At 34.5% G+C, this 72,089-nt stretch overlaps 3 protein-coding genes across 4 annotated transcripts; 2 read left to right on the top strand and 1 right to left on the bottom strand.

Moving 5' to 3' along the window:
• The first annotated feature begins 5,164 nt into the window (after positions 1-5,164).
• LOC111893192 (copper transporter 5) lies at positions 5,165-5,735 on the top strand. The gene has a single exon (XM_023889261.3). It carries the CDS (start codon positions 5,209-5,211, stop codon positions 5,638-5,640), a length of 432 nt encoding a protein of 143 aa, XP_023745029.1. The 5' UTR covers positions 5,165-5,208; the 3' UTR covers positions 5,641-5,735.
• A 48,324-nt stretch (positions 5,736-54,059) lies between these two features.
• LOC111893179 (endoribonuclease Dicer homolog 3a) lies at positions 54,060-62,740 on the top strand. Its single transcript, XM_052766175.1, has 25 exons — positions 54,060-54,420; positions 54,509-54,559; positions 54,663-54,846; positions 55,122-55,265; positions 55,384-55,518; positions 55,614-55,683; positions 56,200-56,264; positions 56,366-56,497; positions 56,614-56,766; positions 56,859-56,988; positions 57,091-57,196; positions 57,272-57,464; positions 57,701-57,861; positions 57,943-58,161; positions 58,253-58,521; positions 58,612-58,886; positions 59,085-59,625; positions 59,709-59,947; positions 60,086-60,295; positions 60,387-60,866; positions 60,944-61,216; positions 61,329-61,655; positions 61,751-61,934; positions 62,010-62,121; positions 62,207-62,740. Exons 1-25 carry the CDS (start codon positions 54,320-54,322, stop codon positions 62,424-62,426), a joined length of 4,974 nt encoding a protein of 1,657 aa, XP_052622135.1. The 5' UTR covers positions 54,060-54,319; the 3' UTR covers positions 62,427-62,740.
• On the bottom strand, positions 62,123-67,476 carry LOC111893178 (uncharacterized). Of its 2 annotated transcripts, none has more exons than XM_052766173.1 (10): positions 66,826-67,476; positions 66,038-66,129; positions 65,721-65,823; positions 65,213-65,580; positions 64,981-65,103; positions 64,109-64,216; positions 63,846-64,036; positions 63,569-63,722; positions 63,207-63,457; positions 62,123-62,420 (listed from the first exon to the last, which is right to left on the bottom strand). In XM_052766173.1, the coding sequence occupies exons 1-9, from the start codon at positions 66,965-66,967 to the stop codon at positions 63,254-63,256; spliced, it is 1,485 nt and encodes a 494-aa protein (XP_052622133.1). In that variant the 5' UTR covers positions 66,968-67,476; the 3' UTR covers positions 62,123-62,420; positions 63,207-63,253. The 2 variants fall into 2 exon arrangements, with proteins under 2 accessions (XP_052622133.1, XP_052622134.1); XM_052766174.1 differs by having other exon boundaries at positions 64,130-64,216.
• Positions 67,477-72,089: the final 4,613 nt, after the last annotated feature.

Genomic DNA, 72,089 nt, shown 5'->3' with positions numbered 1-72,089 from the left:
ATGTTTTTTGGTGAATCAACGAAATAAATCATTAGATGATACAACAATAACATGATTCATAAAAAATTCTCAGAAAAAGCATTGATGAATCATTTTGTTTATTGAATCAAGTTTTGATTCATTTTTCGGACAACTTTAATGAACTTTTGAAAAAATGAATGATCGATGAGTTTTTTTTTTGGAATATTTTTGCAAATCATATTATTTTAGTATTATCTAAAGATTCATTTTGTTGATTCACTAAAAATCTTTCAAATGATGCACTTCTTATCATTCCTACCAAATATTTCATTCTTAATGGATATATATATATATATATATATATATATATATATATATATATATATATATATATATATATATATATATATATATATATATATATATAAAATAGGGTATAGGAGTGCGGGTGAGGTGGGGTAAGGTAGGTGTGGGGTTGGGGAGGGCATTGGTGTGTGGGTGTGTATAGGTGTAACCATGTAGGTGTTGGCGTGAGTATGGGAGATGGGATCAGAGTGACGTCAGAAAGGGCTTTTAAATGCGAGTGTATAGCTGTAGGGTTGATGGTGGGGTGGCCGATAAGTGTGGGATGACATGCAGTGACTAGTCTAGAACGTAAAACTATATAGTTCACTATTTAAGTTAAACCAATTATTAAATGAAATAAATTAAAAAACATTAGTTGCGAGTTTGAACGTGTCGTATAAGTAAAAAAAAAGATTTAAGGTTCTTACAGTTGTACCCGACTACGTCTTATAACTTGATATATTTTCATAATTGTATGATTACTAATATTTTCTTTACCATTTTTTCATATATGACACCAAACTATCATATAAAAGTTGATCACTAATTTTTGCTTATAGTCTACCGTCCTAATAACGCTTAAAATATTTTTACAATTGTGCGTCGCAACATGTCGTCAATTGTGGTGTGGCACGCTAGATAATGGTCAAGGATTGTGATTTGTAAAATGGTAATTGAGGCTTGAAAGAAGTGACTTTTGTGACCGAATACTAATTCATGATTATTAATTATTTTTTCATTTTGTTTTTAATTGAGAAAATTACAAAAATAACCAAATTAGCTAATTACTTTGCAGAAAATAGACAAAAAAAATCGAAGTTGCAAAAATAGCCACTGAAATCGCAGATGGGAATGGTCCATCTGCGATTTTACCCTTCCATTTGTGAAGGCACAAACATCTAAAACACAGTTATGCTTTAGGTACTTGTACCTTCGCAGATGGACTAGTCCATCTGTGATTTCCCTTTTTCATTTGCGATTTCCCTTTTTCTTTAGTATAAAAGCGTTTTTTTCCTTTCATTTTTCACTCTTCATTTTAGAGAAACTCTCTCTCTAGGCCATTCCCTTGCGATTTCCCTTCATTTTTCACTCTTTATTTTTCAATAAGGTTATTTCGTAGTTAAACTCATTGATTTCGTAGTCAAACCTATTGATTTCATAGTCAAAATTAAAAAAAAAACCATAAAATCGCAGATCAAAGGGAGAGGAAATCGTAGATGGACACTGTCCATCTGCGATTTTAGTATGATTCTTCCTTATATATACAAAAAAACCATCTGCGAATGTATAAGTGGCTAAAGCACGTTTGTGCTTTAGCCACTTGTACATTCACATATGGGATAGGCAAATCGCAGATGGACCATTTCAATCCGCAATTTCGGTGGCTAAATTTGAACTTCAATTTTTTTTAACTATTTTCTACAAACTAATTAGCTAATTTGGTTATTTTTGTAATTTTCTCTTTTTAATTTAACTTGTATTAACCTATTCATATTAGATTATACCTTATAATATTTTGGGCTTTTAAAATATAAAATATGGGCTGCATAGTTTGTTTTATTAAAACAATTAAGGTGGTTGATTACAAATGTTTAAGATAGGTCACAACTATAATTCTACATATCTTCTTAGAGTAAATCACATGAATGGTCCCCATGGTTTTCGGTAATTTCCACGTTTGGTCTCAAAGTTATTTTATTAATTCGGAAGGTCCATATTGTTTGTTTTGTTGCACGCTTGGTTCCTGTCTTACCTAAAAAGACTATTTTGCCCTTGATTTTTTAATTTATTTAAATAAACACACCCAACCCCACTTCCACCTCATATTACCTTACCTTACTTACCCCACCTTATTTAAATAAATTAAAAAATCAAGGACAAAATAGTCTTTTTAGGTAAGACAGGGACCAAGCGCGCAAAAAAAACTGTGAGGACCTTCCGAGTTAAAAAAATAAGTTAGGGACCAAACGTGCAAATTTTTCCAAACCATAAGGACCATTCATGTAATTTACTCATCTTCTTATGAAAAAAAGATGGGTCCAGTGACCCACCTAGGTTATATATAGCCTCGCCAATTGTGGCATGGGGGTATAATAGGTGTGGAGTGACGGTGGATGTAGGTGTGAGTGTAATTGTAGAGATAAGGTGATGTGTAGGACAGATGATGATTATTTGTTTTGATGAATCATTGCTAAAATAAAAATATGTCATTTTTATCTTTTTAATAAAATATATGGAATTGAATCTCGTTTGTTTTCATCTTCATACCACTTAATAAGGGGTAGGTCTGAATCGGTAAGATTCAGACCGTTTGTTTACATCTTATTTTGTGTTCTTAATCTGAATTTTATCACTTACCGATTCAGATTTGGAAGCCCATCTGAAATAAAAAAAAATCGCCCTAATCCTTTCTGTGTTCGGCTGCTTCTCTCGCTTCCATCGCATGATTCTCTCGCTTCCATCCTTGATACTCTCGCCACCGAAGTTTTTCTTCCCTATCACCATTTCCTGCTGCCGTCGCAACCCTCCCTATCGCCATCTCCTGCCGTCGCAGCCCTCACCATTGTCGACTCCAACAATAGCATCGACATCAGGTTCGTTTTTCTTCTCTTTTCTCCTCTTTTTTTCTCGTTTTTTTTTTCTGATGTTGCTTCAAATCAGCGTCGACATCAGCACTCGCTGTTTGTTTGTTTTTTTCTCGTTTTTTCCCCTGTTGTTCTTCAAAATATGTTGTTGTTTTTTTTTTTTTGTATGTGATATTTATAATCTGAAATACTTTCATTGATATTCACATTCGTATGGGGCGGTAAGGAGGCTATAACACATGATTTGCGAGTTTTGAAAGAAGTTGCATTTAACCCGACTTCAGGCTTTCCGTTCCCTCCTCCAGGTTTGTAATTCTTTTTAAATTTATTCTAAAATACAATTTTAAATTTCTATATATAATACTTCCTTCACTCATGTGTATTGATAATTATTACATTTGTGATGCTGCATACACCAACACTCGTGGATTTATGACTCCTTACCACAACACGAGGTATTGGTTAGCCGATTATCGACGACGACGTGCGTTAACTAAGGAAGAAAAATTCAATCATGCACATGCGCAACTCAAAAATGTTATTGAACGTGCTTACGGTGTTTTGAAGGCGAGATTCTCAATCCTAAAGCGAATGGATCCTTTTCCTTTTTCGGTGTAAAGAGATATAATCATTGTTTGTTTTGCAGTCCACAATTTCATAAGGAAATACAATATTCATGATGAGTTATTTATGACATTCGAGGAGAACAATGGTCAAGCACAAGGGAAGAGAATGATGCCCAAAACGTAGACGATATGGAATGGGGTTCACAAGGCAATCAATACATGGATAATTCGCGTGACCAGATTGTGAATTAATTGGGGTGAAATTAAATTTGTAGGATTTTATTTGGATTTTAGTATGATTTTGTGGATTTAAAAATATTAATGTTTGATTTGGATTTGTGTTTAATTTTGATTTATGCTAAATTTGGATTTTATATTGTGTTTATATTTTTTTAATATGTATTTAAGAAATTTAGTAGGTTATTTTCTAAACAAACATTTGAATTCAATAAAAAATTAAACATAAGGGTAAAATGGTCATTTTAATAATTCAGCACAATAATTCAGAGGTCCCAACCAAACAGTATGTTAAATATTCAGCTCTTAAAATTTCAGACTCTCTTAAAAATTCAGATCTCTTAAAAATTCAAATCATGCCAAAAAGCCCTTTATAGAATTTAAAAAATTTAAATGATTTTATCAACCAAACACAGGATTTCATTTCTAATTTCTTTAAATTGGTTCCAAATGGATGAACCAAACATTCCTCGGTCTATCTTATGAAATTATTTTTGTTGTCAAAATATATTTTTGGAAGATTTTTTTTTTATTTTTACATAATTATAATACTATTTATCAAAATATAAAACAACTTTGTTTGCAGATTGGGCAATATCCCTTTCTAAAAATAGAATAATTTTATAATATTAAATAGATTCCCATACAAAATTAATAATGATTTTGTTATATGATAAAAAAAATGATCAATTTGTTAACCTTCAATCCATTTCGGTCATTTTTATGGCTATACTTTACATTCAAATACCTTTAAAAGCTACTTAATATTAATATCATTGTCATTATTATTACTCACGTTCACTATTGCCTCTCATTAATTGCATGGTTGTACCAGATTTCAGATTGCCTAAATTATTAAAAGTAAATAATAAAAAAACAAAATAATTCTTAGTTTAAACAACAATGTCGGGCACCTTTTTTTCTTCATCTTCTTGACAGCAGAATTTGAGGCAAATCCCGTTTACACTCAAATAATTTATGGGTTTCTATGATCAGCTCGTTTTTATTAGATTAGTGTACCGTTTTTCAAAGATCCAGTTATATATATATATATATATATATATATATATATATATATATATATATATATATATATATATATATATATATATATATATATATATATATATATATATATATATATATATATATATATATATATATATATATATATATATATATATACTTTACTAACACTTTATGAACTGTGGATATAAAGTTATAGAAACAACTGATGAAAACTAAAGTTTGATAAGCACTTTCTTCTTTCCTTCTAATGGATAAATTAAAAAAACGATTTCCATGGATACTAACAAGATTTATGAAAGTGGAAGTCAATTTATGGAACACAAAGATTGAATTGAAAATTTAAATGCGAGGAAAAGGAGAGGAGAGTAGTACAAAGTTTGGTGTAGTACTGGTACTACACAACCTTTTTTGACCTATCTTACTCTTGATTTATATACGCAGGTTTAGCCTCCCACAAGCGCCACAACTCGCCGGAAAACACAGCTATGATGCACATGACCTTCTACTGGGGCCCAGACGTCACTCTGCTAATCGATTCATGGAAAACCGACTCATGGTTCAGTTACTTCCTCACCTTAATCGTCTGCTTCCTCTTTGCCGCCTTCTACCAGTTCATGGAAGATCACCGCCTGCGATTCAAGCTCCTTTCATCATCACACACCGCGGTTGGAGACGTCGAGAATGTTCCACTTCTGTACACCAAGTTTTTCTCCAACCGTAGACGAGCCAAGTTTGCCGGAACTGTACTCTTCGGGATAAACTCCGCCGTTAACTACTTCTTGATGCTTGCCGTGATGTCGTTTAATGGCGGCGTGTTTGTGGTAATAGTCGTTGGGCTGGCCGTCGGATACTTGTTGTTTAGGAGTGGCGATGATGAGCTAATTCTTGTTGAAGAAGATCCTTGCGCTTGTGGTTGAATTTTGCTTACTTCATTTCTGTTTTTAGTGAATACATCGAAATCTCACTGTCCATCTGCACGCACTAAAAAACTATTCGAGATTTTGGTTTTTAAGCATTTTGTCGCGCCACATATTATATATATATATATATATATATATATATATATATATATATATATATATATATATATATATAATATATATATATATATATATATATATATATATATATATATATATATATCGACAACCGTTCGATTTCTGGCCAAGTCAAAGTTAAACTAAGTCAACTAGTCAAACCGGTCAAACTCAATTAGTACTTCTATGATAGAATATCTATACTAGTGTACAACTCTCCATCTTAATAACAAAGTGTCACTTAGAAGTTTCACATGTTCAGAAATTTTAAACCTTAAGCATGGTGAGTGATGTAACGACTCTATAAAGCACTATTACGTACCCTTTGGAGGTGTATAACACTCATAACGAGTCATAGTGGGGTCTATAAACCTTGCACTACGGGGTCAAACAATAATAAAGGCTACCGACAAAGTCTCTCTCAATCTCTCTTGCTATATATATATATATATATATATATATATATATATATATATATATATATATATATATATATATATATATATATATATATATATATATATATATATATATATATAGTGGGTGCAAGGTTTAAAAACACTCGAAACCGGAAGAAAATATGAAAAATAGTATAGTGGGTGCAAAACCCTCTCAAGAAACGAAACCCTCCTGATGCGAAACCCTTCTGATGCGAACCTCCCTCTCGCTGCGAACCTTACCTTCGGACCGAGACCCATGCCTACGAACGGAGGACCATCGTTGTCGACACTTCTCGCAAGAACCGACTTCGCAGCTTACTTTGCGCCTCGCAACCGAGAGCTCTCGCATACGAGCCTCTCGTGCCCACACTCTACTTTCGCATCCAGCAACCTCTCTCACCGAACCTCTTACCTTCGCAAGATTCGCTTCTTTTTCCCGGTTTGTGACTACTTTAGCATTTTAAGTCCGTTTTTGATGATTTTGACGTGAGAATTTCACCCAATTCGTATTTTTATCATTTTAAACCCACCAAACTCATATTTTATCCACATCTTGAAGATTTATTTGATATAAATCTGACTATTGCTTAGGATAATATCAAGAGTACATAAAGTATCTCTTTAACTTTTCTCATAAAGTTATGACACCAACCACCCTCATATCAACTCTATGACAACTTTATGTCACTATTCACATCTAGTTAGTCAATTCGTTTAGCTTCTTCAACATTCTTTCCATCCAATCAACCTTTATGAACAAATCCAAGAGATTTGTTTCACTTCTCCAAGATTCCATTTGTTATCACCAAAAGCAAACTTCTCTCTCTCTCTCTCTCTCTCTCTCTCTCTTAGTCACGACTTCTCAAAGAATTTCTTGAACTTTCCTCCTTGGGATTAGTAAGTATATTCTCTAAACTTCTACACAATCTTCATACAAATCGTGATCATTTACACAAATATTCACATATTTGTTCTTAGGATCTTCAAATCTTCAAGCATCTTTTAAGTGTTATTGACTTGAAACTCTTCATCTTCAACCTTCCATTCTTCATGAAATCACAGAAGGTGTGTTCATACCCCTACATTTTAATGTTTTCTTCAAGTTTTAGGGGGGGGGGGGGGGGGTAATACAAGTTACAACACCCAAAACATATTCTAAACTTAATCAACAACTTTCAACAGAAAAGTTATCGTCTATTCACAAACTTTTTTGACCGTCTTAAACTTAATATTTTTCAAACATGTTCAATATGCATTTAGTTCAGGTTTATACCTTTCTAATGACTACTTGCACACATTCATACGATTTTTCTACAATTTATGACGATTTTTACAAAACTGTTTATCATTTCAGTAATGATTCCGGACCAGTCTGTGAAGTTGGAAATTTTCACACTTGTTAGAGACCACTAAAAATCATAATAAAAGTTATGAACAAACTAGACACATTTTCTGAACTCCTAGAGTTTACGGATTCATTTTTCGACTTACAATGAATTTTCTAAAAACAGTGATAGAAAAGTTAAAAGTAGTAAAATAGTTTATAAGTTCATTAACACTTTGTAACATGTTGAGCAAAGTGTATAACAATAAATTGCTACATATTGATTGTACTTCATGTTAGTCTACTCCCATGAAACATAAATAGTCATTCACATAAGGGTCTTTCATCATTACAAACACATACGATATACTATAATAAGCTGTATAGTTTATGGTACATTAACACTACAAACATACTAAGGAAGGTTTCGTTTATACTATAAAAAAGGGTTTTTGTTTAATCTACACGTAAACTCGTTGAATCAAATTTGTGAGACGTTACTTCATTGTACTCTTTAGAGTACTGGTTAAAGTCATGTATTATAACCATAGTATCTTGTAGGGAGAGCGTGATACTTGTGTATAAATCTATATTTGGACTAACAATCCCGCACCTAAGATGCATGCAACAGCTAGACCGGCAGGTCTGGGGTGACGAATGTCAAAACATTCCGACGTCTGAAGTACATCGTAACAGGCTTACTATGTCAATTGCACGATTATAATAACTTACATAGGGAAACAACGACACATATAGTTTACGGGGGTTCTTACATTCAAAAAGGGTTTTCATTCACAATACACGCAAACTCGTGGAATCAAATTTGTGAGACGTTACTTCATTGTACTCTTTAGAGTACTGGTTAAAGTCCTATATTATAACCATAGTCTCTTGTAGGGAGAGCGTGATACTTGTGTATAGATCTATATTGGGACTAACAATCCCACACCTAAGCTGCATGCAACAGCTAGACCGGCAGGTCTGGGGTGACAAATGTCAAAACATTTCGACTTCCGAAGTACGTCGTAACAGGCTTACTATGTCAATTGCACGGTTATAACTCACATAAGGAAATAACGACACATATAGTTTACGAGAATTCTTACATTCATAAGGGTTTTATTTATTTAAAACTGCACTTACTATCATAAGTATGGAAAAATACTTGTACATTTCGGTCTTTGAGCTCTAAGACTACAACTCATTTTATAAGCAAAATGTTGGATTTTTTCTTGAACATACATTACATTTACAAAGAAAGAAGTTCTAATTATGTACTACTACAGTATACTATTTTCAAGAACAAACATTCACGCTTATCGGTCTTAGTGTATTTAAGACTACATTTCGTCTAGAATTGTTAGATTCCGTCCATAATTGCTACGTGTATACGACAAAGTTATATAAAATTTAGACACAATCGACTTAGAAATGGCTGGGTCCGCCTTAGATCATGTTCCTTGTTTGGTTGTGGGCTTAGGGCAGACCCATTATATTCGGCGGTTTATTCGATCTTGATTTTTATATAACTTATATACACTGGGGGATTATAGAAGGAAGCTATAAGCATTTCTAGGAGTACACTATTTTATGACACATAAACTTACATATCTGGAGTAACTTTTACCCAGGAGCATGCATACATAAGGGTTGTATCATCATAAAACTACATTGCACTGTTTCAAGTACATAACAACTTTCATTTTGGAAATCATACATCCAAATGGCTTTTATATAGATTAAAAATCTACGTAATATTACTACTTAAGAATACGATAACATTTATACATTTTGGTCCGAAGGGACTAAGACTACATTCCATTTTACTAAGAAAATATAGGATTTTCTGGAGGAGCATACGAACATTTTCAATGAACAAGGAACTCATTTATAAAACAAAATGCTTATGAACTCACCAACTTAAATGTTGATATTCTCAGGAAACCAATAGGTAGGTACACGCACAGGTTTTCAAGAAGACGGAGCATAATAGCTTATAGTCTTAGTTTTTACTATATACACTTGGAGTCATTCAAGCTATGTTTCAAGTACAATGTAAAAACTATAATATCAATACAATGGTTGTTGTTTATTTGATTACTATTATTCATTTGTGATGATATTGTACATGACGTCCTCCGCCCCTGAACGTTTCCGCCATCTCGGTTTGGGGGTGTGACACACACACACACACACACATATATATATATATATATATATATATATATATATATATATATATATATATATATATATTAAAGCATATTTGATAAATCTTGAAATTTAAGAGGTATACAATAGATGTACAAACAAATGAAGCATAGTAAAACAAGTAATATTTTATTAAATGTTGAAATCCCCACTAATTCTTACCAAAATTTGAATTTTGATACAGTGGATTGAATAGTTGATTATGAAATTTAAATTTGTCAAAAACATATCAATTTGTTTATCTTTTCGTTGATGTTAAAAATTAAGATTTTCTAATTTGTTTTCTAAAGTGTTTGGTAGTGCGAAAATTGGTAAATTGAATTCAATTGTGTATTATCAAATATTGGGAAGACTAATTATATCACAAGGAATTGCTAATTCGTAAATTAAAAATTAAGCCTCCAATTAAGATGTCATTTAGAAAAGTTGATAAATGTAACCTGTGTAGAAATTAGGAAGCAGTTAAGTTTTTCATTGAATTGCGTGAAAATAAAATTGTTGTTAAGTTTTCATTGGTCAATATTGCTTGAAATAATATCGTTGAAGGGGGAAACGATGTCGTTTCAACACGATCTTTTCTCTTTACCATTTTTAGAAAGAACAACGATCGATCTTTTTGTGTTACAACATTACTGTTAAATGTATATTACAATAAACTAATGGTATACCCGCACAATGTGGCGGACATCAAAGTAATGGTGCTAAATCATTTCATTTTGGGGTGAGGAATAGTTTTACAAGGTCGACATGTTTTTTTTCTTTTTTCTTTTTTTTTTGTTTTGGAAAATACTACATGGCTTCTAAAAAAAACTAATGACAACATGTTAAGCTCAACATCACTCTCCTTAATCTAAAAGAGGTAACTTACTCACATCATACTTTCTTCCTAATTTCTCACCTCTCATCATTACATCATTTAGTTTAGAGAGAGTGGTGGTGAGCTTAACATGTTGTCATCTTTTTTAGAAGCCACATAGTATTTTCTAAAAAAAAACATGTCCACCTTGTAAAACTATTCCCCGCCCAAAACAAAACGATTTAGCGCCCCTACTTTGATGTCCGCCGCATTGTGCGGGTATACCATTAGTATATATATATATATATATATATATATATATATATATATATATATATAGGTTATATTAATGTGTTTTTTATATTTATTGTATTCTAGAATGCACCAATAGAATATAGTAAATTAAATAATTATTTATTTAAATAAAGATAGATATTAAATGATTTTCATAAATATATGTGTATTAAATGATATACATAATTATAATTCCTTTTTTATGAAAACTAATTAAATTCGTTATTAATATCAGCAATAACACGTATCTAGGTTTTATATATGTATTTATGTTTTGTTTCATGACACACTCACTTAAAATACAATAAAGTTACATAGAATATGAAGTACGTCTCATTCTGCTAGAATACAATATCATTCTTCTAGATACGAAATCATTCTGAAAAAATATTATTACTGATATTAATGATGAATTTAATTATTTTCCAAAAAGGAGAATTAAAATTATGGATATCATTTAATAAACATATAATTATGGAAATCATTTAATATCTATATTTATTTGATTAAATAAAAATTTATTTTTTACCAAATTCTTATTGGTGGATTATATATATATATATATATATATATATATATATATATATATATATATATATATATATATATATATATATATATATATATATAGAGAGAGAGAGTAAATTACAGTTTTGGTCCCTGTGGTTTGGTCAAATTCGTATATTTACTCCGACCTTTAAAAATTTAACAAAATGCATACATGTGATTTAAAGAAATTGCATTGCACAACCTTAATACACTTAAACATGTCATTTTAACCTTACTTTTATATATATATATATATATATATATATATATATATATATATATATATATATATATATATATAATTGTTTAATTTCTTTTATATTTTGTCGCTTATATTGTATTTTATTTTATTTATCCTTTTTATGATTTATATATTTTTTAAAAATTTATTGAAATATATTTTTAATTTTTTTTATATTTTTTATGTTTTGTGTGAATATATCTTTTAATGTTTTTTTTTTTTTGATATTTTGTTTTTTTATATATTTGTAAAGTTATTTATAAATATTTTTTGTATAAAAAATATAAAAATGTTAGTTAAATGAGAATATGATTAACACATATTAGTTATATAATTATTTATTTTAGAGTAAATTACTGAAATCGTCCCTATGGTTTGGTCAAAATTGCACGTTTGGTCCCTAACTTTTCTTTTGCACTCGGATCGTCCCTATGGTTTGATTTTTTTTGCGTCTTTCGTCCCTTACATACTTAAAGTTAGTGACCAAACGTGCAATTTTGACCAAACCATAGAGCCGAAAAACATAACTAAATCAAACCACCGGACGATCCGAATGCAAAATAAAAGTTAGGGACTAAATGTGCTATTTTGACCAAACCATAGGGACGATTTCAGTAATTTACTATTTATTTTAATAGGGTTATTGTATATAGGCTAAACGAAATTTAAAACGTGTGTCAATGGCTTCGAGTTCAATTTTTTTTTTGTTTTAGATTTTTTTTTTTACGTTTCGTTCCGAATGGAAAATGCTAATCATAATTCATATAACTCAAATACATGTGTCAACGTTTTCGAGTTCATTTTTTTTATTTTTAGAAATTTTGTTCGTTTCGATTTATATGGTTTTCCAATTAGCCTTTATAAAACTTGAAACCCCTTTTCGAATTTCAGTTTGTCTATTTATTAATATTATTAAAAATATAATTTTATACTTTTTGTAAAAAATGTAAAAAAAAGTTCGTTAATTGTGAATATTATTAGCTTAAATTAGATATAAGATTAATAGATAATCTAACTGAAATACGAAAATGAGTTTCAGGTTATATAAAGGCTAATTGCAAAACCATAACTCGAGAACGAACAAAATTTCTAAAAATAAAAAATGAACTCGAAAACATGAGCACATGTGTTTGAGTTATATGAATTCTTATTAGCATTTTCCATTCGAAACGAAATGTAAAAAAAAAATATAAAACTAAAAAATTGAATTCGAAGCCATTGACACTCATTTTGAATTTCGATTAGCCCATACAATAACCCTATTAAATAAATAGTTATATACCTAATATGTGTTAATAGTATTCTCATTTAACTAACCTTTCATATTTCTATACAAAAGATATTTATAAAACGTTTTACAAATATATAAAAAACAAAAGATAAAAAAAACATTAAAAGATATATTCGAACAAAACATCAAAAAAAAAACTAGAAAAATTATTCAAACAAAAAGTCAAAAAAAATAAATAAATAAACAAACAGAATATAAAAACATTAAAAATCTCTTCGAATGAAATTTAAAAAAAATATATATAAATCATAAAAAATATAAATAAATAAAATAAAATATAAGCGATAAAATATAAAAAAATTAATATATATATATATATATATATATATATATATATAATAGTTTAATTTTTTTATATTTTGTAGCTTATATTTTATTTTATTTATTTATATTTTTTTATGATTTATATATATATATATATATATATATATATATATATATATATATATATATATATATATATATATATATATATATATATATATATATAAGAAAAAAGAAATGTATAAAAGTAAGGGTAAAAGGGTATTTTTAAGTGGATCAAGCATGTGCAGTGCAATTTCTTTAAACCACAAGGATGCATCCTGTCAAATTTGCAAAAGTTGGACTGAACGACACATGATTGATATGTAAAAGTTTTTAGCACATTGTCATTGAGGACAAAATAAATTTTGGTCAACATGTTGAAAGAGTGTATTCAAGCCGAAGAGAAAACAATTTCCAATTTGATTATGTTTCGCGATGACAATTAATTAAGCTTAGGGACAAACAATTTCAAATGTAGATATTTATCTTCCAAAATTGGTTTTTCTTGCATAGCCAAGTTTAGGTGACATTATCAAGAAGGATAACACATGCCAATACATAAATATTAGTGAACCCTAACGAACAATTCAACGAGAATGAAGTCTAAACATCAAATAGGTTATATAAAAAAGTGTTGCTCGATTAATAATGCACAATTAATCATGTGTTCATATACATTTGTAAAGAATCCGACATTTCATTTTTAGTTCTTATTGATTTCATTTCTATTAGGACGAATCTTATTAATAATTATTTAGATTGAGTAACTATTTACGTAAAATAACTAATCGTCTCTAAATACTAATTTATAAAAAGACTATCTCTACCCGTCACTTGGCGTGGGTAAACGACTAATATATATATATATATATATATATATATATATATATATATATATATATATATATATATATATATATATATATATATAGACACACACACATATTAAATGCTATCGAGAATTTAAAGATTCATAAGAACTTGAAAGCATATTCCCTCCATTATTTTTTCCTTTGGACATCACCAAAATTATTGTTACGGTTTATAGAAGCCATTCACACAATAAAAATTCAATATGTTTTTGAATAAAATGGTGTTTTTGAAAAAAAATATTTACTAAATAGATGGAGTTTTAAAAATATTTACCAAATAGGTGTAGTTTTAAATTTTAAAATTTTTCTTTAAATTTCAGTTTTTTAATCATTTTGCTGTTTTTTTAGCATACTTTTTTTACTTTTTGCTATAAAAAATATGTTTTTTTATACATCAAACAAAAGAAAAAAATGGTTTGTACACTGCTCGACGGATTAGAAAACAAAAAAAGGAGAATGTTTTTTTTTCTTATTTTTTATTATTATAGTATTTATATGAGACAAAAGAAAAACATTTTTTTTAATTGTTTTGTATTATTCATTGAAGAAAAAATTATTATTTTTTTCTTATTGCATCTAAACTGTAGATATACAAAAAGAAAAAGAATTATGTATTTTTCTGTTACGACATGTATGTACTTAAAAGTTAAAACTAATGGAGTATATACCAAATCAAATGTTTAATTTTAAAATTGTTTTCCCTAATGTTTTGATTTATTGGTATATTAATTATTCACATGGTTTTACTTAAAATGATATATATTTGTTTATATTGAAAAAAAAATTGTTTGTTAGTTTTTATAAGAAGCCCTTGTTGGTTTAGATTAAAAAATTGATGGTATAATGTTTTAAGTACAAAACCAACAATTGATTCTTACAAAATAAATAATATCGAAATAGCTTGTTTCGATAACCACTATCTGAAGAAAAAAAAAGTTGAAAGAATAAGACATAAAGTCGAATGAATCAAACAAAAAATATTAAATATGTCTTCATTTATTTTGTTTGGTTCATTCGACTTTATGTCTTATTCTTTCAACTTTTTTTTTTTTTCAAATAATGGTTATCGAAACAAACTATTTCGATATTTTTTATTTTGTTTTGTATTTATTAGAAGTGATCGTTGGTTTTGTACTTAAAATATTGTATAAATAATTTTTTTAATCTAAACCAAGAAGGACTTATAAAAACTAGCAAACATTTTTTTTTTCAATATAAACCAATAAATATAATCTTAAGTAAAAACCATCTAAATAATTAATATATCAATAAACCAGAACATTGGTAGAAAACAAATCTAAAATTAAACTATTTAATTAAAATTGATTTGGTATATATTAATTTTAAATACATACATGTCGTAAGAAAAAAATTCACGACTTTTTTTTTTTGTATATCAAGAGTTTAGATGCAACAAGAAAAAAATTCTTTATTTTTCTCCAACGAATAATACAAAACAATGAAAATATGATTTTTTGTCTCAAATAGATACTATAATAATAAAAAGGCAAAACTGTAAATATGGTCCCTGTGGTATGTATTTTTTCTGAAGTTTGGTCCAAACCTCGACTTTTTTTGGATTGACGGTCCTTTTGGCCTAGTTTCAATGCGTATTTGGTCCATCTGTGAACTGAAATGACTGTAATGTCCCTCATGTATTTATTTTTCATTTTTCTTTCATTTTTTTAATTTAATATATAGTTATCTATTTTAATAATTAAGAAATATAGGGAGGTCTCTCTCTCTCTCTCTCTCTCTCTCTCTTTCTCTCTCTCTCTCTCGCTCGCTCTCGCTCTCGCTCTCTCTCTCTCTCTCTCTATCTATCTCTCTTGACAGAAACCCAGATCAACAACTAGTTTTTGGTTCACACACACACACACACACACACACACTTCTTGCATGATTTCTTTCTATTTTCTAGTTTTTTTAACTACATGTTTGTGTGATTTCAATCAATTAAATATTCAGGTAGCATTGAATGAGTTGGTAACAGAAGCCATTGAAATTGAAATCGTGAAACATTGCTTTTGAGGATTGTAGATGAAAGGGATTTCTTCATTTCCTAGATTACATACACCCACATATGAAATAATTTGGGTCCATTCACACATGATTTTCCAGAGTAAAAACTAAATATCATAGATGTATTCTAGGACATGAACATGAAGATCGATTCATCTTACTATTCAACGACCTCCCCTATAACCAGTCACAAATTCACCACCGTCTACCATTTTCAATGAATTGAAACCATCCATCTCCCTCTATGCCTACCCCGAATTTTCATTTGAAATCGATTCAGGCTTGTAAAGAAAAAATACGAAGAATAACAGTTTGAGATTGTAGGTGAGGTTTTAGAGGAAATGAAAATGGTACAAACCTCGATTCCGATTGTCGGATTTCAAATCAAACACCGCCATCGTGTTCCCCTTGATGTTGAAGTCGAGTGCAATCCGGAGAAAATCGAGACCCACAAAAGGGAGAAAATCAAAGCAAGCAGAATTGACCACACGATAACAATGGTCAGAGTTCGATCAGAACCGTGGTGGGTGGGATGAGGGGCATCAATTCCAGTGTCTACAATCACCCTTGTTGTCATTTGCTCACTTTATGAATCTGCATCTGAACGGTACTCTATCATCTTCTTGAAAATCCCAATTTGGGTTTGAATCAATCCTTCCTTAAAATCCCAATCTGTGTAGAGAATTAGCTACTGCAATAATCGAATAACAGGTTTACGTAAAAAGATGAAAAAACAAAGGCTTTATGTTCTTGAAGGTGGACAAAGAAATTGAAGAACCATGTTTCTCTTGGGTATGTCCTTATGAGTGTAATATGGTAGCAAAGAGAGAGAGAGAGAGAGAGAGAGAGAGAGAGAGATAATTTGAGATCCAACCCTTCTTTTCTCAATCAGTTATAGGGTTGACTTCTACTTCTTTTGATTATCAGGTCTGGTATCATAAATTTCTGAAGAACATGGGTGTTTTGGGTATACGTTTGTATCTGTGTCACTGCGTGCAAGAAGAAAAATCAACCTTTGTGCTAACAACTAGATGGAGTTGGGTTTTGTTCTCCGATGATAGCAGCCAAATCCTCACAAACACCATAATTGGTGGTTCTTCTGTAATCAAAGAGTCAAAGATTGGGCGGTGGTATATAGTTTTTTTTGTGGAGAGAGAGGGCCCTTTCATTTTTTAATTATTAAAATGAATAAATAATTATTAAAACTTAAAAAAATGAATTTAGAAATAGAAAATAAATACCCAAGGGTATTAAAGTCATTTCAGTTTACCGAGGGACCAAAAAAATCGGGGTTTGAACTAAAACCCCAAAAAAATGCATAACATAGGGACCATTTTTGCAATTTTGTCTAATAAAATATAAGAAAAAAAAACATTCTCCTTTTTTTGTGTTCTAATCTGTCAAACAGTGTACAAACCATTTTTTTCTTTTTTCTTTTGTTTGATGAATATAGGCAAAAAAATCACATTTTTTATATCAAAAAGTAAAAAAAATTATGCTAAAAAAACAGCAAAAAGATTAAAAAAACTGCGATTTTAAGAAAAATTAAAAAATTTAAAACTACACCTATTTGGTAAATATTTTTTTTTCCAAAAACACTATTTTGGTAAAAAAAAAACTCATTGTGTTATTTTAGGAGTGTCCATATATGCACGTTTTGAAAAGGTTCATGTATATATCCCAATTCTAATCTATCTATCTATCTATCTATCTATATCTATATCTATATCTATATCTATATCTATATCTATATCTATCTATATCTATATCTATATCTATATCTAAATCTATATATCTATATCTATATCTATATACCTTATAAAGCTAGCATTTTTCCTTGAACCTCATGCATTTGAAACTCCCATACATTTTTCCTTTCACCACATTCATTTGAAACTCCCATGACTTTTCAATTTCTTTCTAGTAATAATTATTAGTTTGTTAATAAGGTTAAATAAATATCAAACCTAAAGTGTAATCATATATAAACAAAATTTCAATATTAAAATAATATCTTTACTTCTACTTATAAAGTTATGTTTTTTAACTTTTAACATATTATACTTAATTTATTAGTTTTAATATATTGTTGGATGTAAACCATTATCATTATAAAGATACAATTTTGGAACAATTTGTATAAAATATTTAAATTATTAATTTAAATAGAACATTACAGGGTCAACTTAAATATAAATGTTAGTTTAACTTAAACAACCCAAAAAATATTTTGTAAATAGTTAAAAGTGATAAATTGTAGTTTCTTTCTAATAATGATTATAAGTTGGTTAATAAGGTTAAATAAATATGAAACCTAAAGTGTAATCATAAATAAACTAAATTTCAAATTTAAAATAATATCTTTACATCTACTCATAAAGTTATGTCTTTAACTTTTAACATATAATACTTAATTTATTAGATTTAAAATGTTGTTGTATGTAAACCGTTATCAGTTTAAAGCTACAACTTTTGAAAAGTTTGGACAAAATACCTAAATTGTTGATTTATATATAACATTACAGTGTCAACTTAAATATAAATTTCACTTCCACTTAAAAAAACCAAAGAATATTTTGTAAATAGTTAAAAGTGATAAATGAAAAACCTAAATTGTAATCTTAATTTAACTAAAATATTTCCTAAAAATATTTTTATAACCGTTAAAAGTTTTCAAGTAAGTAGTTTAAAATAATTTACAATAACAACAGTTAAAAATAACTCTATATAAATGATTATATTGTTACTTTTAAAATCAAAAAACAATATTTGATGTTTTCAATAATTATAATGATAGAAATTAAAATATTAAGCAATAAATTTTAAAAAATTAATTAACAATAACAACAACTATAAATAACATTAAACCATGTATTATATTTAATTTTATTCATGTGTAACTCGCGAGTAGAAATCATTCAAACGATTGAGATTATACAGTTATAATAGATGTATATAGTATCATATAACTCAAAATAATCAATATATTATATCAATTTAGTATACGAATTATTACATCAAATTTAACAACAACGTGATTGTTAAATTAAAAAAAACATATATTTGTAAAAACTTCAACTATATAGGTGTTTGTGCGCAAACTATATAGGTGTTTGAGCGCAACGCGCGGACATTCGACTAGTAAAAAATAATTTTATTCTTCTTTTGACATGTGTCATATTATTAGACACCTTAATTAATACATTTTTTTTGCCATATGTTACCCTATTGTGTCTCCAAATTAATATTTGACACTTATCAACCTATTGATTATTTATTTTAAATTTTAAAATTTCAATTTCTCACTCTATCTACATTAAAATAATAACATTAAAAATAAAAATAAAAATAAAATTAATACAAATTATAAAGTGATGTAATTTCACATATTTATTTTAAACAATGATTATAATTTTATATAACTAAAAAAATCTCTTAATTAATAATTTATTTCAAATAATTGATTAATAACTTTGAATTTTATTATAAAAGTTTAATTAATTTTGTAACTGTGGTTCCTACGGGTTATAAACTAATATATATATATATATATATATATATATATATATATATATATATATATATATATAGAGAGAGAGAGAGAGAGAGAGAGAGCAAGGATCATTTGAGAACTCATAGTTTCTCGAGAACCCGAGAACTAAAAGTGGAGCGTTGGATCAATTATTCGGATGGCTTAGATGATCAAAGACATATTTTGTAAATATGACTATCTTTAGTGGCATATTAGGTTTCTGTAAACATAATCATAACGGTATTAAAAATATCTGGAAATTAGATCATTCCCCCAAAATCCGATCGATTCTTTTTCTCCCAAATCCATCGATTGTCTCACCCAACGACTCTCTTTCTTTTAGAGCTTCATCGACGATGCTTCTAGATCATATCCTTCCGCCTTCCATATCGGTGCCATCTGCCTTCCAGATCAACGTCGGTCTCCACAACGATCATACCTCGTCGATTTCCGTCTATTTCCTCCATGATTTAACCACGAACATGGAGGCATAAACCTCCTCCGAGCAACCCTTTTCAGAAAACGAAAACAATGAAGTTACCGATACATACAACTAATAACATCCGTAAATCTCTTCACCTTCTTCTCTTTGATGCTAGACGTAAATATATTCAGAGCTTTCTCAATCGATTTCCTTTATCACATCCATCATTCTGATTCTAGATCTATTCAGAGCTTGTTTACTGTGGCTGGAGTTCTAACTATGTTCATCGGTGTTTTTGTGGTGATAGATGAGATCGTGTTTAAATCTAATTTCTAGATATGTCCCTGGCTTTAGATTAATTTTAGGTTCTTTGTGTTTCTAGTCGTGAATCGGATCATCATTCTCCTGCTCCGCCAAATCCTTCCACTGGTTCATCAGGTAATCACCCCTAACTACAACATTTTCATTCTCTTCCTCCCTAATCGAATCATGAAACTATAATTGTTCTCAAAGAGGAGAAAAGGGAAGCAATCAAGCATTTGTGTGTGTGGACTGATTATCACCGGAGTCGAGCTGATTTTCTCACTAAATTGCTTTCCGATCTCCTCGCTAGAAACCACAGACCGGTTTAGTTTGATGTTGACGTTGATTGGACCAGGTTATTCACTGAAATTCGAATCCTGTAAGAAAGCAGGATACAAGAAACCTGTAATAAATTTCTCATCTGATCTCAAGATAAATCTTCGTTTTTTATTTGTGTTTTTTTTCATGTTTATTAATAGCAATGTGATTTGGTACATGATGTGTGTAGGATGGAGAAGCTTATGCCTACCTTCTTAATGTTCTTGCACCAGAACATTGCAACCCAAGCACATTGGATACCAAGGATCCGACTGAAAGGGCAAATTTAGTACTCGAGCATGTAGAAAAAATGGATTGCAAAAGATACTTGGCTCCTAAAGATATCGTTGAAGGCTCTGCAAATCTAAACCTTGCATTTGTTGCACATACTGTTCAAGATTCACTTGGTAGGTAAGTTATTAAAAAATCAAAATTTAAGTATATTATAGAGTAATTTACTTTATATTGACCTTTTACATAATTAACCTGAGAAATTTCAAAATAAAACAAATGGAGTGACACCAAGAAGATGGATATATTACTGCAATCCTGCCCTCAGTAAAATCATAACCAAGTGGACTAGTGGAGAAGATTGGGTACTCAACATTGAAAAATTAGCAGAATTGCGTAAGGTAATAACTAATAAGTTTAATTTTATCTTTCCTTTTTTCTATATATTCATCACAATTCATATCATTATAAATTTTTTTATCAGGAGCTTTAAAACGAGTCCACTATTAATTATGATGTTTCAAATCTTGATTTTAGAATTAAGAAATGACTAATTACACATTGTAAATGTTATATTTTATAACAGTACAATAATAAAAATATATATATGTTAGTTTTATTTTTAGAATAATATGATATTTTTTGATGTGATGTTTTAACTTTTAAGTGTGGTTATGAATAAATGATGTCTGTTTGGATAAAGACAAAGTATGTGATCCAGAACTATTGACCTTTTTTTTAATTTTTTTTTATGCAGTTTGTAGATAATGAGGATCTACAAAGTGAGTGGAAAGCTGCAAAAAGGAGCAACACAATCAAGGTTGTGTCATTCCTTAAAGAGAAAACATGATATTCTGTTAGTCCTGATGCAATGTTTGCTAATTTCCTGTATTTCTTCTTGCATTTGCATATTTGCTCTTGATATTGACCTTGATGCTTTAGAATTTCTATAAGATTAAATGCCTCATCAAAGTATAACAGTCATTTTCGTTTGGATTTTGGTCATTTTACATTGAGGAAAGAGGTATATTTTAATTAATCTTTGGGATATTTTCTGTTCCATCATTGATTTATGATTCGGTGACCAATAAACTAATCCATTAGTATAAAATATAAATGAAAATATAATTTTATTGAAGTATTTTGGTTGCAAACTTTACATATGAATTCACATGTAAATCACAAGTGAATTACATGTGATTCACATGTAAATCACATTATGTGAATTACATGTGATTCACATGTAAATCACAAGTGAATCACATATGAATTACATCTATATGCACACATGCATTTTGTGTAAGTGTTCATCGTTAATTATTTTTTAAAATTTTCTTGTGAATTTCACATTTAAATCTTAAAAGATACAATCACATGTGAATATCACATTATATAATCACATGTGAATCTTACATGATATATACATGTGCGTGTTCTTGCATTAATCATTTTTTTTCTTGTAGATTTTAAAGAATTTTTGGAAAATATTGAAGAGATGAAAAGTGATAAATTGAATAAAATATGGAAATCTTGATATGAAGAAATGATAACACTGTGAATCTTTGTTGTTTTTTTATATTTTATTTTGTATCGAATAAAATACGTGTATTATGTTTATAAATTGATTAATAAAAACGAGATTTTTTTATAATTTACTTACAAATATTATAGTATAAGAAATATGCATATATGCACCTAAAACGTTGATTTTTTTTGTTAAAAAAATGCAGTTTTGAAAAAAAGTGCACTTTTTTATCAACATCACAGTTTTTTTTTTGTTTTTGAAAAAACTGTAGTTTTTCTTAATAAAATGCAGTTTTTTTGAAAAAAATACATTTTTTTTTCTAGAAAAAGTGCAGGTTTTTTTTTTTTGAAAAAAAGATGCATTTTTTTAAAAAAAAATTCATTTTTTTTGAAAAATTCATGTTTTTTGAAAAAAAAATAAAAAATCTCCATTTTTTTAAAAAATAAAAAATAATTATTTTTTTAAAAAATAAATCCGAAATTTTGAGTTATTTTGTTAATTTTTAGACATTTATATAAATATATTAAATAACACAAAAAAATTAAACATTAAATGAGATTGGTAAGATGACGATCATATCCTTAACGAATTACTTTTGATCCAACACTCCACGTTTAGTTCTCGGGAAACTTTGAGTTCCCAACCCTATATATATATATATATATATATATATATATATATATATATATATATATATATATATATATATATATATATATATATATATATATATATATATATATATATATATATATTGACAATGTGTTTTTTCCATTTCTTTTAACTCTTGTAGTTGCGATGGAATTTGACGGATTATAACAATGATTGTGAGGGTGTTTTGAGTGAAAACTATAAACCAGAAAAAGAAAAGTTCTCAACAAGTAATAGCAAGTTAGCAACCATTGATTCAATAAGGATATGACCGTAAATAATTTATTAGGATCTTTTGGTAACCTACTTGATTTTCAATTCACAAAATAAAAAACAAAAAAAAAAAAAAAAAAAAAAACCTTCTTATAAGAATCATCATCACATCCCTATTAAAATGGAGCTATTTAAGAAAAAAATAGTAGAGATTCTAATTGATGTTAATGTTTTTACTATTAAGATTCAACAAATTTAAGAATGAAAGAACTGCCCGTAACCTTTATTGAAATCGATTTTAACAGTGATTTATTATAATAACAACCTATTTTATTGAATCACAGTGATTTAATGGTAATTGGTTCATTATATGTTGAAATCGATATAATAATAATTTAAATAGGATTTATTGATAATTGACTTAATAGTGATTCATTATAATAATGATTTAAAAAGGATTTAATGGTAATTGATTCATTAATCGATCTAGCGATTCATTATTGGTTGAAATAGATTTTGATAGTGATTCAAAAAGATTCTTTATGCTAGCTATACTTCTATAGTCACGTTTTGTGTAAAACTGAAGCATGGTGTATTCGTTACAAGTACAAACAAAACAAAAGTTGTTATGTCAAAGTTGAAGTCAAAGTGCACTGCGCACAATTCAGAAAGCTGTTATCTACATGCATAATTCCAAGAGGAAACCCTTATCATTTATATAGTATGGAGTTCAATAAAGTACTACTCATTTTCAAAGAATATCTTTCCTTTTTAACTACCTACATTAATCGTATCATATCCATAAATTAAAGAATGAATTAAAATTTACGGATATTATACCTATTCAACTACTATACACTTCAAAAAACATAATTTCTGCAAATTAATAAACTCCGAGCATTAGCAATATATGAGGTCCAAAGTTCAAACTTTAGCATATCTAAAATATTGCTAATATTTTACGATTGATCTCCAACGTAGACATTTAAACATGATTGACCTGAGTTGCTCGTATAATACAATATACCATTTTTTATTTTTATTTTTTTAATTCCAAAAGGCACATTTCCATTAAAGAAATATGCTTACAAAAATAGGATGTCCACGCTCTTATTAAGAGATTAAATTAAATATGAGTTTCCATCTTGTCTTTCATCTGCAACATGTTTATTTCTTGTTTTTTCTACTCATTCCACTTAATCTTGCTTAACCATTACTTTAATCGTAGCCACTCAATGTAATTTCAAACCATATGCTTTTTAATTATAGTCGATTTACCCAATGTTAGAAATTAAGGAATCAGAAATAACAATAAATACAAATTTGAATAGATTCAAGAATTTTGTTTTCAAACATCTTTCGAAATCTGCAATTCTTCCCTTTTTGCCTGGGGTTCACAAATTCGGAAGTGAGATAATCTAAGAATGAACCAATTTGAATTACATGTGAAACGACACTTTTCCTCTCTTGCCTTCCATTGAAACACAAATAATCAATAAATACAATAACCTAATGGGCCACTACATAAGAGCAACACTAAGCCCAAAAGCCCAAAGATAAAATATATACACATGATAATAGAAACCCCAACACCCCCCCCCCCCCTCAAGTTGGAGCATGCAGGTCACAAATGCCCTCAAGTTGGAGCATGCAGGTCACAAATGCCCAACTTGCGGAGAAGAAAACTAAATTGCTTTTGACCCAAGGCCTTCGTAAAGATATCCGCCAATTGACTTGTAGTAGGAACATAAGATGGACTGATTGTACAATCTAGTATAGCATCTCTCAAGAAGTGACAATCTACCTCGATGTGTTTCGTCCTCTCATGAAAGACAGGATTTTGTGCCAGATAGAGAGCAGACTGATTATCACAATGTAAGTTCATCGCACGAGGGTGACTCACTCCAAGACTATCCAGAAGACCTTTTAACCATTTAAGCTCGCATGTCAGCGCTGCCATGGAGCGATATTTTGCTTTGGTAGAAGATCTGGAGACCGTCACCTGTTTTTTAGTTTTCCATGAGATAGGAGAACGACCAAGAAACACCATCCAACCAGAAAGAGATTGACGCGTAAGAGGGCACACAGCCCAATCCGAGTCACACCAACCCGACAAATGGAGATCACAATCAGCTAGCAGAAGAATCCCTTGACTGGAACTACCCTTGAGATAACGGACCACCCGCAATGCAGCTTCCTAATGAGCGTGACGAGGCTCGTGAAGAAATTGAGACAAAACATGCACCGAATAGGCTAAATCTTGACGTGTGAAGACTAAATAGATCAATCGGCCCACCAACCTACGGTATTGTTCAACATCCTTTAATAAAGGACTTGTTAAGCGAGCTAACTGATGATTTTGCTCCATTGGAAAAGGCGTAGGCTTACAACCAAGTAAACCCACCTCAGAGATAATATCCAGAGTATATTTTCTTTGACAAAGAAAAATACCCTCCTGATTTCTCGCAACCTCGATGCCTAAAAAATATTTCAAAATGCCAAGATCCTTCATGTGGAAAAGGGTGCTTAGATATTTCTTAAATTTAATTATAGCAGTAGAATCATTCCCGGAAATAATAAGATCATCGACGTATAGAAGAACATTGACTTGAATCTTATTTTGTTATAGAGTAAATAAAGAATAATCTGAGTATGACAGATCAAAACCATATTTCTTCAAAGAGTCTGTTAGTTTCGCTAACCAACATCGAGATGCCTGTTTCAGACCGTAGAGAGATTTCCTCAACCTACATACTTGATTAGGCTTTGAGCTTTGAAAGTCGGGAGGCAATGTAACACCCAATATCAGAAATTCCAAGAAAAGGAAAGAAACCTTAAGTCAAGGAGTGGACTCGTCGAGCCCAGGGAGGAACTCATCGAGTCGGAGCAGGATCCGGGGAATCAAGTAAGTGACCAACTCGGCGAATCGGCTCGTGAACTCGGCGAGTTGGGTTTGAACGAGGAAACCCTAATTTCGAGACTTGGTACCCTATTTAAGCATCTTATTCTCTTCCCTAGGGCTCATTTGCGGCCCTATAGTCCAGAACCAGAAACCCTAAGCCTCCATTGTTGCTTATTCAAGCTTTCTTGCCATTTTAGGTGATTTGAAGGAAAAAGGAAGAAGGCACACATTGGGGATTCAAGAATTGGCAGTAGATCCAGGGTTTGTGAGGTCTTCCAGAGCATTTGAAGGTAATGAGTCGCTACCTTCCCTCTTTTGCATATAGATCAACCTTTATCATGGGATTTGGGGCTTTTAGGACAAGTTTATGAACCATTTCGAGTTAGAAGCCCATATCTGAAGTTGCTACTTCAGATCTATGTGTATCTTGGCCTAGAGAATCATAAAGCATCAGTCTATGGGTTGATTGTTGAGCCCCTTTGTCTCAAACCCTAGTTTATAGTGATTTGAGCCTAGATCTCGTTAGCTACACGTAAAGTTTGCCACTTTACATAAGGAATAGGCTTTACAAGAGTGGATCTACAGTTTGGAGTCCATGCATGACTCAAAAGTCCTCTGCATGTATGTAGATCTGAATGGACTCGGTGAGTCCTTCGAGTGGACTCAGCGAGTAGCATGTAGATGAGGAGGAACTCGACGAGTGGGATGAACAACTCGTCGAGTCGGATGAAGTTAGGCATGAACTTGGCGAGTTGGAAGAACAACTCGACGAGTTGGTTGAAGATTGCCTTGGGCTCGTCGAGTCTATTCTTGGACTCGGCGAGTCAGGTCGCGAAACCCTAAACCCTTCGAGTTGAAACTCGAATCAGTGAGTCGGGTGGAGACTCAACGAGTTGGACAGGTCAGGACTCGGAAATAGTTGGACTCGGCGAGTCATGGACTGACTCGGCAAGTCGAGTCGCGAATAGAAGGATCCTGAGCATATGAACTCGGCGAGTCAGTAGGTGGACTCGGCGAGTAGGGTTGACCTGGAAGGTTGACTTTGACCAGGATTTTGACCTTGACCAGAGTTGACTTAGTTGACTTTTAGAGGACTGTCAGACTAAGTGTCATATTGATATTGATAGCTCGGAGAGCTAGAGGAGCAGCGGCTCAGGGGATTGTCGAGTAGCAGCCAAAGGATTATCAGCAGAGCTCAGCAGTTTAGGTGAGTTTCCTTCCAGTAGGAACGGGTCTAAGGCCACAATGCCGGCCCGTTTAGCTAGCAGTAGTTTCCGGATTTTAGTCCGATGCAGTAGTTAGTATGTTTGATGCCTTCGTGGCTCTGACAGGATTTATGTGTTATGTGTTTCGGGCTACGGACCGATGTAGTATGCAGTATATGTGTGTTCATGCTAGTTGATATGTTTATGTTATGTTCTGTTCAGTTAGTTACAGACTTCGGTCCGATGCAGGGGGCAAGGCCCCAGTTAGTCCGGACTTCGGTCCGATGCAGGGGACAAGGTCCCAATCAGTTAGTCCGGACTTCGGTCCGATGCAGGGGGCAAGGCCCCAGTTAGTCCGGACTTCGGTCCGATGCAGGGGACAAGGTCCCAGTCAGTTAGTCCGGACTTCGGTCCAATGCAGGGGGCAAGGCCCCAGTTAGTCCGGACTTTGGTCCGATGCAGGGGACACGGTCCCAGTCAGTTTCCGGACTTCGGTCCGATGCAGGGGGCAAGGCCCCAGTTAGTCCTGACCTCGGTCTGATGCAGTGGGCAAGGCCTAGTATGTGTTTTATATGTTATTGTACGGTATGTGGTAGTTTGGGGGAGCTCACTAAGCTTCGTGCTTACGGTTTTCAGTTTTGGTTTCAGGTACTCAGTTTTCAAAAGAGGAGCTCGGAGAGATTGCAGTGCACACACCATAGTCAGTTAGCCTGGGAAATGTTTTACTCTGATAATGAGATTATGTTTTGAATCTAATACTCGAAAGTTGTGTTATGACTTATGATACGTTTTTATAAATATGGTTTTAGTAATGTTTTAAAAAGAAATTTTTAGTTATGATTTTTGGGTCGTTACAAGTTGGTATTAGAGCCTTAGTTTGAGGGATTCAGACGCACTCCCGAGTGTGTCTGAACTCAAACTAAGGAAGAGGTATAAAGTTTTCAAGAGAAAAACCATGGTTACAAAAGAATTTTGAGAAAAGAAAACAATTTTAGAAAAAGTATGAAGAAAAGAGTTTTAGAAAAAGCGAAAAGAATTTTGAAAAGAGAAAAGGGTGTGGTGCATGCAATCAGCCGAGCTCAAGTAAGTACTCCCAAATTACCCATACAAGTTTATGATCATTAGTTTCAGTTTCAGTTTTAGTTCCAGTTTCAGTTTCAGTTTCAGTAGAACAGCATGCTAGTATAGGACTAAGGATCTAGGAGGATGCCTTATGTGCTTGCTTTATATGTTTCAGCTTGATAAGAATTTCATGCTAGTATTGAGTAGACAGTAGTAGGATAGCATGTGTAGGTTATGCCTGATAGTATGAGCTTAGCATTGTATGCTAGTATAGTTTCTTGTTATGAGAATAGTTTTGCCTGAGTATGTTTCCTTTATTTGAATGCTGCTTGCTTTGTGCTTTGTGGGACTCTGAGTGATGGGAGTTAGCCATTAGGTGAATACGTCACATCACATGTGATCAGGGTTGAATAATCTCAGAGTGCTGGATTTGGCCCTACTGCGCAGCTCTCGTTTGAGTCTAACCGTTGTAGGGACGAGACTTTTACTCGAAGGATTATCCGAGCCTCATTGCATGTGATGGTATTCAGGTGGTGGCTAATTGGCATTACGAGGAGGCCTTCAGCAGCTGAGGATTGGTTTGGGTCGAATCAGAGGTTCCCTAGGGCAAGCCTAGGATGAGAGTAGCAGAGAAAAGGGGACTTGGTGGAGTTGAGGTAACTCTTGAGGAAAGTACGGATAGATGTGGAAGGTAGTATGGGCCCGTACTACTGAAAACAGAGGATCCGTACTCGATTCAAGAGGGGCCAAGGCAAAACCATGGAACTAGTAGAGTGTGTGAGAGATCCCTCAGCAGTAGTGTGTAAATTGATCAGGAATTGTTATATTTTCAGCATGGTAACGTTGCGCGAGATATCAGTTGGCAGTTCAGGTGCCGGGAGGGATCTGGCTCAGGCTCTAGAGCCGGGCAGCTTGAGGATCAGATGAGGGATTTCATTTCCGCAGAGATCATGCGCAACATCATTGATCAGACTCCAGTGATTTTCGGTTCGGTTAGAGAGACCATTGTGGAGCTCATGGACAGTCATCTTGAGGCCTTTAAGGCCGGGATAGTTTCAGGACAGATTGGGGCTCGTCTAGACCCCGATTCTTATGGAGTTCAGGGATCCATCGGGAAAGGAGATCCCATTTCTAGTTTTTGCCATCAGGGGACAAGAGTGAGTGGGGCACCCTGTCTCCAAGAGAGACCTTTGCATGATTGGATAGTTGAGGAGGTTACGCGAGCCATTCACGAGGATCTGCCCGACATGGTTGTGAGGATCACTGATAGGTTGATTGCGAAGCTCCAGGATCAGACAGACGTTGTTCAGTCGACGGGCGGTGTCGACAAGGGAACGCAGGAACGAGAGACGGGTAGGGAATCAGAAAGGAAGAGGAAACGGATGAAACTCAGGAAGCCACAGGTTCGGGCAAGAGGCCCAAGGGGTCGGATTTGAGGACGAGGAACTATCAAAGCCGCAGTCGATGCGGGAAGTGTGGTAGGACGCACATGGGTACATGCAGGCGTAGAAGTGGTGGTGATGCTGGATGTTTCAAGTGCGGCCAGATTGGCCATTTTAGCAGAGATTGTATTGTTACCATCGCCCATGGACTTGATCCGATATGTTTCCATTGCAGTCAGAGGGGCCACAAGAAGGCCCACTGTCCGAGTTTGTATACAGCAGGGCAGGTGCCAGCTCATGCCCTTGGGACTTCAAGTACCGCCAGTGGTTGCCGAGGCCGGGCAAGGGTGCCCACGGCTCGGAGCCGAGTTTTCCGGTTGATTTCAGCAAGGATTCGAGCAGCGCTGAGTGATGGAGGTATGTATCTTCTACCTCCCTGTCAATTATTATTCATGTTATTATTTGTTATGTTGTTGCGTTGATATCAATAAGTATATGTGTTGGGGGTATTATATTACCTACTTGTGACGGAGTTTTATGCCATCTGCATACCATGGGATTAGAATGGTGAATTGGAGGTCGTTCCCTCTAGATCAGGTTACTTCAGATGCGGTGACTGTAACATGTATGTGTAAGATTCAGTAGTGCCTTACTACTTGCGGAAGGCGTTAGTCGGGTAATGATCAGTTATATTCTCAGTAGTGATAATCCAGAGTTTTTAGTAGAGTAGCTAGCGGTCAGTAAGGAAGTGGGTTGGGGATGTGCACCCCAAACGCAGGTTCTCGAGATGTAGTCCCTAAAGCAAATACAGTTAAGGATCGAAGGGTGCTCAGTCAGATAGCAAGAAGGGTGCGGATCTAGTAAGAGTTAGTTGGAGCGCTGGCAAGGGTAAACGTTGGCGGACAGTGTATCGCCCTTTTAATGGAAGGAAGGTTGGGAATCCTTTCGACCAGTGAGCAGTAAGGAATTAGCCGATCCAAGTGGGGGAGAACTCTCCGAGTATACAAGGATAAGAGCCACGTAGACCCAGAATGAGTGCGCGGCCTCTGAGAAGAAAAAATAGTAGCACAGTGATTGATGGATTGAGAAGTTCAGAATTGGGAGTTCGAGGACCTTCCCAGCAGTTAGTTCATGTAATCGAGATGGTTAGAAGCTGGTTGGGAATCCAGGATTGGAGGACCACCTGTAGGGCTCAAGTGAGTCGGAATGAGGATCCTGAGAACGGTTAGCAAGAGATGCTTTCGTATTAGTAGCCAGTGACAGAGTCAGCATGCAGGATTGTGTAGATTCAGGAGTTGGGAGTTTGGAAACTTCCCAAAAATAGCTTCTTGTACCCGGATTAGTAGGCGGTTGGTTTGGGAACCAAGCCGAAGAATTCCTCGACGAAGCGCTAAGTATATCAAGGATATAATATGTCGAGGTTGATGCAGAATTCAAAGACTGAGGGCTGGCTTTGAGAAATCAGGATGAGGAATCCCTAGCAGGACAAGGGATAGTCAGGATGTCCTCAGATAGTAGTAGTAGTAGTGTTGTGAGTCTGCGGGGGGTAGCCGTAGCATTCACTAGCAGTCAGATAGTAGTAGTAGTGTTGCAAGTCTGCGGGGGTAGCCGTAGCATTCACTAGCAGTCAGATAGTAGTAGTAGTGTTGTAAGTCTGCGGGGGTAGCCGTAGCATTCACTAGCAGTCAGATAGTAGTAGAGTGTTGTAAGTCTGTGGGGGTAGCCGTAGCATTCACTAGCAGCCAGATAGTATTAGAGAGCTGTAAGTATGCGGGTGTAGCCGTGGCCTTTATCAGGTTGGTAGATAGCATGAGCGCGTTATTGGACGCGGGGGAAATAGTAGTACCCACCAGTTCGGGTGCAGCAGTGAAGATATGGGAATCCCAGGTTAGATTTCGGATTTCCCAAATGGTTCAGTTATGGTTAAGTCAGCAATTTGGCTATAGATCGTCACATCAGTTATGAGATCAGAGTAGCAGTGCACCGTTGGGGTTCGGGTATGTTAAGGGCTACCGTCAGTTTGGGAGCCATCATGTTGTTAGGCGTGGAATTGATGATGTCAGGATGTGACGTATGGACCCGATCGGTTGGATCGGAAGGTTGTTAGAGCCACAGTGACAAGATAACTAGTGGAAACTAGTTCCAGATAAAGATTTCGTTCAAAAGTCGTGGGAGCGACTAAGTGAGGAGTCCTTTGACTCCACAGTTGAGTTGGAACTCAGTGTTGCAAATAATCGACGAATGATTGGTAACCAGGAAGGTCTTGAGATAATTGGGAAGCAGTGTTTCGGGAAACTCAGTGATTCAGGCATATTCAGAGTTTCAAGCATGTTCAATGTTTCATGCAGTTCAGAGTTTCAGGCATGTTCAGTGTTTCATGCAGTTCAGAGTTTCAGGCATGTTCAGTGTTTTAGGCAGTTCGGTGTTGCAGGCAGTTCCGTGTTTTGGATAGTTGCAGTGTGAGGGTCAGTATCAGTATAGTTGGTTGATTTGGAAATGGCAAGTCCCTCTCAGCAGGATCAGTTGAGCCGTCTGCCAAGTATAAGTGATTTGTAAGGATAGCTAGGCAGGTAGTTTTTCTTTCAGGATGGAAGGCTCGAGTTAGTAGGAGTTGAGTAATCAGATGGGAGATAAGCAAGCTGGTTCCAACAGCATCGTTTCAGTATGAGTGGCAGAATGGATAGAACAGTTATAGGTAGTCGAAGTATCTTCAGGAGTCGCTGGGAGCGACTAGAAGATTGCGATGGAGTGTAGTGACCGGTGGAAGTCCGGTAACTCAGATATCGTCAGATTAGTTGGACCAGGGTGGTCTCAGTGCATCCGGTAGGCGGATGAGAGGTAACATAATTTTCAGTCGGAGGAAGTAACGTTGAGGAAATTATGGAAAAGAGAAGAATTCAGTATGTACCAACAGTAGTGACCATCACTGTGAGTGGCTGGAGTGATGGACAAAAGGGTGTTAGTTTTCCCAGACAGAGAGTTGGAGGCAGTTCGCAGGACAGTTGGTCATAGCAAACTTCGAGGACGAAGTTTAGTTTAAGTGGGGGAGAGTTGTAACACCCAAGATCAGAAAGTCCAAGAAAAGGAAAGAAACCTTAAGTCAAGGAGTGGACTCGTCGAGCCCAGGGAGGAACTCGAAGAGTCGGAGCGGGATCTAGGGAATCGAGTAAGTGACCAACTCGGCGAGTCGGCTCGTGGACTCGGCGAGTTGGGTCCGAACGAGGAAACCCTAATTTCAGGACTTGGTACCCTATTTAAGCATCTTATTCTCTTCCCTAGGGCTCATTTGCGGCCCTATAGTCCAGAACCAGAAACCCTAAGCCTCCATTGTTGCTCATTCAAGCTTTCTTGCCATTTTGGGTGATTTGAAGGAAGAAGGAAGAAGGCACACATTGGGGATTCAAGAATTGGCAGTAGATCCAGAGTTTGTGAGGTCTTCCAGAGCATTTGAAGGTAATGAGTCACTACCTTCCCTCTTTTGCATATAGATCAACCTTTATCATGGGATTTGGGGCTTTTAGGACAAGTTTATGAACCATTTCGAGTTAGAAGCCCAGATATGAAGTTGCTACTTCAGATCTATGTGTATCTTGGCCTAGAGAATCATAAAGCATCAGTCTATGGGTTGATTGTTGAGCCCCTTTGTCTCAAACCCTAGTTTATAGTGATTTGAGCCTAGATCTCGTTAGCTACATGTAAAGTTTGCCACTTTACATAAGGAATAGGCTTTAGAAGAGTGGATCTACATTTTGGAGTCCATGCATGACTCAAAAGTCCTCTGCATGTATGTAGATCTGAATGGACTCGGCGAGTAGCATGTAGATGAGGAGGAACTCGACGAGTGGGATGAACAACTCGTCGAGTCGGATGAAGTTAGGCATGAACTTGGCGAGTTGGAAGAACAACTCGACGAGTTGGTTGAAGATTGCCTTGGGCTCGTCGAGTCTATTCTTGGACTCGGCGAGTCAGGTCGCGAAACCCTAAACCCTTTGAGTTGAAACTCGAATCAGTGAGTCGGGTGGAGACTCAACGAGTTGGACAGGTCAGGACTCGGAAATAGTTGGACTCGGCGAGTCATGGACTGACTCGGCAAGTCGAGTCGCGAATAGAAGGATCCTGAGCATATGAACTCGGCGAGTAGGGTTGACCTGGAAGGTTGACTTTGACCAGGATTTTGACCTTGACCAGAGTTGACTTAGTTGACTTTTAGAGGACTGTCAGACTAAGTGTCATATTGATATTGATAGCTCGGAGAGCTAGAGGAGCAGCGGCTCAGGGGATTGTCGAGTAGCAGCCAAAGGATTATCAGCAGAGCTCAGCAGTTTAGGTGAGTTTCCTTCCAGTAGGAACGGGTCTAAGGCCACAATGCCGGCCCGTTTAGCTAGCAGTAGTTTCCGGATTTTAGTCCGATGCAGTAGTTAGTATGTTTGATGCCTTCGTGGCTCTGACAGGATTTATGTGTTATGTGTTCCGGGCTACGGACCGATGTAGTATGCAGTATATGTGTGTTCATGCTAGTTGATATGTTTATGTTATGTTCTGTTCAGTTAGTTTCGGACTTCGGTCCGATGCAGGGGGCAAGGCCCCAGTTAGTCCGGACTTCGGTCCGATGCAGGGGACAAGGTCCCAGTCAGTTAGTCCGGACTTCGGTCCGATGCAGGGGGCAAGGCCCCAGTTAGTCCGGACTTCGGTCCGATGCAGAGGACAAGGTCCCAGTCAGTTAGTCCGGACTTCGGTCCGATGCAGGGGGCAAGGCCCCAGTTAGTCCGGACTTTGGTCCGATGCAGGGGACAAGGTCCCAGTCAGTTTCCGGACTTCGGTCCGATGCAGGGGGCAAGGCCCCAGTTAGTCCGGACCTCGGTCTGATGCAGTGGGCAAGGCCTAGTATGTGTTTTATATGTTATTGTATGATATGTGGTAGTTTGGGGGAGCTCACTAAGCTTCGTGCTTACGGTTTTCAGTTTTGGTTTCAGGTACTCAGTTTTCAAAAGAGGAGCTCGGAGAGATTGCAGTGCACACACCATAGTCAGTTAGCCTGGGAAATGGTTTACTCTGATAATGAGATTATGTTTTGAATCTAATACTCGAAAGTTATGTTATGACTTATGATACGTTTTTATAAATATGGTTTTAGTAATGTTTTAAAAATAAATTTTTAGTTATGATTTTTGGGTCGTTACAGGCAATTTCATATACACTTCTTCAGATAGATCCCCGTGCAAGAATGCATTATGCACATCCATCTGATGAAGATCCCAATTCTTTGCAGCAGCTACTGCGAGAAAGACACGAACCGTAACCATTTTTGCCACTGGAGCAAAGGTGTCGGTGTAATCTTCAACTTGATGATTTCCAAAAACTACCAAACGGGCTTTGAGGCGCTCAATAGTCCCATCACAATTATACTTAACTTTGTAGACCCATTTACTTCCAAGAGCTCGTTGACCATGAGGAAGCGTCTTTATACTCCAAGTTCCATTTTTTTCTAAGGCTCGTATCTCGTTCTGCATAGCTTGTCTCCAACCTGAGTCACACATTGCCTTTCTAAAAGATTGAGGCTTAGTTTCTGATGTTATAGCTGCAAGGAAGTTTTTATGTCTAATAGAGAACCGATCACAGTTCACAAAGTGTGCTATAGGATATGATGTACCTGAGGAATAATTTGAAGAAGATGAACTCTGAGAAAGGGATGGACTCAACTTTTTCATTGTATTGGTAACAAATCCGCGCAACTTAGATGACACGATTTTCTTGCGTTTTCCACGCCCCATGTTATTTCCTTCACTCACTGTATCTGTACCAGCACTAGTTACAACATTCTCATTGTCATTAGTGAACCTTGCACCTGTTGTTTTGTGAGTATTATTATCCAGAGAGTCTAATTCTTGCTCAACACTTTCATGAACAGACACATCATCAACTATTGACACCTCCTCACGAGTTACTGAACCAACATTTTCATGCATCACATCATTACCAACCTCAACTTCATCGTGTGAAACCTCTAAATCAACATCTGAACCAACATGTTCATAAAGAAACTCATCAAGTCTATCAATGGAGAAACCGGTACTTTGGGCCTCCTTATCTTTCATGGAAGATGTAGTTGCATAAGGAAATTCAGATTCATAAAATTTGACGTCTCGTGAAACAAAATATTCTCCTATATCAAAATCAAAGAGTTTCCACCCCTTTTTGCTATAAGGTACCCTACAAAGATAAATCGCCGACTACGACTTGCAAATTTATCTCCCTTGGTTTTTTGATTATGGGCGTAACATAAACAACCAAACACACGCAATTCATTATAAGAGGGTTGTTTGCCGAATAGGACCTCGTAGGGAGATTTATTGGAAATTAAAGCAATAGGAGTATGATTTATCAAATATCCTGCAGCTAGAATACATTCACCCCAAAATTCAATGGGTAAATTTCCTTGAAATCGCAACGCACGAGCAACATTCAAAATGTGGCGATGCTTCCGCTCTACTTTGCCATTTTGTTGAGGAGTACCTACACAAGATGTCTGAAACAAAATCCCATTTCAACAAAATACTCATGCATACAATTGAATCCAGTTCCGTTATCGCTTCGAAAAACTTGTACTTTAGCATCAAATTGTCTTTCAATCATTTTAAAAAAAGATTTGAACATATTACTAACTTCTATTTTATCATGCAAAAGTAAAATCCATACAGCTCTAGAGAAATCATCTACAATGGTCAAAAAATACTTAGCACCACATGAAGACCGTATGTGATATGGCCCCTATAAATCACAATGTATCAATTCAAAACAATGAGTTGTCTTCTTTTCACTAACTGGAAATGACTCTCTAGTCTGTTTAGCTTTATGACACACATCACAGGATTTACTCATAACATGACGTGAATCAACAAAAGGAAGCGATCGAACAACTTTGTCAGAAGGATGACCCATTCTTTGATGCCACACCTCTAAAGAAACATTTACACTTAAAGCCTGCTTCTTCGGGGCATCACACAAGTAGAGAGACCATCCGTCCGTTCACCGACTCCAATCAGGGTCCTCAAACTTTGGTCCTGTATAGTGCACCATTTTTTTGTGATTAGTAAAGAACAATCCAAATCATCAATTAGATGAGACACAAAAATTAGGTTGCAATTCAACTTAGGCACATATAAAACATTTTCGAGCTCCAAATTTTGGGTCAAACATGCACTTCCACACTTAGTGGAGGCCACCTGATCACAATCAGGTAAACCCACCGAACACGCTATGATGTCTCTTGGTTTTTTCAAAAGATTTAAGTTCCCAGTCACATGATTTGTAGCTCCCGTGTCAATTATCCAGGGAGTGCAAAGGCTAGAATACTCACCAATCAAACGATCATCTGTAGGTTTGATACTTGCATTACCCAGTATTTCAATGAGTTGTTGCCACTGAGTGGGAGAAATAGGTGGCACACTCTCACCTGAAACAGTTGATGGTGATGATGATATACCAGAATTTCCACTCACAGCAGTGGCACGTACCTCGACAGCCTTCCCTTTGCCAACTCCTCCACCAGTTCCACGACCGCGTGTGGCCCCACGGCCATTACCTTTCGACCTATTTTCCCACCACTCAGGATAACCATGCTTAGAGAAGCAACTCACCTCTTCATGACCAAATTTGCCACAATAGGAACATACTAAGTTACTTTTGTCCCGATCATCGAAACGACAACCTATACCACCCCGAGAGGGAGTCTGAGACTTCACTGCAAGAGCCATAACATTATCTCTTTCTGCCTTGGTTCGAGATAAGACCGATTTCGTTCTTCTTGAAGAATTGTTTGATAGGCCCGATCCAAGGTCGGAAGTGGATCTTGAGCCAACAAAGAGGACCTCACATGACCATACAACTCCTCATTAAGACCATAAAGAAAATCATGGAACCAGTCTTCATCAACCATAGCTTGAAATTTATCAACAAGATTACATGTACATCCATTACACGTACATGCTGGTAGAGGATTATATGTGGCAAGTTCATCCCATAATGGTTGTAGTAAACCGAAATAATCAGCCACGAACATGCTTCTCGGCTGTCGACATTCCGCTAGTGCAGCTTTAATTTGTTGTTTACGTGGACCATTACCAATGTTGAAGCGATGCCTCAAAGCATCCCAAAGGGGTTTGGCTTCTTCAAAATAGGGAAGAGTCTTTTTAACTAAACGATCAATGGTGTTTAAGATCCACTGAACAAGCATGGCCTGGAGACAACTCCAATTAACCAGCTTCTTCGCATCCGTCGGTTTCTCGATGGTACCATCGAGAAAGGCAAACTTCCGTCTTGCCATAAGTGAAAGCCGCACAGAACGTGACCATTCTTCATAGTTATCTCCTCGAAAAATTACTGGAGTAATAAGGTTACCTGGATTATCTTGGGACCCGAAGTAGTAAGGAGATGTGAAATCAATCTTAGAAGGTCCTGATTTGGGTTCATCGCCAGCCATGACGAACAGAGAGAAAAAAAACTTTCTAAGCCCTAACTTGGCTCTGATACCATGAAACGGCACTTTTCCTCTCTGCCTTCCATTGAAACACAAATAATCAATAAATACAATAACCTAATGGGCCACTACATAAGAGCAACACTAAGCCCAAAAGCCTAAAGATAAAATATACACACGCGATAATAGGAACCCCAACAACATGCCTAATTTAGACTGCGAAACACAAAATACCTTGTTTGATGTGTTCTTGAGAGATAAAGAAAACCTTAATGAGCATATTTTCGAGTATATGTATTGTAACCCTTTTTTTGGAACATAAAACATGTTCTTATACAAGATGGGAAATAGTTAAACGAAAGTTGCATGCTTTTTGGCGCAAAATGTTGGTTATTAATACATAACCAACTTATGACATCATCATGATATCACTAATAGTTTTGGCGGGAATTTGCATGGTTGGACTCACATCTGGTATAGAATCCCGTTTAGGTTTCGGGGCGCTGCCCCTTATTACCAGGGGCCCTGCCCCTTAGACCCCACTATGGGTGCAACCCCTTGGAACCCTGTACCAAAAAGAGGGTTACAATACTTACATATCTCGGTTGCATCCGGACCCCCGTATTCTCAAGTTCATATTTATCACTCTAAGTGTGCACCCCACACCTCATATCTTGGTTAGTAAATGGAGCTCAATATATCTCATTATTAATAATAATTACACCATAATATGTTGATAACACAAAAATCACAAACATTTGATGATAAATTGATAATAATGGAAGGATGGAGTGGTTCATGAGTACAAACTTAAGTTTCATGTAATTATGCTCATTTTTCATCTTCTTTCTTGTTGTTTTAAATGAATTAATCAAATGTTTAAGGTTTAATTAGAAATATATGTCATTAAATTTGTACAATTATGTTTTAAAATATAGCTATCAGCCTATTATTATTTGTTAAAACACTGTTTTATTTATTAAGCAATTGGTTTGTTGGTCTTATTCTTAGTTGTGTTTTTAGATGAATATGCCTCCATGTATAGGAATATGCTAGGTCTTGTAGAAAAAAAATCTATATAAACGACGATCATTTCACAAGTTGATTTGTTGATATTATTGCAGAATGCAATATTGGTTATTGGTAATTTTTTAAGAGTAATCACAAAAATGACATTTCAAATTTTAGAGCATAAGAAAAAATCTAATTTCTTCGATTTTACCAAAATGACCATCATGTCGGAAATGATGCATTTACATCTAACTTTATGTCACAAAAATCAAGAATTTATCCAAAAAATACATTTCCTAACCAAAAAAGTACATTTTGGATTCAAATTTCACGTTTAAGATAGAAAATATGTATATCAAAATTTCAACAATATGTCTTAGATCCGACAAACAAATCCAAAATATCGATATAATACTTTGTCTTTCATGAACTTTAAAAAAATAAGAACAAACGCATGAAAATCAAAATAGGTTACTTGTTAAGACATAAAATGTGTCGTTTAGTTGAGGAATAATGAAAATAATCATTTCATATTTAAAATGACATAGATAATTTTTTGAGTAATTTATAAAAAAAATACACATTATATATTATTATTTAAAGGGGATCCGAAATTCCAATTTTGAAAATAGTAATTATTTTGATAAATGAATACAAATCAGATCTTTATTTCTAGACAAAATTTCACAACTGGTCCATGTGGTTTACAGAATATCACACTTTGAGGACTTCCTAGCAAAAAGTCACGCGACTAGTCCCTGTGATTTTTAAAATTACATGAAAGGTCCTCCTGCCGTTAAATCTAACTTTTCTGCCGTTAGATTTTAAGGAAAAAGACTGTTTTGCCCTTGTACTAATATTGCAATACACACAAACCTCAAGGACCATTCGTGTAGTTTTCTAAATATGAAATTATATATATATATATATATATATATATATATATATATATATATATATATATATATATATATATATATATATATATATATATTATAAATTTCGCATTTTGTAAATATATAAATTATATATATGTAAATATATAATTTCAACAATTTGATAACTTTTTTTTTTTAATCTTTTTAATCTTTTTGACATTTTGATTTCTATTTTTATTTTATAGTTTTAGTAATTTATGACCTTTTGTTATATTTTTATTTATTTTGAATCAAGTAAATAAACTTAAATTCGATAAATCATGTCGAAATTATTTTTTCCTTTAATTTTTCTTATTTGTGAATTGAAGCGTTAATATTATTTTATTCTATTTCAATTTTATGTCGTTACTGTTAATGTTTTTTTATCACTCAATAGTTAATATCGTTAGCAACTTTATGTTTGCATTTATCATTATCCTTATTTGACCTTTTGTTTTATATTTTTGTTATAATTTTAATTATTTATTATTCTTCTATTGTTTTTATTTATTTTGATTCAAGTAATAAAAAATAGAAACACAAAAAACAAAAACTCAAACACCAAATTCTAATATCCTCTAATATATTAATACATTTTAAATTTTCATATTTTTTGGTTTTTTCGTATTTTTTTTTTAAATTTTTTTGTATTATTTTTTAATTTTTTTCATATTATTTTTTAATTATTTCCTATTTTTATTTTTTTTTGTTTCGTTTTATTTTTCATCAACTTGATAACATTTTTTTGACCTTTTCCAAAAGTGTAAAATTTATGAATATAGTAGAGTATATTACAATTTTGGTGTTTGAGTTTTTTAAGTTTTTTTTTTTTTTTAATAATTTTGGTTATTTATGGTTTTGTTTAATTTTTTTTATTTTCATTCGCGTAAATAAAATAGTTATATTTACAAATATAAATAAAGAAAATAAACATACCTTTTTTATTTACACAAATCAAAATAATAAAAAAAGTTACATAAGCCATAAATAACTAAAATTAATAAGAAAAATGCGAAAAAAAACCAAAAAAATATGAAATGTTTAAAATGTATCAATATATTAGAGTATTTTACAACTTTGGTGTTTGAGTTTTTTGTTTTTGTTTTTCTATTTTTCATTACTTGAATCAAAATAAATAAAAATAATAGAAGAATAATAAATAACTATATATATATATATATATATATATATATATATATATATATATATATATATATATATATATATATATATATATATATATAACAACAAAAGACGAAATAATGATAATGATAAATGCAAACATAAAGTTGCTAACGATATTAACTATGGAGCATCAAAGTAGAAAAAAACCGTAACAACAAAATTAACAAAAAATAAAAAAACATTAGCGTTGAATTTCATAATTAAGAAAAAAAAAGTTTCAATATGGTTTATCGAATTTAAGTTTATTTACTTAAATAAAAATAAATAAAAACATTAAAAAACCATACATAACTAAAATTATAAAAAAAATGTTAAAAAGATTAAAAAAATATCAAGTTGTTGAATATATATATATATATATATATATATATATATATATATATATATATACACGAGAATTTATATTTATAATTTATATATATACAAAATTTCATATTTAAAAAATTACACGAATGGTCCTTGAGGTTTGTAGTGTATTGCAATATTGGTACAAGGGCAAAATAGTCTTTTTCCTTAAAATCTAACGGCAGAAAAGTTAGATTTAATGGTAGGAGGACCTTTCATGTAATTTTACAAACCACAGGGACCAGTCGCGTGACTTTTTGCTAGGAAGTCCTCAAAGTGCGATATTCTGTAAACCACAGGGACCAATTGTGAAATTTTGTCTTATTTCTATAATGTCAATTGTCTATATAGACAAAATTGCACAAATGGTCCCTATGGTTAGCTCAAAATTGCCACTTTGGTCCAAAAAGGTTTGGACTAGCATCAAAGGTCCAAAATTTTCATTTTGTTGCGAGTTTGGTCCGTTTTAAAAGTGAAAGGGGTTAAAATGACTTTTTTGCCCTTGTTATTTGTGTTTTTATATTCTTTTATTTCCTCCATTACTTTTTAATTAAAAAATATAATTAAGTCTCTCTCTCTCTCCCTCTCTTTCTCTTTCTCTCTCTAATCTTCCTCAACACTTTTCTTTTCATCTTTTCCAAGACTGGATCTAAAAACTCAAATTATAATCTGAAAAACCAATCTTCATCTTCTTCCCAACGTAGAATGGTGTTCTCAAATCGCCGCCCTTCTCTACCTTTCTTTCAAATCTGCTAACCGTTCTCATCGTTTGTCTCAGAAACGCAAACCCTGTAAACCCATCTTTTAGCTGCGTCATAGATCCACAAACCCGCCTCTAGGAGGTGATGATGAGGACACCGGTGACGGACGCTACTAAGAACAACCTACGAAAATATGATTCCGACCTTCGTCTTCATACGACCAAGCTTCAACAGATCGAGCCGGAGTAGGATATCTCCAGTGGTTTTTCATATCTGAAACCTCCTTCCCAAACGACCGTTGTTTTTTCGACTTCTTCTAGCATCGTCATCACCGTCGTTGTTGGTCTCACTGACGATAACGATGTTCCAGACATGCTACCAACAACGGCGAATATGAAAGATGGTGTTAGGGTTTCCAGATCTACAAATGATGGTTGGAGGCTTGACAGTAAGAGGTGTTCAAAAACTGATGTGTATTCCAAGTGGGGGTAATAAGGAGATGAAGGTGATATTATAAGAATAAAGATGGAGGTTACATGTGGTGTTTGGCGGAGGTTACAGGTGGTGTTTGGCGGAGGTGCTGCTTCAGGGGTGTTTGTAAATCTTCACCGGAGACTTCTTTAGTAGTGGTAGGACAGTCAAGTCGATCCTAACTATGATGGAAAACAAACAGATCTAGAAACAAATGGAGAAGACGAACATCTCTAAAGACAGACGGAGAAGACTAACCCTAGATATGATTTCTCCTTCTGTTTTCTCCATCTCCATTGATAACCGACGAGTTCAACAATTTGTTATGGGTGTTTTTTTTGTTTATTTGGACTAATTTTTAGGAAGAAGAAGAAGAAGATGGGTACGTGTTGAGAGAGAGAGAGAGAGGGAGGGAGGGAGGGAGAGAGAAAGAAATATTAGTTTCAATTTTCTTTTTATTTATTTTAATAAAGAAATTAATAAAATTAATAAAAAAACTAAAAAAAGTAAAAAGTAAGGGTGAAGAGCCTTTTGATCAATCAATTTATCAAACAATGATAGTAAATAAGAATAAGAAGAATTAACGAAGAAAAACTTTCACTAAGAAAGATAATCTCACAAAGAGATTATCGTGTGCATAAAGCAACTATTAGGGTTTGTGAAAGGTGTGTACTTTCACAAACCTATACAAAAGATTATATACTACTATTCTAGTCAATCCCTATAAATCAGGGATATGCCAGCTAACTAATTTACGCTAACTATGGAAACAAGATAAATACAAAATCTGTTACAATGCACTGAATAAACTAAACACACTGAACTGCTGAGACGCTGATGCTGATACTGAGATATGCGCTGATGCTGAAAGATATATTTCAAACATCATCATATTTCAAGGTTTGACCTTACAATCTCCCCCAATATGATGATGTTCAAAACCAACTAAATTAGAACACCTCTAGACAAGAACTCTTCATACTCAGCTTCAGCTTCTATTTTTACCGGCCAGTAAGGACTATCCAGCAACTCCTGTCTTCTATTCAGCAGCTCCATAGCAATAAGGATGTGAAACTCTCCGGAGAGATTTTGATGACTCATGCACATTTGCCTTAAGCCAACGAGATGAGTGGTTGGAGCCTTTGGAATCTCAACAGTTCGCTGAAAACACATTTTTCTGTTTTTATCGAGATAGAACATCCCGTGTTCAGGAACTGAGATAAATTTATGTTGAACTGGGTCAACACTGATAGGAAGAGAGTTGTTAATCCCACCAGCACCAAAGTCCAGAACCAACACATCTTCACATTCAACTTGAAATTTGCTTCTTCGAGTTCTAGGAACAAATGACCTTTGGCCTTGATGCTGTGGTCGTTCTTTAGGAACAAGGTCCAAACGCTGAACTTTCTTGATCAGCAGATGTAGAGCACATGTCAGTTCAGAGGAGTGAGCTGAGGTTTGCTTGGATGCTAATTCGAGTAATTCTATCCATTCAGAATATCCATATTTGATCAGCTCATCCCTCTTGACAACTTCAGTGTATGAATGTTGTGGACCTTGACGAGTAATCAGCAGCGTAAGAATTTTCTCGCTGCGTGGTTTTGAAGCTTTAACTTTGATGATTTTATCACCACACACTCATCGTCTAAGAACATCTTCAAACCTCTTTCGATCAATCCTGTCAAGAACACTATCAGACTTAGGCTTACTGCTGCTAGGAGGAGGCTGAGAAGATTGAGATTTGGACTGAAATTCCAAGAATTTCTGCATCTGAGCTTCAAAAGATCCTTTGGCCTGAAGTTTATGCTGAATGAGTGATTCATCAGCTTGAGCAATGTTCTTTAGAAGTTGAGCTTGATTAGCTTCATCAAGGATTTGTTTAACTTGATCAGGAGACATGTTCCATTCATCTGCCAAGTTTGATATACTGACAATGGACTTGGGTTTCTTGCAAGACAAAGAAGTATCAGTGTGTGAATGAGCCAAGTCAGTATCTGCTACCTTGCGCTTGCGAGATAGTGGATGAGAATCTTCACTAGCAACGTCTGAATCTTCTCCTTGGACCGGAATAATGAGATCAACAGTGGGATCAACGAATTTCATGTCTGGCCTTTGAGATTCATTATCAAGATCATCTGAATCTTCTTCTTGGACTGGAATGCAGGGATCAATGAAGTTCATATCCAGTATTTGACATTCATCATCTAGTTCATCATCATGCTCATTATCTTCAACAAGCTTTTCAGTAGCTGCTGGACTATTAGGCTCCGCAGAGTCAGACTTATGCATCGACTTTGGTGATTCAGTCTGAACAATGGTGTTGTCAACAGGTTCGGTGTCTCTCTTATTTGGATCATTATCAGCATTATCATCATCATCAGCATTATCATCAGCATCATCATCATCATCAGTATCTCCCTCTTTTTGAGCATCATCAGGTTGGGGGCTAGGGGAAGGAGTATGCAAAAGAACTTCCTTTAGCTGATGAACATCAGCCTCAATGCGCAGAAGACGCTGACTCATGTCTCGAGTCAGTGTCAGAAATTCATTAAATGCTGAGGCCGAAATTTGAAGGAATGAAGAACCTGGAGCTGCTTGTGAGCGTGGAGGCATCCCCAGAGAAGATTGGTCCCCCTGGGGTGGACTCTCCCCCTGTGAGCGATACTCCTCCTGAGATGGGTGCTCCCCCTGAAATTGTTGCTCCCCCTGAATCAGTGAATCCTTTTGAGCTGAGGGAACTTTCTCAGTAACAGAGACGACATGATGAGAAAGTTGAGGAGAGAAATGACCACCATCATGTGGTTCATCTTCTTGACCGACATGATCTTCATGGTTACCATCAGCTCCTTCATCAGTATCAGTGGTGAGAGAAGGAACAGTGTATGGATTTGCAATCCATTCTCTCATCCTATCAGAGATTCCGATGTCAGTATCCAGGGGATCATCTTGATACATTCGAATAGACATGCGAGGGCATTGGATGGGATTTCCAGGGTGAGAGAAGTAGTCTGCAACAAAAAATTTATCGAGCACAAGAGCAATCCAGCGTGGAACGGGAACGTGATCAACGAGGACATTTGCATGAAGAAGCTGAACAAGTTGATCAAAGAATAAGGCCCCATAATCAAGTCTTTTGTTGAGAAGAAGTGAGCAGACGACTTGTTGCTCATAATTACTCAGTTGATCACCACTTCGAGACTTGTGACCCACACATTTGCACAGAGCACCGGTGAAGAATTTCCATCCTGGGGTCATACATTGGCGCAGAATAAGAGCTGATCGAGCACCAGCCTTTGAGTGATCATATCCCAGTTGATCGAATAGACGTCTACAACGTTCAATAGAAGGAAGTTTAGAGAATGGTTCAAAGATAGGTAACCTGAGTGCAGCACTGAGGAGTTCTGCGGTAATAAAGACATAATGTCTTCCACGGCCAATGGTCCCGGTGATGACATTGTTTTCATCATTGACTGTTGCGGTGTAGTAGAACTCACAGACTTGTTCAGGGAGGAACTCTGATGGAATGTCACTGATGGCGTATCGTAGGCGGCAGGAGGCTAAGAAGTTAACAAAATCATCGAGTCCAAGACCTCGATGAACATCTGGAATATCAGGGTTGAAAACAACGTTGGTGGCTTTGATGTATATTGGGAGAGGAGGAGAGTTTGGGGCAGGGATTACCCTTCGTGAAGTAGAGGAGAAAGTGAACAAAGAAGCTGCCATTAGAGAGTTTTTAGGGTTCTAAGGTTTTGAATATAAGTGAAGGAAGTTTAGATTGTGGAAGGAAAGTTTGAAATTAGGGTGGAAAGAGGTTTAAATATGGAATTAAACGGGCCTTTAAAAAGGTAATGATTATCTTCTTCAAAAATAACGGCGTATCGTAACAACCTGTCAGATCAAAAAATAGCCGTTGGGTAAAAGAGCCGTTGACTGAAGATGAAACGTCAATCAGTGTTTGCGGAAGCGCTGAGATCAGTGTCACAAAAGTTACATGTTGAAGATAATTCTCCGTCAATTCAAGGTACAACTTGCTTGATTAGGGCTAGCAAGGAGATTGGTGCGTGTGATAGATACTAGTTGTATTATCTAACCATCGGCACAGAGTGTTGTGTCTTTATCAGTGAGTGGTTTATCTTACTGAATCATTAGACACTGAATGAGAAGAAGGTAAAGAAAGGATTGTTGCGTGTGATAAACCTTGGTGTTTTGGTCTAACCATCGGCAAAGATTTTTAGATTCTCATCAGTGTGTGTTTTGTCACACTGAATCACGGAATCAGTGTAAGATTGGTAAGAATAGATAGTTGCGTGTGATAGATCTTGGTGTTTTGATCTAACCATCGGCAAAGAGTTTCAAGTTGTTATCAGTGTATGGTTTAATACAGTGAATCATTCAACTTTAGTTTAGAAGAGTTGAAGAGGAGAGAAGGATAGGAGATCAAACCAAATATTCAGTATGCAAATATCACCAGCATGTCATCATCAGCACAATGTACATTAGCTTATAAGACAATACCAAACATTAGTGAAATTAATCAGCAAAATTAATTACAAAGTAATCATTCCAAGTTCTCCAATAATGTAAGCAGTTGTTTGAGAATCCATTGCCTTGGTGAAGATATCAGCAAGTTGCTCTGAAGTCTTGACATATTCAAGAACAACCTTTCCCTTCTCAGCATTATCTCTGATGAAGTGATGTCTGATTTCGATATGCTTCGTCTTTGAGTGCTGAACAGGATTTTGTGTGATTTGAATGGCACTGGTGTTATCACAATATATGGGAGTCTTTGAGAACTTGATCCCATAGTCTAGAAGCTGATTTTGAATCCATAAGAGCTGAGCACAACATCTCCCAGTTGCAACATATTCAGCTTCTGCAGTCGAGATGGCTACTGATGTTTGCTTCTTGCTAGACCAGCTGATGAGACGATTTCCAAGGAAATGACATCCTCCTGACGTACTCTTTTTGTCTGAGTTGCATCCTGCATAGTCTGAATTAGTGTATCCAAAAAGTTCAAATGCTGAGTTGCGAGGATACCACAATGCTAAGTTCTGAGTCCCTTTCAAGTATTGAAAAATACGTTTGACTGCCATGAGATGAGATTCCTTGGGATTAGCTTGGAAACGAGCACAGAGAATGGTTCTAAACATGATTTCTGGACGACTTGCCGTGAGATACAAAAGAGATCCAATCATTCCTCGATACAGCGAGTGATTGACATCAGTGCCAGTTGGATCAGCGTGCATCTTATCAGTCTTGGACACTGGAGTAGAGGCTGGTTTGCAGTCACTGAGAGAATACTTAACTAGCAGGTCAGAAATATATTTACTTTGGCAGATAGAAATACCTGATCTTTGTTGCTGAACTTCAAGACCTAAGAAAAAGGTCATCTTCCCCATCATGCTCATTTCGAACCTTTGAGACATGATCTCTGCAAATTCCTTACTCAGGATCTCATTTGGAGAACCAAAAATGATGTCATCGACATAGATTTGAACAAGAATCATGTCTGAGCCTTTGTTTTTGATGAAGAGAGTATTGTCGATTGCTCCTCGTCTGTATCCATTTTCAACAAGATACGTTGTCAGCGTCTCATACCAGGCCCTGGGTGCTTGCTTCAGTCCATAAACGGCTTTGTCTAATCGGTACACATAATCCGGGTGATCTTTGTCAACGAAGCCAGGGGGCTGATTAAGGAATACTTCTTCTTCTAATACACCATGAAGAAATGTTGTTTTTACATCCATCTGATAAACAATGAAATTCATGTAGGATGCGTATGCGAGAAACAGTCTGATTGCTTCAATGCGAGCAACTGGAGCAAAGGTTTCCCCGTAGTCGATGGATTCAATTTGAGTAAGCCCTTGAGCGACAAGCCTTGCTTTGTTGCGAGTAATGATTCCATTTTTATCAACCTGGTTGCGATAGACCCAGCGAGTTCCGGTGATGGTCTTTCCTGAAGGTCTTGGAACAAGAGTCTAAACCTTGTGTCTTTCAAACTCATTCAGTTCTTCTTGCATGGCTTTAATCCAGTCAGCATCTTGAAGAGTTGGGTGTATCTTGTCTGGTAAGATCATTGAAACGAAATTAACATACATGCAAAAGTTATTAGATACACGAGATCTGGTTTGGACACCATCATGAATATTCCCAATAATTTGACCAACAGGGTGATATCGATGTTCAGAAACTGATGCTGATTCCAGAGAATTTGACACTGACGAGTCATCAGTTGCAGGAGAGTCTTCAGCTTCAAGGGTTTCATTAGCACCTGACGAATTATTTGATGATCTGGCTGCAGTATCATGATTCAAGGAACTTGGAACTGGAACGATAGAATCAGAAATATCAGCTTCATCTCCAGCAAGAGGAACTTCGTCAAATGGGCAAGAGAGAAGCTCTTTAAAAATAGAGGAAGAATGAGTGACTTTTTCATCAGTGTATGATTCCTCATCAAACTTCACATGAATGGATTCTTCAATGCATTGCCTGTTCACATGAAAAACACGAAAAGCCTTTGAAATAGATGAGTACCCAACAAAAATACCTTTGTCAGCCTTAGGCTCAAATTTAGATCTTGGGTCACGCTGATTTAGAATATAACAAATACATCCGAACACGTGAAAGAAGGATACGTCTGGCTTTCGACTTTTCAGCATTTCATATGGTGTCTTCTTGTGAGTCCTATTAATTAGAGATCAATTCTGAGTAAAGCACGCTGTATTGACAGCTTCAGCCCAAAACGACATAGGAAGACCAACATGAATCATTAAGGTCCTTCCTGCCTCAATCAGCGTTCTATTTCTTTGTTCAGCAACTCCATTTTGTTGAGGAGTACGAGGAGTTGAGAAGTTTTTCCCAATGCCTTTATGATCACAAAATTCTTCAAGAGTTGAATTCCGGAACTCAGTACCATGATCACTTCTTAGTTGCTTAACTTTGAGACCTGTCAGTGTCTCATTTTTACGAATCAATGAAATGATTTCTTGTGCAGCATGACTCTTCTTCTTAAGGAAAACCACCCATGTAAATCGAGTGAACTCATCCACAACCACTAGTGTATACTTGTTTCCACCTAGAGAACGGACAGGAATAGGTCCGAACAAGTCCATGTGGAGTAAATGAAGAGGAACATATATACTAGAACATGACTTGGGTTTGAAAGATGACTTGGTTTGTTTTCCTTGTTCACAAGCTGAGCACATCTTGTCTTTAACAACGCTGAATTTTGGGAGACCTCTAACTAGATCTTGATTGGATATCTTGGATAGATTCTTGAAGTTCATATGAGAAAACCTTTTGTGCCAAATCCAGCTGAGATTGGTTTGAGACTTTGTAAAGAAGCATTGCATCAGCGCCTTGTCACAGGAGAACATATCAAGAACATATATATCATCTTTTCTACTCGCTGAAAGTACTATGTTCTTGTCAGTGTTGACAACTTTTCCTTCCTTCTTTGTAAAGTGAACTTCATAGTCAGCATCACACAATTGACTGATTGAGATTAGATTGTGTTTGAGACCCTTTACATATGAAACGTTTTGAAAAACTACGTTATTGCACTTGATATTTCCATATCCTTTAGTGAACCCCTTTCCATTGTCTCCGTATGTAACTGCAGGACCAGTTTTCTTGACATAATCTTCCAGGAGAGACTTGGATCCTGTCATATGTCTTGAGCAACCATTATCTAAGTACCAAAGATGCTCCTGACCCTGCAGTGCTGAGAAACTAGTTAGAACACACTGACCCATTCGAGGATGGGTCATTCACAAAGTTATTTGATAATAGATTATAACACTCCTTAGGAAGACAGTTTAAAGAATTTGACTTAAGAGTCCATTTTTCATTTCTAACTTTAATATTATCAGCTCTTAAAGATAATTTATCAAATGAACATTCACTGATCTTATGAGATGTATCACCACATCTGTAACAAACTCTAGTACCAAAGTTCTTCTTGGTGAGCAAAATTTTGAACTTAACGCATTTCGACTTGTAAGGTTCACCAAGAGAGCTTTGAGTCCTTTTGTTTATCATTGAATCACAACTGAATTCAGTGTCAGACAAATTGTGATCAGTGATAGATGATGAGCTATCATCAGTGTCTGATTTGGACTTATTTACAAATGCATTGCAATCAGGAAAATGCTTAAGTTGTTCATGAACAGCATGAAACACTCCATTTGAGATAGGGAATGCAATAATATTCTCAGTGAGAGGAGTTGGTCTTACAAGATGTGTAGGGTAAGAGGTTGGATCAATTCCGGTAATTTCAACATTACACTCAGTAACACCATTAGAGTTAGTAACACAGTATTCATCAATTAGACTCTGATTAATAAAAGAGTTACTGACAAACTTATTTTTGAAATTGTTTTTCATCTCATTCATGGAATAAAATTCAGATTCTTTTTCTTGTGATTTAAAAACTTTTTCAGCTTCTGCAAAATTACCCCCAAGAATTTTCTCACATGAATGTGGAATTTGAGCAGAAATAATATAATTAGCATTTTTGTGAGATTTGGCCCAAGTATGAAGCACAGTTTGTTCTTTGATCAAAAGATCTTTAACATTATCATTTTCAGCAGACAAAGATGAATTTGACAAACTAGTGATTCTAAGATTTTTCTGAGCGGAATCAATAATGTTATTTTTCATGGATATTTCAGTTTTAAGAAGATCAAGTTGATTTTGCAAATCCCTTATTGTTTGATTCTTCATAGAATTAATAACACCCAAATACTCAAACATTTTAATTTTTTCATTTATTGAATAGGAAACAAAGTTTTTAACCTCATACATTGAAGGAGAGTCAGTGTTGTGCTTCCTGGAATTTTCAACTGCATCAAACATATCAGCATCAAATGTACTTGTGCCTTTTTCAGGGACATCAGTGTCTTCTATCTTTACCATTAGACACTTGACTTCATCATCAGATGACTCCTCATCAGTCTTCCATTTTTCTTCTTCAGCAACAAGAACTTTATGTTCCAAGTTCTCTGCTTTCAGTTTCTTAATCAGCTTGTTGTACTTCTGCTTCCAGTATTCATCCGAGCTTTGGGATCTTTGTTTACATTCTTTTGCAAAATGATCAGTACTTCCACAGTTAAAGCACTGAGCTTTCCCTTTCTTATCAGTACCATGCTTTTTATCAGCTTCTGATCTTTTTGAGAACTTTCCACCCATCTTCTTCTGAAACTTTGAGAAGCTTCGGCCTGATTTCTCAAAAGTATTCACAATCAAAGCTGCACTAGCCACAACCTTTTCAAGATCATCAGTGTCAGTTTTAGAGGAATCAGTGTCTGAATGGCTTTCAGTGTCTGAATCTGACACTAGCTTTTTGTTTGAGAACAAAGCTACAGATGATTCACGTTGAGAATCTTTCATCAGCTCCTTTCTCTGAAGCTTGGATTCCTCATAGTATCGAAGGTTTCCATAGACACTTTGTAAGTCCATAGTGTTGATCTTCTCACTATTTTTCAGCACATCAACATGGTTCTCCCAACCTGCACCCAAAGAATCCAAAAACTTATGCACTAGAACAGTTCTATGCTTCAACTGATCTAATCTCCGCAGATCATTAACAAGAGTATTGAATCTGTTAAAGGTTTGAGTCAAAGTTTCACCTTTCTTTGCAAAAAAATGTTCATACCTTCTGTTAAGATCATTTATTTGAGTAGCCTTGACTTCTTCAGTGCCTTCAAAAGATACAGTCAGAGTATCCATCATCTCTTTTGCTGAGATGCAATTTTAAACCAGCTCAAAAATATTGTATGGCAAAGCGTAGCTGATTGCAGCACGAGCACGAACATCTAGACCATTTTTTCTTTTGTCATCTGCCGTCCAGTTTTCTCTAGGTGTTTTCTTCATAGCACCATCAGGAACGTTGTTTTTCAGAGGCTGATACATTGGGACGTATGGACCTTTTTCGACGATGTCCAACATGTCTTCATCTACTGACTCCAAGGCATATAGAGCCTTTATTTTCCACATGGCAAAATTTGTTTCATCAAAAGGAGGAATTTTAGCGGAAGGATGATTTGATGAGTTTGACGAAGAAGAAGATGAAACCATTTGTTTGATAAAAGAAACCTGCTCTGATACCAATTGAAGAGCCTTTTGATCAATCAATTTATCAAACAATGACAGTAAATAAGAATAAGAAGAATTCACGAAGAAAAACTTTCACTAAGAAAGATAATATCACAAAGAGATTATCGTGTGCACAAAGCAGCTATTAGGGTTTGTGAAAGGTGTGTACTTTCACAAACCTATACAAAAGATTATATACTGCTATTCTAGTCAATCCCTATAAATCAGGGATATGCCAGCTAACTAATTTACGCTAACTATGGAAACAAGATAAATACAAAATCTGTTACAATGCACTGAATAAACTAAACACACTGAACTGCTGAGACGCTGATGCTGATACTGAGATATGCGCTGATGCTGAAAGATATATTTCAAACATCATCATATTTCAAGGTTTGACCTTACAAAGGGCAAAATCGTCATGTTTAAAAAGTTCAAAGCAAAACGGACTAACCCTAGATATGATTTCCCCTTCTGTTTTCTCCATCTCCATTGATAACCGACGAGTTCAACAATTTGTTATGGGTGTTTTTTTTTTTGTTTATCTGGACTAATTTTTAGGAAGAAGAAGAAGATGGGTACGTGTTGAGAGAGAGAGAGGGAGGGCGGGAGGGAGGGAGAGAGAGAGAGGAGAGAGAGAGAGAGAGAAAGAAAATATTAGTTTCAATTTTCTTTTTATTTATTTTAATAAAGAAATTAATAAAATTAATAAAAAAACTAAAAAAGTAAAAAGTAAGGGCAAAATCGTCATTTTAAAAAAGTTTAAAGCAAAACGGACTAAACTCGCAATAAAATGAAAAGTTTGGACCTCTGGTGATAGTATAAATATTTTTGGACCAAATTGACAATTTTAAACTATCCAGACCATTTGTGCAGTTTTGTAGTCTATATATAAAATATATTTTTTAATCAATGTATACTTTAGTAGAAATATCTCTCTTTTAAATCCCAATCTACATGCAATATTTCTGTAAAACCCTCCGTAAAACGCAGCAATAGCGTACGGTGGATTGATTCGTCGTTTTATCTCGCCAGCTGAAAATATTCTCACGCGATTTTCTGAAAAAACTGAATCAAAAGCCTTCTGGTTTTCAGAGTCAAACGAATTAGCAAAAGTTCTACAACATCTGTCAAATTTCTTGAGAAAACCAGACAAAACACAAACACAAACACAAACACAAACACAAACACATAGAAATCGTTTCTCCCACTAAAAACACACAGATATTGTTCGTGAGTTGCTGATCACTTCAACGGAAACATGCATTCCTCGGAGATTCCAGGAAACTCAACAAACCCTTTGAAGAGAAACTTTGAAATGATGACTAATTATTCTGCTAATAGCAGTAAAAAACTGAGAACGTAAGTGTTTCAAGTTTCTTCAATTTATATTACTAAATGCGGTAACATATGAACTTACCTATGTTCTGATTAATGTGGATTTTTTTAGAATAAGTTCGGAAAGCGCGATGATTCCCCAATCTAATTTGACACCCAGAGAGTAAGTCTCTTGATTAATGTGGATTTGTTACGTTTTTGATTGATACTTTTCTATTTCTATTTCTGTTCTCATTTGATACTCTTTTTGTTAATGCTGAATTTAGGTATCAGTTGGACGTGTTTAAGGTGGCTATGCGGCGAAATACCATAGCTCATCTGGACACCAGCGCCGGAAAAACAATGATCGCCGTCATGATCATCAAAAAAGTTGCACTTTCTCTCACAAACCAACCGTCTGAAAAGAAACTGATCATCTTCTTGGCCCCAACTCGTAATCTTGTTGAACAGGTATACTAATTATTATTAAATTAACTGTTCATTGCGTTTTGTCATTACTGGGTAATTTATGGTTGTTGGAGCGTGCTTAGTTGAAGATATGGAACACGATCATCAATGAGAATCATAGAGTTAGTTTTAAGGTCAATTGATCAATCATGTCAACGACTTTTGTTGTGGATCCTTTGAGTTTTGGAGAAAATATTATAAACACAGAAATTGGTGTTAAATTTGTTATGAAATCCAAATCAATTTTGCAAATAAGTCTTATGGATTTCACATTGCAGCAATTCAAGGTTCTTAAGGAAAACACAGACCTCATGGTTGATTTTTACCACGGGACTAAAGTGAGAGTTGGTAAAAGTATTGATGGGAAGAAGGTTGATGAATGGGATGCTTCCATTTGGGATCACGAGACAAGTAAAAATCAAGTGAGTTTTATCATTTATGAAAGATTATAATTTCATATCATATCATCATTTGCTTCTATTTCAATATAAAATTTGCCTAGTTTTGTTTTGCGTTCATATTGTTTTTCTATTTTCACAGATAATGGTTATGACACCTCAAATTTTGTTGGATTCCTTGAGGAATGCATTTGTGAACTTTGAAAGAATATGTTTATTGATTATTGATGAGTGTCACCGAGCTACTGGTAATCATCCTTATGTAAGCATAATGAAGGTAATTAATTATCTGTCACTATTAATATATCATATATATATATGATTGTGATGAAAAAAATATGTTGGTGAGGTATTATCTTTTTCTTTTTGAAGGAATTTTATCTCAAAGCTGTTAAAAAGCCAAAAGTATTTGGCATGACTGCATCCCCTGTAACTAAAAGAGGTAAGGCTTTTTTAGTTTCTTACATCTTTTACATCAAAAGGCCTTGAAATTGTTTATCAGTTTGACTTAATCACTTCATAGACTAAATGGGGATAGGACTTAATCTGGTTAGCTATATATACGGGTGTTTCTTGTTATCTTAAAGTAAAAAGAAGTCTTTTCCCATTAAGTCCTAACTTCTTACACGTTTACCCTCATCTAATTTTTCCTTCCAAATACTTTTTCAACACTTATTGTGGAAATATAAAGAAACAAGATATGTCATTTCATGATTGGCTTGAACTTGTGTCTCACTCTATATTGCTTGATATGATTTGCAATACATGGATCATATTCAGTGAAGCAGGCTGAGAACGTGAGTATCATGTCATACATTGGTGGTAGATCTTGTTCTTGAAGTATTTCCTTTTAGATACATTAATCATATGTTTGTGCATAATTTATCCAGAATTTAAGCTAATTAACATATAATTATATAACTATCTATGCATCTTTGTACTATAATTTCTACACTAGGTGTCTCTTCAGCTGAAGACTGTGAAGCACAGCTCACAACTCTTGAAAGTGTCTTGGATTCTCTGGTAGTAATATACTAATATGTCATTTTTATATTAAGGATGTATTTAAAAGTTATTTAGAATATGAAAATTTGTTGATTAAAATTCGTTTTGTGAACGTGAAGGTTTACACAATAAGAAACAGAACAGAGCTGGAGAATTTCACCCCATCTGCCTCACATTCCTATTGTTTCTATGATCCTGCTAAGGTTTCTCATTCTGAACTAAAAGCTAAACTGGAATCCTCAAGAGATAAGGTGAATATTTATTAAAATCCTGATGTTTTTTAGTTTTTACCATAAAAGATGAAGCTTGGGAATTCAATCATTTCATTTTCTTTTGTTCCCCTGTTTTTTATTTTTTATTTTTACAGTTTGAAGCCCAGCTGCATGAGTTGCAAGTGTCACTGCAAAGTAATTACAAAGATACGGATGAAAAGTATGAGATTCTGAGAAAGAGGTTGTTTAATGATTACACTAAGATCATTTATTGTGTTGATGAGTTAGGCCTTTTGTGTGCTTATGAGGTATGTATTTTTGTATGCAATTTAAAGAGTAAATTTCTAGTATGGAATCTTCTTCTTATGACTTATATCATCTATGATTTATTACTTGATAGGCAGTTAAAATTTTTATAGAGTACTCCCCAAAAGCAGTTGAAGAATGTGATTTCTTTCAGAAAATCTGCTCAAAGTGTGTTTATTTTCTTGAGGAAGCGTTGTCTATCATCCGGGAATTTTTGCCAAATGGTATATGCTATTTTAATTTGAACCTTTTATTCTTTGACTATCATCGTTTGTAGTTAATAATTATATGAATGATTAGTTTTTAAATTCTTGTTATTTCTTCAGGCCATGAACATATTTTAGATGCTGGATGTGATTATAAAAACATGGTAACAGCTGGCTATATCTCACCGAAGCTATATCAGCTCTTAAAACTTTTCCTATCATTTGGGTAACTAATACATTTTGTTATCAAAGAATTGAGAGTTAATCCTTGTAATAATTATTTAGGTGGTTCTATTTTCAGGGAGGCTGCAAAACTATTGTGCCTTATTTTTGTAGAAAGAATCATAACAGCTAAAGTCATTGACATAATCTTGAAGAGAGTTGAAGACTTGTCTCATTTGAATGTTGCATATTTGACTGGTAGTGCAACATCGGTTGATGCAATGTCTCCAGAACTGCAGAAGGAGACTCTTGATTCTTTTCGCTCTGGGAAGGTATACATATTCATATCTATTATGTTCCATTTTCAAAAAAAAAAAAAAAACGGCTGTAGAATCTTTGTATAAATTTTATTACATTAATAAGATTTACATTTGATATCCAAGTCCATGATACTAAATGTTTTACCTTTTTTTATGTCATTTATGAATGTGGCCATACGGATAGTTGTTATTTTGTCCCTTTGGTTTGAATCTTAACAGTGAAAGTGAGGTGTCTCTCTGTGAATCAGGTGAATCTACTAATTGCTACAGATGTTGTTGAAGAAGGAATTGATGTGCCAAAATGTTCAACTGTCATCCGTTTTGATATCACAAAAACGGTTCGTAGCAATGTCCAATCACGTGGAAGGGCTCGTCAAACTAACTCCAAGTTCATCATCATGCTTCAGAGGTAATCATCACCATCATCATAACTTCTTCCCATGAAGAAATTATATTTTATATTCTTATAAGATGCTTTAACTTTTAACAGGGGAAATGCAAAGCAAAGGGAGCATGTTTGTGATATCATTCGAAGTGAACAAACCATAATGGAAAGTTCCAAAAAACGAGACCCCAACACATGCGTTGTAGAGCCATGCAACTTCAAAGAAACAGAAGCATACTTTGTTGAGGCAACTGGAGCTTCAGTCACTGTAGATTCTAGTGTTAGCCTCATTCATAGATATTGCTCAAAACTCCCTGGCGACAAGTACGATTGATTCTTTTTTTTATTAAAAAGTTTATGAAGTTGGTGTTTCATATTCTAAAGTTTTGCTTACTTGTGTTGTGTTGTGCCATAGGTTTTACACACCAAAACCAGATTTCCAATTCTTACTGGTGGAGGATTCATACGAGTGTAAAATGACTTTACCTCCCAATGCTGCATTTCAAACCATAACGGGTCCTCGGTCTAAGACCTCAAATCTTTCAAAGCAACTTGTATGCTTGGAGGCCTGTAAAATGTTGCACCAAATAGGGGCACTCAATGATCATCTGCTCCTTAATCAAGAAGATCCTTCAAGAGATATCACATCTGCTAAAAAGACTAAAGAACCATCCTCTGGTGCAGGTGCATATTTAGATATGGAATGTATATTCATTTTAGGGTTTCTTTGTAATGTAATTTGAAGAATCGTTTCATGTTGTTTTGTTATGATAGGGACTACCAAGAGGAAGGAGCTACATGGAACCACACTCATTCGCGCACTATCGGGGACTTGGGGTGAAAAAACTGATGATGGGGCAATATTTTCTGCGTATAAAATCAGTTTCTCTTGTAGTGATGCTGATGTGAAATATTCAAGTTTCGTTCTTTTGGTTGAATCAGAGCTTGATGATGATGTTGGCAATGTTGAAATGGAATTATACTTAGTATCAAAGTTTGTAAAATGCAAGGTCTCTTCATGTGAGGAATTGCATTTCAATGCCGAACAAGTATGAGAATAACTTTGTCTAGTATTTTGTGTTTAACACTCACTTTAAAATCATATGTGAAATGCAAGGTTTTGGGTGGGGCAAAATAGTTGTAATTTTTGTTCCATGGACTTGAGTCCTAGTCAATGATTGCTCAAAAAATGCATGACCTCCATTTTTTACTACTTATAATGCTATCTTTTTGGTTTCTTTTACTAGATATCAAAAGCGAAGTGCTTTCATGAAGTATTTTTCAATGGAATATTTGGAAAATTGGATATCGGATCCAAACAAACGTTGTGGAGCTCATCATACATTTACTTGTTGTTGCCTTTGGAGTCATTAGAACCTTTAACAATCAATTGGAAGGCAATTGACTCTAGTGTATCCGCTGTTGACTTCATCAAGTCTCGTAATGACACAAGTGAAGTGAAGAGTTTGGATTTAGTCATGACTGATTCCAATTGCACAGATATGGTTCACTTTGCAAACAAATCCCTTCATAAAGATAACGTAAAAGACGTTGTAGTTTTGGCTTTTCACAGTGGAAAGATCTACACTGTTATTGAGGTTCTTGAAAATGAAACTGCTGATAGTCCTTTTGAAGAAGATACTGGCTCTAAGCCTCCACGTTATCTGTCCTTCACTGACTATTTTGAAAAAAAGTATGAAATTGTTCTGGAACACCCTTCCCGAAGCATGCTGCTGCTGAAGCAAAGCCATAAAGCACATAACCTTCTCGTTGACTTCAATAATGAAGGTTTCTTGAAATATATGATGTGATGATTTTAACCATATAAAATCGAATTTGTTAATTAACGATTTGTTTGTTGGTATTTTTAGGTATTTTACATGGAAAGAAGATACGGTCTGAGAGTTGTAAGGTGAATACAGAGAGGCAGAGATACAATGCACGTATACCACCTGAACTTTTAGTTGTTATTGATGCAAGACTTGATGTTGTGAAACCTTTTTATTTGCTACCTTCATTCATGCATCGCCTTGAGTCCTTGATGTTGGCTAGTCAGCTTCGTCAACAGATCACTTCCCATTCTACTGACATTCATGTCTCGAGCTCATTGGTTTGTACTTTTATCTTCATTGAAGCTTTGTGGGTTGTACTCTAGACATACATCACCACCCCGAGAGTACAACCCACAGCTGCATATCTAAGGAGTGTTTGCCATCCCATTAATATCATGATTCTTGTCTCCTTTTAGATTTTGGAAGCCATCACGACTCTTCGATGCAATGAAAGTTTCTCCATGGAACGATTGGAGTTGCTTGGCGATTCAGTGCTGAAATATGCAGTCAGTTGTGATCTTTATCTGAAATACCCAAACAAACATGAAGGACAGCTGTCCTCTCGAAGATCATGGCAAGTTTGTAATTCGACCCTGTATGATTTGGGAATCGGCGTTCATTTACAGGTAAGATTGTAATCCATTGCTAATAATATTATCAAAATCTCTGTTTCCCGATGAATCTTTGAAAGAAATTTTTTTGAAATATTGTTTACAGGGTTTCATTAGAGACAGTGCATTTGATCCTACTAGATGGACAGCGCCAGGTCAGCATCCTTTAAGACTGTACCCGTGTGATCATGGCATCGAGACGACAGATGTGCCGATCGACAGCAAATACCAGAGTGAAGATACGAAAACAACATTACTTGGAAAGTGGTGTGATGTGGGCCACAGGTGGATGGGGTCAAAGACAGTGTCGGACTGTGTTGAGGCCCTTGTGGGAGCTTATTATGTGGAAGCTGGTTTGACCGGGGCTCTTCACTGTATGAAATGGTTGGGTCTGAGTTGTGAGCTTGATGAATCGCGCATCAATGAAGCCATTAAAATGGCTTCGCTTCATGCTTACACCCCAAAACTTGATGTGCTCGAGTGTGTAGAGTCGAAGATTGGGTATGAATTTGTGGTGAAGGGTTTGTTATTGGAAGCCATCACTCATGCATCCGGTCAGGAGCAAGGAGTTGGATACTGTTATCAGGTACAATTTTTCCTATATCATTCCTTTTTATTACAACAACATAATAATAATAGTATTGTTAAACTTTTTTGTTTCAGAGGTTGGAGTTTCTTGGGGACTCGGTGTTGGACATACTGATTACTTGGTATCTGTACAAAAAACACAAAGATATTGATCCTGGAGAACTAACGGATCTACGATCAGCATCGGTTAATAATGAAAATTTTGCATATGCTGCTGTCAGACGCAGCCTTCATCACCACCTTCAGTATCGCTCTGGCTTTCTCAAAACTCAGATTGAAGAGTATGAGAAGTTTGTGGCCACCTCTTCCACTGACACAAACTCTCTCCAAACCAAGAAAGCCCCTAAGGTCAGTTTATTTCTTGCATAAACTCTTGGATTCAAGGCCATTAACATGAAGGTAAAGTCAAATTTGTGTATTTTATTAAACAGTAATGTTTATGTTGTTATTAATTATATAGGCACTTGGTGACCTAGTTGAGAGTATCACTGGGGCCATATTACTCGACACTAAATTCAACCTTGATAAAGTTTGGGAAATCGTTGAGCCTTTATTATCGCCAATAGTAACACCACATAACCTCGAGCTTCCTCCTTTACGAGAGTTGATGGAGTTATGTGACTCAACGGGTTATTTCACCAAAGAAACATGTCAAATCAAGGGCGATATGGTAATTGCGGAGCTGCGGTTGCAGCTGAAAGACGCCTTATTGGTTGGAAACGGCACTGGTTCAACCCGGAAAGTGGCAAGGGGCCAAGCCGCTCTTCAATTGTTAACACAGCTCGAGGTTTGGAATTGGGTTCCTTTCTGTAATTCATTCTGATTTCTGGCTTACGATTAATGTTGACTTTTTGAGATTTTTCATTTGATTTGATTTGACAGAAAAGGGGGATTTCGAGAAAGAATCAGGAAAATGGAGATGGGGAAATCGATAATAAAAAAAATAAGAAAAATGATACAACCCTATTGAACCTAAGTCCTAACAAGGATACAAAGATAACTCTGTTTGATCCTCAGCCATCAATGAAGGAGGAATTAGAATCTAATTCCAAGGTTGAAATTCCAGGTAATCAATCATCATAGATGTTTGTTTGTTTTGATCTACAACAGGTTTTGAACTTGATGTTGATTTGAATGGCAGTGATAGAGTGTATCAAAATGAAGAAGGGAGGACCAAGAATTGCACTTCATGCGCTGTGCAAGAAAATGCAGTGGCCCATGCCTGATTTTACAACATCAGAGCAAAGATCAAAGTAAGTAAAATTTGCTTCAATCTTCTCATATAATGCCCGTTTATTAGTAAAGTTGTGGGTTTAAAAATGAAGCACGATTTTGCAGATCTCTTGTTGAATTTGGTGAAGGGGAGGAGAAAAGAACAGGGTTTAATAGCTTTGAGTCACATATCACCTTCACTATTCCTGGTTATGGTGTAATACAACTCAAGGGGGACCCACGTGCAGATAAGAAGACATCTTTTGATTCTGCTGCCTTACTCATGCTCTATGAGCTACAACGACTTGGAAAGCTCAAAATTGGCCGGCTAGAAACTCATCTGTAAGCCAAAGTAAATATATATAATTAACAAACTCTGGTGAATATAATCACTAATCAGGAGTCAGGACCTTTTTTTTCCTTCAAAATGAAGAAATATAGGTATAATATGTTTATAGCTAATCCTGTTTTAGGAAGCAAAATTTCCGAATCATGTGTTATGCATATAGACTATGTTTGGCGTACTAGCTGAAAAGCTAGCTGTTAAATAAAAAGCTAGCTGATAGCTGAAAAGCTAGCTGATAAAAAATAATGTTTGGTAAAACTAGCTGAAAAGCTAGCTGAAATATATAAAATTACATAAAAGAGCATTTAAGAGAATGTGTTTCTATAATTAATTAAGGGGTATATTTGGAAAATTTTAAAAAAGCTCCTAAAAAGCTAGTCTAAGTAGCTTTTTAAAACGCTAGCTTATAAACTACTCTTTGGCTTGCCAAACACGACAACATAAAAAAACTCGAAAAATAAGCTAGCTGTGGCGCGCCAAACATAGCCATAGTCTTAGTTATAGCAAACTTGGTGCCCATATACGGGACATATTTTCCTTAGAAATGAAGAATATAGCATGTTGATGCTGTTTTTTGGGGTTATGCATGCAGTTGTAATCATAGCATGTTTAATGAAGGAAAATCTGTAGAAAATGCATTTAATGGGGGAAAATTTGATTTCCTAGAGTTTCTCCAAGAAAGAAATCTCTCTCTCTCTCTCTCTCTCTCTCTATATATATATATATATATATATATATATATATATATATATATACACACACACACACACACACACATACCTTACTAGATTAAGTCTTGTTCTCATGAAGTCAAATTGGAAAAAGAACTATGCACGGGTCAACAACTCGTAGATGTTTTTATTGTGGTCCCCGGTTATATGCTTGAGCATTTGAAACCTTCTTCGACTCCCTAAGAAGTCAATGTGCTTGACTTCCACAACTTCTTTGTTGGAGTAGTTTGACCGTAGCTGGTCAGCATGGCGGGAATCAGCGTGGATGGCTAACTCTATCTCGGATGTGGACATGTTCTCCTAACCATACCATAAACAACAAATGTTGGGTGAGTTTTAAGCAACAAGTTGACTTAGTCTATTTGGATTCGAGATTGTGGGGTGAACAATACATAAGAGAAAACCATTTACTTGATAAAAAGTGTAGATGTGATGTAATAGCTGCCAACATGTGAAGCCTGTGTCACTGAAGAACGTCCTTGAACACAGGCCCATTTCCCTAAACCAGTCCACTCGAAACAATATCGTAATGAAATGGTTTCCAAAAATCAACTTGCTCTTTTCCCTGCACCAAAAAGAACAAAAAGTTTCAAAACACATATAGGAATGGGCTAAGCATTGTGGGCAAAGAAACCGACCCGACCCGAATTAATACAAAGTAAAAAGAAATGATGATGTGAAAAATAACCTTTCAGAGAGTGGTTGCTGGAAGTTCACGAAACAAGCATCTGGTATGGATGTCTTGGCATCATCATCAATACTACTGAAGGGGTTGTTATAGATATATGAGGTTGATGATGACTCCGACATAATCCAACTTATTGAATCCAAAAGGATGCTTGGAGATGATGGTTTTATAAGTTTTTGACACGTCTGTAACTACAATCCAAACTCCACTTCGTTAAATACAATCATACAAAGCAAAGATGAAGATAAAGTTGATGTTATTACTTGCATGCGACGATTCCTTACCCCCGTTTTTGCAATCATTGCAATGCTTTGATTCTCTTTGCGGCTAGATTTAATGATATCTCGAGAATTATGGATCATATCACAATCCTATAACTCATCAAGACCAGAAAATGTCAAAGATATGTATAAAATTATGCACCATAATTAATAAGATCATCTTCAACGAGAGCTTATTTATGACTTGTACTATTCTTCAACATTTAAAACTATTGGAGAACACTGCTTATTTTGTTACTATTAATCAACCACCAAATATTCTTCAACCACTTATTTAACTATTGTGTTGTTATAGTTTATCCCCTTATTCTTATTAAAATTTTCATACGGACCCTTTAATCATATTTTATATCTAATTTGTTTTTGACTAATTAATATAATTTATCAAATATCAAATATAAAAATAGTTTTTATAAGTATATAGTTTATAAAAATAACATCAATATCAAATATGATTTGTATTTAAAACACGATGATGTATAAAATGTTTCAAATAGATGATGGTAAATATTTGATTATTAAAAGATAGTTTATGCAATAGAGATGATGGCCAAAGATAGATTTTCTAATAAAAATAGTGTAACAAAATAAATAAATGGTGTTATTATATGTATTCCTCTCTCACATAAATTGTCAAATCATTCGGGTATACACACTCACCTACTCACACAGGTGGTACATTTGAAAAATATACCCCATCCATTGATGCAAAGTAAGCAATTATTGCAAAGCTTACATAATACATACCCCTCCACTACACATTGAGCAAGATGGTAGTGAAATTAAGAAAGCTAAAAATGTAAAATAACCAAAATACTCTTTCGCTGGTTATACATCGAATTGGGATTTTATACCTTTTGATAATTTCCACCTGGAACATTCTGCATCGTCATTCCTAGATGGCGTGCCAAGTCAGCAGACAAATGGACAAGCCTCTGCGACCTCATCTCCTTCACTGTCTTCAGAAACCATAGAGGCTGTGGTACATCAGTTGATATTAGGTAATTAGTAAAACAACATATGAGATTGTCAATACTTCATAAATTTTCAGCAACAATCATTTAATTTAGATACTGTAAAACTTACAGTAACAAGATTATTGTTGGATTGACCGAGATACTTTCCAACAGAAGAAACTTCACATACCACATGAGTTGCCTGTTGACCAACCAACCATTCGTTCACTAGTAAACCACCTTCCTCCCGAGCAGCCTCCACCACCTTGTTCCTCAGCTCACCCGAAACATCGGGATCAACGTACACGCTTTCACCCGAAAACATTAAACCTCTTCTTTTCTTCTCCTCTAAATGTAATCTTGATCTTTGTATCAATTTAGATTCTTTAACATTATCCACCATAGCATTAGGAAGACAAGAATTTCGGTTTAGATCCTTCTTCGCCATATAATCCTCTCCAAAACTCTTAACACCGTATAATGATTCGTTCAATCTCACTAAACACAAGAAAAACAGAGCAACATTAGTTTCTGCGAACAGGGCTATTCTTTTGGGAACCCTTGAGCTGGATATGTAAATCAAGTATACAACAACCAACTACCACAAAAAAGTATTACAAGTGTATTTTTTTTCTTACCATTTTTTCTTACACTATCGACAAACCATACTAGTGTAACTATAAAAAGACCATCTTTGGCTCCGTGCTTTGATGCATAATCAGATTTGCGTTCATGGGAGCTGTAGATACTCATTAAGTTACTCACACAAACATATATTCCCTCCCAAAAAGAGTTTTATGTAAACTGACAGTATTGATTTGGGTTCACGTGATCTTTTTGTTAAATATTTAACAAAAAGTCAAAATAGTTTCCCTTAAGATTTTGCATAGTTTATTCAAGTAATTTTATTATTTTCTAATAAGATAAACATCAAACTGAAGGTGGAAAAGGATATCTGAACCACCAAATGTGTACACTTTGGATGAAAATGGGGACTGAATTGACCACCCAATCTCTCAGTTGCATGCATCACTTGTTTTCTTGCTTCTGTGAGTCAGTCAACATCAAGAAGAAAATTAAATAAAAAGTCAAAGATTTGGCCAGCAAAGCAAGACTTCTTCTAAATCTTATGTGAGACAAGTAGGTGAAACCAAACAAAAGAGTACGTTAATTCAAATAAATTAATAACGAATGCACTTCATGACACAAGAATGGAAGATGTAATGAAAAACAAGAATAAGTCCAAAAACCATCCTTGTGTTGACTTTTGTGGTCAAAGTAATCAATTTCACCATTCAAAATTAAGATTATGCAAATTAAAAAGAAAAAAAAGCGATTGTGTTTGATTATGCAAATACTGAAGTTTTAAATTTGAAAGTAACAACAATCATTTTGTCGTGAATTTGAAAATTAACTTTCATCATAGCAAAAGTCAAAGTTTTTCTCTGGTGATGTAATAAAAGGAATATCAAAGATAAATTGGCATGTTCATATACATTAAAGTTGTTGAAACAAAAGAGGAAGAACTGAATTGAAGTTATAAAACATTTATTTCATTCTCTATAAATATTGAAACTCTTAAAGATGTCAAATTGTTTGACCAGGAGTCAAAATGTCCAAGAACACCGCAATCAATATGATTACATGAGTAATTAAAACTGTGCGATTTGTACGATAGAGGGACTAAGAAAAATAAAACAAAATGATTTCAGGTAAAACGTTCATCAAAGAAGATTGAATCACCTTTGGATAGACCAGTAACACAAATAACAAGACCAGAAAATGGGGAATTTGAGGTAGAACGAAGAAGAGAAGGACGTGGAGGTTGAAGATGAAGATCTCTGGAAGAATTAGTATTCAATGTACAATTTATATCTGAATACATCTTTCAACAACCATTGCTAGTGATCACCTCCGATATACCACTCCCAACCATCGTATTTCAATAATTTAACGACAAATCTGAGATGGGTGTTCAAGATTTTTGCATAATTGACATGGGATTTTGAATTTATACAAAATAGCACATGGGTTTAGGATTTAAACAGGTAATACAAAACAGAAAGATGAAATTGAAGTGGGGTTTTGAAAAGAATAGAGAAAGGGGAAGCTTTTTAGACGGTAAAAATATAAACAAAGAGAATGATGAAAAAGAGACGAGAAAGTAAGAGATTATCAGTATTGGAGATTGGCATTCAAATTTATGAAACCAAGAAAGGCTCTTTGTATGAATTTTCAGAAATTTGCATAACAAAGTGATTGTAAGCAAGAGTTCTTAATGCTTGATACACTTTTACTGGTGGTGTAAGGTCAAGAAAAGATGAATTTGGGTTTTATTAGAAAAGACGAGCAAGGAAAAAGGAGAATTGAGGACTTTATTATTGGTCTTTTTAGAGTCACGCCATTGCCGTCAATACGACTATACCGGTGTAGTGATATCTAATTGACAAAATTGCAAGAATGGTCTATGTGGTATGTCTAAAAATACTATTTTGAGGCAAACAGGTTTGGACTAGCCTTAATAGTCCAAAAGTTTTCATTTTACTGCGGTTTTAGTCCAAAACAATTTAAAAAATCTAAAAATAACGGATTTGTCATTTTCCACTTGTTTTTTGCTTTTATTTTTGTTATTTAATTATTTTCTAACTAAGAAAATATAAAAACTAAAAGAAAATATTTCTCTCTCTCTCTCTCTCTCTCTCTCTCTCTCTCTCTCTCTTCTTGCTTACCATCGACCAAAGAAGAATAAATCGGCGATTGTTGCCGGCCTAGGCTGCCCCTCCGCCTCCCACCGGTCAGGTAGCACCACCCCAAACACCCGCTTCGATCGTTGTTGCCCTTCATTTGAACCTCCACAGCCGATGACGAGAAAAAGGAGATCGAGATATGAAAGTTAGGGTTTTTTGGCGGCTAAGGTTTTTAGATGGGGTGTTTAACGGCTAGAAATTGAGGGCAAGACACCTAGGGTCGATTTTTCAAAGCAGGGGGTGAATGGATGTGTGTTTGGTGGTGCTACACGACCGGATGGAGGCTGTAAGGGGATGTGAAGGTGGTGGTTGGCAGCCTCCAATGGTTTATGGATAGGAGCTAGGGTGGTGGTTGTTTTGGTAGAGGAAGACTAAGTCGATGGATGGACCCAGATCGATTCATCTTCTCCGACGAGAATAATGTGTCATTGTAACCCAACATTGATTCCGACAACGACACCATCCCTGGAAACCCTAGCAATGTCAATCTGTGTCACATCTCCCGCCCACCGCCTGCCCCTTGTTGTCATCGTCGACCTGTGGACGTAAGAATCACCACCGTTCCCCATACATTCATCGTAACTCTAAGCCAGATCATATTGTGTTCTCTATTGTAATCTGCAAGAAATGAAGAGCTGAAGAAGCTTAATCCTTTTTCGATTGTCTGAAACACATTTTTGCCATTCTGTTGGGTTTGATTATAGAGTAGGTAGTCGATTTTGAATCTTTAGAATAATTATACCACTCTCTTCATCACTAAATTTCAAATCTTCAGAATAATCAATTTTGGGTTTGATTGTAGAGGAGGTAGTCGGATATTAGTGCTTAATTGGAAACCTCCTTTTGAATTCAATCATTTTTTGTGTGTTTGGATTTAATTTGTAGGTTTTTCTTGACAAAAACAAACCTCTTATCAATTGGGTTTCTGAAATTGATTTGGTTCTGAAAATGTAATGTGTTTGCAGGGTTAAGATTTTATTATTTAACGGGTTTCATGATTTTTGTTTCTACGACATAGAAGGATGATGGATTTATGTTTCTTGACAAAAATTAAAACATCATAAACATGCTTTTTAGATATGGGTTTCTTTGGAATTGAAACAAAAATGATGATGGAATGTGGGGTTGTAGTGAGTGAGTGTGTGAGAAAGAGAGAGAGAGAGAAATATTTTCTTTTATTTTTATATTTTTTTAGTTAGAAAATAATTAAATAACAAAAAGAAAAGGCAAAGAATAAATGAAAAAGGGCAAATCCGTCACTTTTAGACTCTTTAAACTGTTTTGGACCAAAACCACAGCAAAATGAAAACTTTTGGACTATTGGTGTTAGTCCAAACCTGTTTCCAAAGTAACATTTTTGGACATACAGGGACCATTCTTGCAATTTTGTCAATTAGATTACTTCCTTATTTTATGCTAAACTTACGTTTTTGCCCCCTCATTTTGTGGCAATGCAACAGTATGAAGCCTATACTTTCTCCATGGAAACAAAAATACAAACACTTAAATTTATAATGTTTTTTTTTATTATTTTTTTTTATTTTTAATTTTTCAGATTTGAATACTTTTTTTGGCTTGATATTAAGCATTACTTAGAATTTTTAAGTTTGATATCTAAAAGCAATCTTAGTTAAGGGTGAATGTTAAACTTTAGTACACCCAAGCTAAGGGTCTGACATCTTGTGTTATCATACTCTATACTCTGGACCAATAAACTCGTTAATATATTTGGAAGTGGGACTCATTTCAAGATTCGAATGAACCGGTTCACTCCAAAGTGGTTCACGTGCCACCCGTCTTGATAATCCTATCTTTTTCCTTGCTAGTAAATACCTAAGTTACTTGACTGTGGTACAATCTTTTCTAGAATGGAAGACCTCTCGTGTCCTAACTACAAGAATGCATCCTAACACCCAAGTTGTAGATTTAGATTAAAATTTGTTGTGGGTTTCAATCGTAGAGAAAAAGGTAGAAGGAAAAAAATGATGGGTATGACAAAGACTTTTAAGAAGGAAGAAGAGACATTTTAATGTAGAAGGTAAGGTTAAGTAGAAAAAGAGAATTAAAAGGGAAAAATGTAGAGGCAAATCGAGATTTTTGTTAAGGAGAAGAATATATAGTTGTGGCTTTTATAGAGAATTAATATGGTAAGTCATTGAGACGGAGGAAAGAACCATACCCAAAAACTAAGCCAGTAAACGAACCGAACCGTTCAGCAGAAAATTCGTTTAAACAAATGAACGAACATGAGCAATATATTTTGTTCGTTTAGTTAAACTCACGAACACAAACAATGCTCTCGTTCGTTCATTTACGTTCGTTTACGCCCGTTTGTTTATGTTCACTTACGTTCGTTCATTTATTCTATTACAAATGTATGTGTGTGTGTGTGTGTGTGTGTATATATATATATATATATATAAGAGTAGGATCAAATGAGAACACTAAAAGGGTTGAGAACGCGAGAACAAAGTATATTCATTTGCGATTCCGTGTATTCATTTGTGGAGAAATGATAAATTTTTACGCCTTTAATTTCAATTGAAGAGAAAAAGCATATTCATGTTGATTGTGCGTAAAAAATTATCATTTTTCCACAAATGAATACATGGAATCACAAATGAATATACTTGTTCTCGCGTTCTCAACCTTTTAGGTATTCTTATTTGATATATATATATATATATATATATATATATATATATATATATATATATATATATATATATATATATGATCGGGTGAGGACTTCATTTTCAGTGAGGAGTACGATGACAAATATGAGTCTTTCATCTACTAAAATGAGTGATTATATATATATATATATATATATATATATATATATATATATATATATCAGATTTTTTAATATTTTTAATCGTGGACAATGTGACATTTTTGTAAATAACCCCAAGTTTATGTGGTTTTCCTCTTAAGGGCAAACGTTTCAAGGGCATACTGGTCAAAGTTATTTTCTAATTATATGGATGAACATTGAAGCTGATGTTTCCCCTTTTAGTCTAAGTTCATGGAGAATTCCCATGGTAAACTACGAGTCCTTCATGCAAACCTTTGTCTGATCTCGTAATCATTTCTAGTTCATCATGATTAAGCTTCGTTTTGGTTCAATTTCATGTTATGGCAACAAGTAAGCTTTTGTTTCCAATTTCTATTGTTTTTTAGCTTCGTTTTGGTTTGATCAGAGCTACTTGTTGATGTTTATTGTTCGATTTTTCTATAACAATATGCAATTTGTTATGATAAACCCTAAATATAGTTACGATTTGTGATTTTTGATGCCCTAATTTCATCTTCTTGTCGAGTTGAGCTTCAATATATATGAGATGGAATACTAAGATCAATTCTTTTTAGTTTTTTATTTTTGAAAAGACTTATAGATGAAGAATTTAGATAAGGAATCAAATTGAAGCTTAATACAATAATGCTTATAAGGTGCTCAACCTAATGTCTCAAAGAAACAACATCTTGAATTTTTGAATTCATAACTATTTTGTGGTTGTTTTCATTTGTTTATATATGTAATAAGTACTTATGTACTTCCCTATGACAATGATCATTGGTTTTTCCTTAAATTAACTTGTTAGATAAAATGATAAATACATTCAAAAGGTAAAATACTAACAATATTAGTTTCAAAATAAAAATAGAGTTTGTATCGAAACATCATGTAGGATCCATTTTATGATTTTGGGATTAATGAGTGATTTCTTTATGTGTATGCATGTGTATTTTTTTTCTTCTTTGTGTTTGCTGGATTTTCAGGGCTAAAATATTCATTATGACATAGCTTTAGTTGGGAGAATTACAGTAACCGGTGCTATGCAATCTGGTTCTTGTTGTTTCTTGTACTTTTTAACTTGGTATGTGCTGGTGGTTTTTTGTTTTTTTTTATCTTTGGGTGTTGGATTGATGTGTTGGCAGGATGTTCTATAGCTTCCTACTAATCTCAGATTCTATGGTGCTCTACGGAGTATTGAGAAGTTCACAATTTTAATTCAAATATCATGTTGTGTTCATTAGAAAGTATATTTGTCATCAATGTTCAAATGTTTAAATATCAAAGCTTATCATATTGTTTCTTGTGGTCATGATGTTGATGTTTAACTTTCAAAATCCTTGAATCTATTAATGACAATTATCGCTCATTTTCATGGTTGTTGGTCTGATGGTCAAAAACTACATCTTGTAATAGGTTTTACCGACGAAATTGCAACAAAACCAAAGTGTCAGTATATTCTT

Source organism: Lactuca sativa, chromosome 8, assembly GCF_002870075.4.
Source record: "Lactuca sativa cultivar Salinas chromosome 8, Lsat_Salinas_v11, whole genome shotgun sequence".
NCBI classification, from domain to species: domain Eukaryota; kingdom Viridiplantae; phylum Streptophyta; class Magnoliopsida; order Asterales; family Asteraceae; genus Lactuca; species Lactuca sativa.
This window is presented reverse-complemented; position numbering and strand designations above follow the sequence as displayed.

Excerpts from the sequence above, each read along its gene's own strand:
- LOC111893179 (XM_052766175.1), top strand. The coding sequence starts at position 54,320 with ATGCATTCCTCGGAGATTCCAGGAAACTCAACAAACCCTTTGAAGAGA. Across the intron at positions 55,519-55,613 it reads CTTATGTAAGCATAATGAAG|GAATTTTATCTCAAAGCTGT; the intron begins GTAATTAATTAT and ends TTCTTTTTGAAG. Across the intron at positions 58,162-58,252 it reads TCAAAACTCCCTGGCGACAA|GTTTTACACACCAAAACCAG; the intron begins GTACGATTGATT and ends GTTGTGCCATAG.
- LOC111893178 (XM_052766173.1), bottom strand. The coding sequence starts at position 66,967 with ATGTATTCAGATATAAATTGTACATTGAATACTAATTCTTCCAGAGAT. Across the intron at positions 66,130-66,825 it reads TGTTACTGGTCTATCCAAAG|AAGCAAGAAAACAAGTGATG; the intron begins GTGATTCAATCT and ends ACTGACTCACAG. Across the intron at positions 63,458-63,568 it reads ACATCTACACTTTTTATCAA|GAGAACATGTCCACATCCGA; the intron begins GTAAATGGTTTT and ends TGGTATGGTTAG.
- LOC111893192 (XM_023889261.3), top strand. The coding sequence starts at position 5,209 with ATGATGCACATGACCTTCTACTGGGGCCCAGACGTCACTCTGCTAATC.